The 72089-nt window shown below is 35.8% G+C and overlaps 3 protein-coding genes, 1 long non-coding RNA gene and 2 pseudogenes across 5 annotated transcripts in view; 3 read left to right on the top strand and 3 right to left on the bottom strand.

The window, feature by feature from the left end:
- Positions 1-5944, bottom strand: part of LOC126688730 (uncharacterized) — a 9315-nt gene extending 3371 nt beyond the window's left edge. Inside the window, exons 1-5 of one of the 2 annotated variants that reach the window (XR_007644343.1) lie at positions 5729-5944; positions 3625-3831; positions 2495-2582; positions 838-1868; positions 429-530 (exon numbers count right to left, since the gene is read on the bottom strand). This is a non-coding gene — a long non-coding RNA (uncharacterized LOC126688730). The remainder of the gene's footprint in view (positions 1-428; positions 531-837; positions 1869-2494; positions 2583-3624; positions 3832-5728) is intronic. The other variant, XR_007644344.1, reaches the window with a different exon arrangement.
- A 9318-nt stretch (positions 5945-15262) lies between these two features.
- On the bottom strand, positions 15263-20005 carry LOC126688717 (senescence-associated protein 13-like; annotated as a pseudogene).
- Positions 20006-20568: 563 nt separating this feature from the next.
- LOC126706586 (polygalacturonase inhibitor 2-like) lies at positions 20569-22425 on the top strand. Its single transcript, XM_050406153.1, has 3 exons — positions 20569-21036; positions 21835-21985; positions 22256-22425. Exons 1-3 carry the CDS (start codon positions 20569-20571, stop codon positions 22423-22425), a joined length of 789 nt encoding a protein of 262 aa, XP_050262110.1.
- Positions 22426-22484: 59 nt separating this feature from the next.
- Positions 22485-23425, top strand: LOC126706510 (probable LRR receptor-like serine/threonine-protein kinase At3g47570). Its single transcript, XM_050406049.1, has 2 exons — positions 22485-22676; positions 22757-23425. The coding sequence occupies exons 1-2, from the start codon at positions 22485-22487 to the stop codon at positions 23423-23425; spliced, it is 861 nt and encodes a 286-aa protein (XP_050262006.1).
- A 904-nt stretch (positions 23426-24329) lies between these two features.
- LOC126688704 (pentatricopeptide repeat-containing protein At2g29760, chloroplastic-like) lies at positions 24330-27015 on the bottom strand. Its single transcript, XM_050383487.1, has one exon. The coding sequence runs from the start codon at positions 26971-26973 to the stop codon at positions 24733-24735; it is 2241 nt and encodes a 746-aa protein (XP_050239444.1). The 5' UTR covers positions 26974-27015; the 3' UTR covers positions 24330-24732.
- A 12613-nt stretch (positions 27016-39628) lies between these two features.
- Positions 39629-67609, top strand: LOC126688724 (putative receptor-like protein kinase At3g47110; annotated as a pseudogene).
- Positions 67610-72089: the final 4480 nt, after the last annotated feature.

Below are 72089 nucleotides of genomic sequence, written 5' to 3'. Positions count from 1 at the left end.
GCTAAATTCTTTACATCTTTGATCTTTCACAACAATTCACAACAGGGTATCTAATAGTTATAAAAGATGTTGTCTCTATAGAGAATCATCCGGAATGTCACTGTTATACACACACAAACTGCTATTTAGCCATCCCTTTGCTAAAGTTTAAAGGATCAAATCTAGGCAAAGTAGAAAGCAGACATTGAATTTTAGATTTTTTTTTTTTTTTTCTTTTTTAACAAACAGTAAGGATTTATTAACTAAGAACTAGCATCAAACACCTATCAGGCACTATAACTGAAATTTCAAAAACCCTGACTTTAAACTAAATGAATTTAATTTGGAATAAAAAGAATTTGGAGAATGAACAGAGAGTACCAAATTTCTCAAAACTAATTCATATTTCATACCTATAGATCTAAGAAAGAAAGGAAAAAGAAAATTACCGGTGGTAGTTCTCACTTTATCGCTATATGGTCTTACAGTGTTGATGGTCCATAGATTTTTCTTCTATGGCGAGGCTACTAATGGTGCAGGACTCAATCATTCTGTGTTTTAAAAACCCGAAACAAAAATAAATCAAATCTGAACCTATCCAACAGGAAAACTCAATCAAAAGTAACATTTAAAACCCAAATCAATATTTTTAGTAATCTCTGTAATCTAAAAAAACAAACAAAAAACAAAACAAAAGCAGATATCTAAAATTGAGAAAAAAAATCATTTTGATAGCTATTCCAAAAACCCAAAAAAAAAAAAAAAAAAAAATTCAAATCTAAATCTACCCAACAAAAAAACTCAATTAAAAGTAACATTTTATACCCAAACCTACAAAATTGAGAAAAAAAAATCTACCATTGTCGATGTCAGTTCCGGCGATCTGGTGGTCTAAATCTGGCAAGGGAACGGATGGTGTATGGTTCAGACGAACTCTGCTCTCTTTCTCTTTTGATTGTAACGCACAATGGACAGCCTTAAGAACTCTGCCTCTTTCTCTGTTTCTTTCTCCGTCGTCTGCAAAATCGTGTTTTGAGATTTTTTTGATTTCTTTTGCCCAATCGATGTAGTCTTTACCGTTCTGCCTCTCTCTGTTTCTTTCTCCATGTCCCAGCCTGTTTCTCTGTTTCTTTCTCTGCGTCCCAGGCCTCTCGCCTCTCTCTATTTCTATCTATGCATAGTCTTTCATTTTAACCGGTTATTTTTTGTTAATTATAATGAGAGGTTTTTAAATGTTGTTGTGGTATTGCCAGAAAACATAATTTATCGCTTTTTAATTTATATACGTGGCAGAATTTTAAGTGGTAATTTTTTTTCTAATGTGACGGCACCTTCTTAAAGGCTTTTGCTTTTATATATAGTTTGCTTTTTAACCTACATGATGTGCGGGAACCTTTTTATTTATATTTATTAGAAATAATTTTTTTTAATAATATATTTAAATACACTTTTACCACGTACTAAACACCCAACACATATCTCCATTTACAAATCTAATTACAAACACCATAGGCAGATACCAAAAACTAATTTAACCCAAATCTAATACAAAATACTTAAAACAAAATTTATTTTAAACCCAATACCATAATTAAAACCAAATCTAACTCAAATATCTAAATCTAAAACAATTCAACCAAGTCCATTTGAAGATGCTAATTCAGCATTAGCTAACTTTTTTTTCTTTTGAATTCCAATGTGCCTTTTCATTGCTTTTTGTGTGGTTATGTGCTCAATGCCCATTTCATATCTCAGTTGTTCTTTTTGTTCTTGCTCTTTTCCAATCGGCCAAATATTGTTTCCCCTTCTTATTTTCTACCTATCATGTCCCTTTTGTGAGGAATAAATACAGACCTTTGTAGATTCCATTCAACCCCAACATTTATATACTGCACAAAGTAAATGTATCTTAGAAGCTTGATAAGAAACTATAAAATTAAAAAAACGAAAAAAATTTTTTTTTTTTTTTTTTGAGAAACAAAAAACAAAAAATCATAAATGAATATAAACCACAAAGTTTGATCATAATCTACATTAAACAGTACACTAATTGTTTTTTTTTTTTTTTTTTTACATAGATTCATTGCGTTATTGAAAGTGTATGGGGAGTTGTAACAGCAGGGCAGAATATGAAATTGCAAAGTGTACCCATATCTCCTTGCAATCAAAATCTATTGCAAGTTGGACTACAAATTTGGTTATACAGAAAAATGTAAGTTTTCTTATACATTCACAAACTTATATGCTTCTAATTCAAGGAAAAAAAATTCAAGTAATTAAAACATAATTAAAAAAATATAACAATAAAGAAATGTTAGATCCAGATGGAAGTTTCCATCCCCCACCCCCCCCCCCCCCCCCCTCTTAAGTAATACATGAATATTAACAGAAGTTCAAAGCCCTATAAAAGCTCAAATCTCTTAATACAGTACACCAATATAAGAAATTTGAGTGGTTTATTCTATCTAGGCACAAAGTTAAAAGTAACCTCCAACTTTTTATAGCTTATCCAGACCTTCAAATGCTTTAATATGTCTATAGTCTCTCATCAAGCTCTCTGCTCCGTTCAACCTCACCCTTTGATATTCAAAATTAATATATGTCTGTCATTAAACAAATAAATGCATTATTACTACCAGTTTTCTCAAAAGTGACATACTCAACATGCTTTAAAAAAAATGCCAAAGCTCTATTACAATCTAGTCAAATTGTAATATTAGTAACCAAAAAAATGGTCGTTGCATCTACAAAATTTTGATATATCAAGTGAAAAATAAATCAAACAATAAGACAGCCCCTATATATGGCACATAAATAAATGAAAGAAGGAATATATTCTGTCCATTTTGGGTACTTATTTTTTATATATAGTGAAATTTGTAAGAGAGATGAGAGTAAGATAAAAGAATATGTGTTGATGAGAAAAGGAGGATGAGAAAACCAAAATATCAAATTGTGGTCTGTAATCAATCATAGAAACAAATATTGGAGTATAAAATCTAATCTTATTAGAAGATAAGTTTAATTCACTTATGCAAACCTGTATGCAAAAACCAAGTCCAAGTTCAATACCACTGCCATCACTAAATCAGTAAAAATCTCCAAAGTAAGATCACATTCACAGACCCACAATTTTTTTACAAATATACTTTCAAAAACACCGAGCCACCTCTAAATCAAACCCAAAATCATTGAACTAACAATTCATTCTCAATGACAAATTAAAAAATTTGTAGAGAAAATCCAAACCCTAGTCTCAATGCACAAAGCCACCGAGTAATAAATCATAAACAAACCAAACCTACTTATTAGATTCCCCTAACTTTCAAATACATAATCTTAAAGGGCATTGTAATTCAATTTTATAGAGAAAAATATAGAAGGGTTCCAACTCGGGAGCCCTATAATAATTAGTCTAAAAGTTCATTTTAAGATTAAGTTTCATATTCTTCCAAGAAGAGAAAAAATGGTTATGAGGAGATAGAAATAAGGATTTACCACCAAACTTTCTATGGATTACACAACCAAACTGTCATGGATTTCAATAATAAATTTTTCTATTTTATCTACAAAGCAACTATATTGGAATTTCTGGAATTCTCATTTAACTTCATCTAGCAGAGATGCCATGGTTGAAAAACATACACAAACACAGATATTAACCCAACACACACTCAATGTTGCAACTCTGTCACCCAAAACAAATCAAGAATTGAAGTGAAATGAACCAAATTGAGAGAATGCAGGGAGAAATGTTCTGATGATTTCTCTTATAGTCAGCCTTGTTGTCTTAACTAATACGCCAACCTGTTTGGGTGCTCCACTTCATACCACCGTATGGAGGGAAATAGCCTATAGATTGCAGATAAGGCAATGGACATAAGTCTCTGTAAGTTGAATTTTGTGTGTAATTATTCAATGAATACAATATGTGTATTACTCAGAAATATGACTGAAAACTTCTATCAATGAAATTGTCTATGACTAAAAAACTAATATATTGTAGTTGTTCTTTTATCCAATTTGAATTGTATTTCCTACACTTAGTCTCATTGTCAATGATAAGTTGAAATAAGATACGTAGTTTTCTTGCCATAGGATAATGATTATTTTGTGAGAATTTACAAACTGATTTGAAAAAATTGAGGGAGGCATCACAAAATTAGGGAAAAAGTTAGACCATACAGCTATGAATGTTAAATCTAAAATGCTTACATAAATTAATTTTGCAGTCTACCCAGAAAAGAATCAGGGATATTAGCTAATTGATAATCAAGGATGAAAAAATTTGTGCCTAGTCAATACTATCCAGCTTTAAGCTCTACTGTCAGTCACTGTAGTGTCTTTTCTTGTGACGCATATAACCCACTGGAAAATGTAATTCTATTCTTGTTGTGACTGAATTCATGTTGAATGTTTGTTTATGCAGGTTTGAAAAGTTGACAGATTTTTACTTAAATGGGTAAATTTGAAGTCCACTTCCAAATGGGAGTAGTTGAAAGAGTTGGATACTCTCTTTAGTGCCATTGTAGTTTTCGATTCTGTGTGCTAGTATCAAGGAAAACATCAAAAGCTAATGCCAATTGCATCAGAATGTGAAGTGTGGTGGTCAGTAGAGAAATCATTGCTGCCTGTATATAAGACTCCAAACTTTGATAATAGGTGACCACATCTGCTGTGACAATAGAATGTCTTCTCTAAGAACTGACGTTATATGCTGAAGGTTTACTTTTTGTCATTTTTACTCATAGTCTTGTCATAGTTACTAATAAAAGAACTCCTAATAAGTGTTATTTTAATGTCTTTTCTTTTGTCATTCGATTTAACCATTGTCATTGTAGATTACAAAGAAATCTCTTGTGCGTTTTTTGTGCTGTTATCTGTAAAATAATTTGCTATATCTATATTTATCATGATTCATCACCATTTTACAAATCTTAGGCGTCTTTTGATAGTTGTTTTAAACGTGTTTTACTAATTACATTTGGGTCCATATAGATACATCGTTTTCCTTTGGGTGTGGCGCTGCAGAAAAGAAGTGGATCAAAGAAGGTGTCAAACTGAAAATTGGAAGGACGAAGAGGTTTTATTTTGCCATTTTGTCCAATACCAAACAGAGGGAATTCATCTTTTCTTTGCGGTGTGTGTAGTTTTTTTTTTTTTTGGATTGAATTGCGGTGTGTGTAGTTGATTAAGAGTGCGGCGATTCATGGTTTTTTAAACGGCTTAAGGTAGAAAGTGTTTCAGCAAAACACTGACTTTTCTCTTAATCTGTAAGCGTGGCAGATTTTTAAGTGGACTTTTATTTTTGGTTTTGGAGACGGATAAGAGATGGTGGTTTTGGGACGTTGAAGATGCAGATTTGTGTAAGGATTTTTGTGGGTACGATTTAATTTTGGATCCGAAACACAAAGATATAATGCTTGAAGCAGATTGGCATCAGTGGAGGAAGAAAGGCATTTTAATGTTCAACACCTTCTTATTCTCTGTGTTCTAGGGTTTTATTATTTCAAATCAGAGCAATTGCAAATGAAAAACTTTAAATATATACTGCAAGAACCTTGACAACAATGGTAGAAAAGAAACATGGGAAACATAAATATAAAGAGGGGAAAATATTTCAACAAAAAATTGAAAACAGCATATTAAAAACCATTCTAACCCAAATTCCTTACTCAAAACTGAATCTAAGCCAAAACCTAAATCATATTTAAACCCAAATTTAAAGAACCAAAAAATAGAGACTAACCGGTGGAGGATACGGGATCTGATGGTGGCAAAGGCCTGACTGTCTTCTCAGATTTTCTCTCTCCACTCTCTATGCCTGACCAAATCTCTCTCTCTATCGTTCTCTTTCTCCCCGTCTCTCTGTTTAATAATTCAGCGCTACATGTCTCCCTCCCTGAACCATTTTTTGGGTTTTTATGTTTTTGTTTTTCCTTATACGGGTTTCAATAAAGGGAAAAATAGAATTTTTTTTTTTAAATAACAATAAATATTAAAAAATTTAGTTAATTGTCATATTTCAAAACAATTTTGAAAAATAACATCTCGAGTATCTAAAACTCAAGTTCCAGATGGAACTCGAGTTTTTAAGTCTCGATATGGAGAAAAAAAATTGCGCTCAAAATCGAGTTTTAGAGACTCGATTTTTATAAATTGCAAAAAACGCCGCTATATGGCTTTAAAACGTCACTATAGGGATTAAAAACGCCACTATAGGGCACCCTAAACCTGGTACTTACAAAAATTTTTTGCAGGAAAACGCCGCTATAGGGATTTAAAACGTCACTGTAAGGCTTAAAAACGCCACTATAGGTGAAATTTTTTTGCATAAAACTCGAGTCTTAAAGACTCGAGATCTATGTGGCATTTTCCCACTCAGAACGCGAGTCTTTGAAGGTCGAGTTTTTTAAGTGGATCTTGATTTTTTGAAACTCGAGATGCTATTTTCTAAAATTGTTTTAAACGTTGTCTAACTTACAAAATAGAAAGGCTGAAGAAGGTTAGTCTACTCAAAACCTCGGGAAAAATATACCTAACCGTACCCATTCTTCTTAAGATGAAAAAAATAAATCAAATGCATGGCATATTAATGCAGTTGGTGAAATATATAAAGTGAGACAACTACACGCGTTGCTCTAATATATATATATATATATCTGTATATATTAAGAGGATTCAGAAAGTTAGTTATTGCTTTTTTTCCGGTCAAAAATACCCCTAAATTAATTAACCAACAACTTAAAATCTGTATATATTAAGAGGATTCAGAAAGTTAGTTATTGCTTTTTTTTCCGGTCAAAAATACCCCTAAATTAATTAACCAACAACTTAAAAATGGGGTTAAAATAGTAAATTGGCATACGAAAGTTAGTTATTGCTTTTTAAACTGTCAAAAATACCCTTATCTAAAACTTAAAAATATGGTTAAAATAGTATATTAATAAACTCCTACTTCTATTCAATAGCATAAAAAACTCCCCACGTGTTGTCAAAAAAAAAAAAAAAAAAACTCCCCAATGATGTCAAAAAAATAAAGAAACGTGTACAATAAATCTTCCCCACTTTTCTCCTCAAAAAAAGAACTTCCCACTACTCACGTTTGTAAAAAAATAACTTCCCCTCCAATAAAATAAGCAAAAATATCCCACGTTAAAAAAAAAAAAGAAAACAAATGATAAAAATTGTGTCAGTACGTTTGTAGGAAAATAACTACTCCTCCAATACAGTAAGCAAAAACTATCCCACGTTAAAAAAAAGAACTTCTCAGTTGAACCCACGTCTACTCCTATTATTCCGGTTTGAAATAGAATTTTTTTTTGCACATCAACAAAAACTCTTCTCAATCATTACCATTCCTATTCCTAATTGAAATACAGTTTCTATCAGGTGGCTACATCTTTATATAAAAGGAGCCTGCGTATGGTTTAATTGAATATAGAAGAGAAAACACATGGATCACGTTACTTTTTATTAGTGCCGTGGAACTTTTCAAAATTCTGTCCTTCAACAAGAACGAACTAAGGAACCGGAGGCGACAAGCTGAAGAAGAAGATTTTTCAAATGGTAAGATTTTTCTTTTGTTTAATTAATCAATTAATTTATTTTTCTTTGCTTAGATTTGTAATTCGCTCTGCTCTCAAGATTTAGGTAATTCGTTCGTTAAATACTTATTGCAATTCTCCACCGATTTAGATAGATTTACTAACCGTTACATTCAACATAAGATTACAAAATTATTTCTAAATTAACATTGGTGCCTTTACATGTTTGAGTAGAAAGAATTGTAGTATTCAGGCTTAAGAGGATTAAGAGGATTCAGAAAGTTAGTTATTGCTTTTTTTTTCCGGTCAAAAATACCCCTAAATTAATTAACCAACAACTTAAAAATGGGGTTAAAATAGTAAATTGGCATACGAAAGTTAGTTATTGCTTTTTTTATTGTCAAAAATACCCCTACCAAAAAATTATAATAAACAAAGAGGATGTGTATATAACTATATATTTATATAGATATATAAACTTCAAGTTTTTTTTTTTTTGGTTGAGAAAAACAGTTAAGACATTGGTAATAAGTTTTCATCCATAACTGAAAATATAGCATTGAGATATGATGAGAATTGAGAAGTTATACCTTTCAATAGTAGGTCATTTTTGGCCTGTGAACAATAATCTCTATTATTTGATCTCAACCTCTCTGTGTAATTATTAACAAAAAAAAATAAGTAGCACAAAAAAAAAAAAAAAAACAAAAAAAAAACCTGCTTAGTATGATATTTGCTATCTAGTTCACCTAAATAAGTTTTTTCAAAGGGATGATAAAGCTTTAACTACGAAGAGATACAATATGCTAAACAATAGAGAATAAAACTTAAACTACAAAGAGAATAGTAGACCGTTAAAACAAATGCAGTAGCTTCCTAGTTAACAATATGGGCAATACAATCTATTATATCTTTTAATTAAGCTCTAAAACAATCCAAGTGTTGTGAATACTGTGCAAGAATGTGTGCTGAAAACTCCAATCTATCAAACTTGTTACAACCATCTTTGCATCTTCACTGATATGCCCCATCTGTGATATGTTTTCTAGGACCTCACAATGCATATATAAAAAAGTTGATAATAACAATTAAAATTTGTGTCTATCTAAAACATTGTCAAAGCATTAGGGTAAACTTTTAGAATTGATTTAATAGCTGGAATTAAAATAAAAAATAAAAAATAAAAAATTTCCTTGTAATGAGCACCACATAAAGAAAATAAATCTAAAGCTTCTAACCACAAAATTAAACTTTAATTTTATGCATGCTTGCATGGGATCCATATAAAGAGTATAAAAGAAGTGACCAAGGGAAAAAAATCAACAATACATGCACAAACTTCAAAAGATTAGGCAGAGTACAAAAGGCTTTGAAAAAACTGCAACAAAATACATATAATAGATGACTGAAGCTAAGCAAGTTCATGTGCCACCTGATTGTTTTCTAAGATTGAAACCATGGCAAGCCATGAAAGATGTTCTGTATCATGTGTCCAAGAGGCCCAATTGATTCGTTGGTTTGACCGCTTGAAAAAGCAATGTGCTCCTTGCTCCTCTTGGGCGAAATAGATTTCTACTTCTAGTGCAAAAGCCTCCGTTTGTTTTCTAAATAGAAACAGATAACTTGGTTTTCTAGTTTCAAAATAATTCTAGCAATAGAAGAGTTCTAGATATATTTGGAGATATTTATGATTTTAACATTTCAGATTGATTAGCCTTCATTTAATTGTTCTTGGAGATAAATATGATTTTAGCATTTCAGATTGATAAGCCTCCATCAAATAATTCTTTATGATCTAATCTAAAGTTGTTGATAAACTTGGAGACGCAAAGGAGAGTAAAAATTATTGATAATTCATAAAAGTTAAAATTTTTATCATATTAGAAATTATAGGAGAAAAAGATAAGGAAAATATATATATATATATATATATCTATTTTTTTATTTTAGGGTTTGTTATAACATTTTAGATAGACATAACTATTATAGTTGTAAATCAAATACAACTTTCTTTCATTACTTGATTTGTCATATTTATCCAAAAAATATGTACATATCTATTCTTAAAATCTAAAAATTTAAGAAAATTTCTACAATTTGGTGCCGCCACTTGGCGCAACCACAGCGTCTAAGCCCAACTTTTATTATATATAATATGATAATATGATATGATGTTTCGAGGGAAAAACTTTGGTCGAATGCTTTTTTTTTTTTTTTTTAATAAACAGTAATACTTATTAGACTTATGCTCAGTATATTGGACTTGTCACAATGATGACATGCGGCCCAAGCCAAGTCCACTTTTCAAAAATCCAACTTATGACATTCATTTATTTTTCAGATATGATAACTTTTGAGTTTTTTGGTTTTAATTTCTGGTCAAATAAATCTTGTTTCTACAATGAATTATTACATTAATTTATTTTCATATATTGCAGTGGGGGTGTGTCCATCATTGTTTTTGCTGTTTCAAAGTATGCTTAGGGAAAGTAGAAGCCATTCACAGTAATCCCTCCATCAACACAAATGGTTTGACCGGTTATGTAAGAAGCTACAGGTAGGCATAGGAATGCCACCGAGGAAGAAACCTCCTTTGGCTCTCCAATACGTCTAGGGGTGGCAAAATAAGCCCAAACCCATTTGCCCACCCAAATCCACCCACTCTAATTGAACCCAAACCCACCCAATTATTATTTCGGTTAAATGGGCATCAACCCAATTAGACCTAGTAATTATTGGGTTTTAACTAAAAACCCATTGAGCCTCATTTAACCCAAAAACAATTAACCCAAATTCAACCCAGCCCTTCCCATCCAAAATGAAAATAAAAAACTTAGCCTTACCCCACTTTTAGCCTCTCTTCTCTTCTTCCAATTTCTAGGGTTTCCAAGTTTGAAAAAAAATCCCATTTTCCCAAGAAACAAGCAGAGAACAAAGGGACAAAGCAAAGCAAAAAAATCGGTACAACCACCACTACGTGGCGGCTCCAGCTTTGCCAGGCCCGCCTCACCACCGCTACAGAGGCGGGTCGGGTCGAGCTGCGAAGCCCCAGCCGAACCCATCGCTGACGACGTCGTTCCGAATTCTGTGCCACAACATGAAGGCCGGAGGGGTGATCGGGAAGTCTAGGAGCATCATCAAGTCAATTCGGCAGCACACCGGCGCGTGGATCAACGTGCATGAGCTGATCCCCAAGGACGAAAAGTGGATCACCGATATCTCTGACACGCGCCGACGCGTGGATTACTGTGAGAATGGTTTTGGTGTAGAATGGTGAGAGGAGTGTAGAGAGTTTTTGGTGGGAGGTTGAGTCTAGGAGTCTACTTTCACTTCCACTTCTATTTCTTGGGGAGTGTTTGGTTGCTGAGAAAATTGGAGTTTGAGATTTGATGAAAATTTTCAACCTCACTTTTTGAACTAGAGAAGGATAAGGCTGGGTGGAGCAGTGAGATTTGAGTTTTTCACTTTAGGGGTATTTTGGTAATTTTGATAATTGGGTGGGTTGGGGTTTACCCATAATAATTAGGTTGGGTTGGGTTTGGGTTAGAAGCAAATTAGTTAAATGGGTTTTAATGGGTAAATGAGTTTTATATACCCAACCCAATTATGCCCACCCCAAACCCACCCATTTGACACCCCTAAATACGTCCAAGAGGGGTTTGACAGTTAACAACCTCCAAAAACTTTTCATTGCTCAAAAACTACTAAGAAGATAATATACAAATAAAAAATTATCAATGATCTCCCAATACTCCATGAAAAATTACTGATTTTCTCAAAATATTAAACATTTAGAAAATAGTGAATTTTAATCTTTTAACCATTAAAATGATTTTGTCAGGTTAGTCTTGAACTACTTATTATTATTATTATTATTATTTGTTTCTTTTTTATACTTTTTCAGTTTTTGGTTGGCATGCCTAACTCAGAAAAATGACCACTAATGCAAGATACTAGAGTACCGTACTAATTAAGGTTAAATCTGGCAAATTGTTCACAGTTCTTAGTACATGAATAAACTTCAATCAGTATTTGATACAAATATTTGTATACTGAGGATGTCATGTATTAGTGCCCATTAGTCTGTAATCTCCTGTATATGTGTTGTTAATTAACGGAGGCATACTAATTCTGACAGAAATAAAATATGGCTATCCTGTTAACATATGTGAGTATAGTGATTAAAATACTAGCATTTTTGCATGTTTAGAGGCATATACACACTTGTGTGTATAATAATAATAATAATAATAATAATAATAATAATAATAATATTGTCGCTCAATGGCCATTTCTTCATGTTTTCAAGAAAGACATTTATAATTCAAATTATTATTATTATTATTTAAAAAAAAAAAAAAAAAAAACCTTTCTCCTTGTGAAAGTAATTTAAGTATCATACATACTACATACGCACCTAGAAATGTTGCATGAGGTATTCACCAATTTGGATACAAATTAGCAAAGTTACAAATAAGGATAAATTATTACTAAGAACTTTTGTATTTTCTACTTTAGTGTGGTAAGATTTGTTGGGGAGATAAACACCTTGGGAGACTCCTTGAGTAATTCATATAACATATAGAGACATATTTTAACCCAAAAGGTCTAACCTCCAATGGGTTTGTGCTTTTTTTTTTTTTTTTTTTTGAGAGAGAGTTTCAACTTATAGCATCTGCTCCTAATGATAACTCTTTATCATTAGACCAAGACACCAATCAATTTTTGGTGTAGTCGGGGATTGAACCAATGAGTTTGTGCTTAATTATGTTATATTAACTACTTATTCTTCTCATCATTATTCAGTGTGGGACTTCACTCACACATGTAACCCAATAATCTCCCTCTTATGGGTGAGTCTCTGCTTCTTTGTAAGCTTTAAGACCTCTCTGTGGGCCATGGATAAGTCCTACTTGCTCCCCCTCACCTAATGCGTTTTTTTTTTTTTTAATCTATGGGTCTCTACGTGTCAACCCTGCACATCTTTTATCCTTCACGGGAACCTCGCACTTCATCATTATTTAGCACCATTGGCAATAATACTCCTTTGTTGAGCTTTTCCCAAGATCGTTTATGTGGGCTTCATGGGCTTGCTTGTTGCAATATATCGTCTTTGCTCCAATTGCAAAAGGGACCCGCCCTGCTCCATTTGCAAAAGGGTATCAAGTACACATACCCCGTTCCCGCTACAACTGTGAAAGGAACCTCGATAACCTTGCCAAATTTTCCCTACATCACCGTGGGCTCTGATACCACTTGTTAGGGGAGATAAACACTTTGGGGAGACTCCTTGAATAATTAATATAATATATAGAGACATTTTAACCTAAAAGGCCTAAGCCCCAATGGGTATGTGCTCAATTATGTTATATTAGCTACTCATTCTTTTCATTATTATTCAATGTGGGACTTTACTAACACATATAACCCAACAAGATTTATTACAAAGTATTTGAAAATATATACTTTCTTCCCAAGTGTTAAATTTAGGCTAACAAAACTTTTGTAACAATAAACCTCATCACTTAGCACATTTAACAATTATAATGTGGGGGGATGGACCCATTTTCCCTAACAGGTCCACCATTAGTAGACCTTGATGGACTATCTTGCTTATTAGGCCCGACATGTTTCCCAGCTTGAGTTCCCTCCTTGGAACCCCTTGGATATTTGTTTGGACCGAGCCATTTCAAAGACTGAGTCAAAGGTCCTTGAGAGCCTTTAGACAATGGGTCTCTCGATTTGAGTTGTTAGGGTCATACTTTTCATGCGTGGACATATCCTTTGACAAAACACACTTTACTTATAATTGGGTAGTTCTAAGTGGTTTCTAGAATATCATGAAGTATGTTTAGTAAGTAAGATAAGTAATATTATTGAAGACATGAAGACTGCACCACAAAACAAGTGAAGAAAAGCTAAAAAAGTGAACCTTGACACTAGTTTCGATACTAGCATCTATTGAGAATAAATGAAGTACCTCGATACTAGTCTTGACTCCTCTCGATCTATCAAGCTTCGCAGATCCAGAATTCTCAGATTTATTTTTTGGCCCATGATAACTTGGATTACTAGAGTTTCATTCATTAAACTCGTAGGGGATATAAAAACTTTATTTTAAAGTCATCACAAGACACAAAGACTCAGTTAAAGAAGCTACTATGTTCTTATGTGACTTAGGGTTTTGTAACCAAGTGCTTCCAGATCTTTAACGTGTATTAAAGTGAAGAAATTTGTATTCAACAACAAACATTGGTTGCTGGAAAGTTATTCATGTACTAAGATTTGTGCAAAGGAAGAAGTCTCTACAATAACAAGTTCAGTTGGGAATTTGAGGGAAGGTTCAACTGTATGTTGGACCTTGGGTAGTCCAGGGTAGTGGTAAGATTCCTTATACTTGTAACCGCTTGATTCTTGATTAGTTATTCTTGATAAGTTATTCTTGATAGTGGTGACCTAAAAATCACCCGGTTGAGTTTTTGCCTTGTGAGAGGTTTTCCCTACTTTTCAACAAATCACCTTGTCAAAATTAATTTCTGGCACACTTTAGTTTATTTGGTGATTTGTTTGTGTCTTCACAATTTGCATGTAATTTAACCTAATTAATTAACTTGGGTAATTGAATTAATTAACCAAGGTCAATTTATAACTCTACACGGGTACTTAGTATCCGGAAAAGAAAAATCACTATTTCTCGAGGAGAGAACCAACTGATCAAGAAAAGATAACTTTAGAGGGAAGGGATCTATCACTTCCACAGTAATGCTACCACTTACTAAGAACAACTCTACATTGAATGTTGAGTGACCTATTTGAATAGAAATGGGGATAGATTTTAGCCTATACGCTCTTAGTTGGCCTAATGATGACATGTATGAATTGTCAAGAGCTCACTAAGTCACTATCACTATCCTCTATTCTCATGGGAGCAAGACAATTACGCCTATAAATACCTCCGCTTCTCATCGCAGGAGAGGAGGCAGAAAGCATAAGAAAAGGAGAGAGTCATTAGTCCCTGTTTGATAAGAGAGTTTATGTATTGGCTTTCAAATTAAGGTGATTACTGTGCTTTAAAAAATGTTGTAAAAATAAGTGTTTAAAGTACTCATAATGCAAAAAATATGTTTGGTATTATGTTTTTAAAAACATATTTTCAAAAGTGAAAAAACAAAATTGAGTGTTTGGTATGACTATATATTTTTTTGTATTAAAAATGTGTGTTTTATGTGTTGTCAACATCATATAGGTCCCACAGTCTTTAAATTAAGTATAACAATATTACTCAAAATTGTTACTTGAAAACTAAAAACTCCTCTTGAGGTGTTTTTAAAATATGGTATTTAAACACTCTAAATTAGAAATTGTGATTCAAACACTCTTTGTTAAACTTTGCTACCAAGCATATATATTGTTTTTGGGGCTTACTGTTTTCAGTGTTTGTTTGAACTCTTTGACGAGCTGGCCTTAAGCTATTCGGGCTTAGGGGCACATTGGGTAGAATGAGGAACACTCTTTGTTAAACTTTGCTACCAAAAATATATTTTTTTGGGGGGCTCACTGTTTTTAGTGTTTGTTTGAACTCTCTAACTGAGCTGGCCTTAAGCTATTCGGGCTTAGGGGCACATTGGGTAGAATTAGGAACTAGGGGAAAGGGGGAATTATCCTGCTATCGAGTTGTAAGTTTTGGGTTTCAGTAGTTGTTCGTTCAATAAAAACAGATATATTGTATTGGGTTATTTCTCATTTTGACCCAATAAAATAAATGTGTCCAACTTCGTGGTCAAGTGCTATCATACACAAGGAAAGTAATCTTACAGTTTCATCAGCCAAGGGGGTTTTGATAACCCATGGTGCAACAGAGTTACTTCTTATGTTATCCTTTGCCCACTCACATGCCAAATTTTTTGCTAGTTGATTCAACCCTCCTACAAATAAATATTTGGCAAAAGTTAATCGCCCCATTTAACTAACATTTAAAAGCTTGCAATAAAATTAAAAGACAAATATCAAAAGAGAATTACCTTTAGCTGTAGCATAAATAGATACTCCAAGAGTTAGGCCTACTACACCAGCAATGGAAGAAACGAAAACATTGCTTCCTGCTCCTGAAGCTTTCAGAAGAGGAAAAGCAAGTTGGCACATGTGTGATAAGCAGATTCAAGACTGGTACACATGAGAAATGAGAAATCTTTAGCTGTGTACTCTGGTTTGTTTTGGCATGTTGGTTCCCACGTTGTTTATCTGAAACCAGATATTAATAAGGACATCAGCCCAATAAGGCTATAGTAATTACTAATTAAAGCTCTCATTCGTAAAAATAAAGAGATTTTTAGGCACTCCTAGAGCACAGAGAATTGTGCTCACTCCTCTTATATTCATGATGGAGCTTACCATGAATGGTGAGAGGGAGCACAATTTCTCAGTGTTTCGAAAATACCTAAGAATTTTCCGTAAAAATGAATATAAATAGTATATTTATATTATTTATACTATTTATATTCATTTTTACGGAAAATAAATAGTATATTGAATATTGTAAATTGCAACCTCTTAGTTGTTTGAAAAGAATTTTTTTTTTAAAAAAAACTTAGATGCTATCTGAATGATATATAAGTGTGTGTGAAAGTCTCACATAGAAAAGTTTAGCAAAAAAAAAAAAAAAAAAAGTCTCACATAGAAAATTTTTTTTTTTTTTTTTTTGAGGAATTAATATAATACAATTGAATGTAAATTTATAGATTTAAGCTTTTAGGTTAAGTGGTGTCACTATAACTAAAATTGAATTAATCCCAGATATGGCAATGACCATATGGCCTCTTATCAAGGAAATAAGTGCACAGATTCTTTTCTATAAAAATATTCTTCCAATGCAAATTAAGCTGTTTTTATCATTGATCTCAAAAAAATGAACATGCTTTTCTAAATATAATGGAAGCCAAAGGTTATAGCACATAAAAGAACATTTTTATGAATAAAAGAATACAGATTCCTGAAGTAACTTTTGACGGTTAGGTGTTAGAAAATAGGGTGATCGATCCTTTACACTATACCAACTTTTGTGTATCGTATAAAATGCCATGCAAAGCAAAAATGGTGAGGAAATAGAGGACTTACAAGGATGTTGAGTTTGCCATTAAATAGGGAGGAAACTGTGCTGATTAGCTACTTTTGTTGGGCTCATGATGCTACATCGCAAATTGAACCAGTGACTCGAAATCCCTTGTCTTCCATTCATGTAAGCATACATTGAGCTGGGCCTCATCTCGAGAACATGTGTGTACGGAAGCCCCTAGGCTTGCTAATTCCTCAACAACAGCATACCTAATCACAACATGTAGCTCTAAGTTATAATAGAATTTTAGAAAAGAAAAGTAAATTTAAAAAAAAAAAAAAATTCTAGTTGACAAGTAGTATAATTTTTAAAATATATGACAATATTAACAAGAAATAGAGAAAACATAAGAGAGATAGAACTTAAAATGCTTAACTTGGTTCAGTTTTAGGTCCAACATTCACAGCGTAAAGTTTTAATTAAATGGTATTGTATATTGACTTTATATGTATTACAATTTTTTTTTACTCAAAGGTATACATGTAGTACACTAATCCTATGTTAATCCATGATTTACTGAAATGCAACTACATAATTTTCTAAACAAAAAAAAGTCACTTCACATGACCTTTTATCTATGTATACCATAAAACCGAAGCCTTCTTTGGCACCACCCATCTCTAGTACCACCTTTGTCAATTCCACCCATCTCTCACTCATGACAGTTTCTCCCCCTCTCACCCTTAGTTCTTCACACTGCCAACCAAGTTTGCCACTCTCGCCGTCAATCAATTTTTTTTCTCCCCAATATGGGTTTTGGGATGGTTTGTGGGTGCCAATCTCAATTTCTACCTTGATTTTACGGAAAATATTTTACACCTGATAGGGTGTTTGGATGGATCGGAAAATACGGTCAACCGTAAAATTTTGACCCTTTTAGATCAAAGAGAGCCTTAAGTAGAGAGTGCCCTGAAAATGGTGCAGCAGCTCACCTATCGTAAGTGCCACAGTTATGCCACCAAGTCCAACTAGCACTGGGTCGTCAAGACCCAGGTAAAAACTATTGAACTTTACTTAAAAATCTTAAAATTTTAATATTGGGCTTTTGTTTTTGTTTTGAAAGCTAGTGTTTTAGTTTGATTTTGAAAGCTCAAATTTGTGTAAAAATACAAGAGCTTGTTTAGACCACCAAATTAAAATTACGAATAACTTTTACTCTAACTTATACTAAGTGCGGAACAAGAGTAAAGAAGCGCAAACAACTGTTATCACTACCCTAAGCCATATTCATCCATTATCAACAATATAAGGAAAGCTTAAGAGTAGGGAAGAGAGATGCAAACACAAGATAACACCGAGACGTGTTATTGAAGAGAAAACTAAAAAACTTGGTGAAAAACCTCTTTGCGACCCTCTAAGTCGAAATCGATTCACTAGAGAATAAAGTTGGAGTACACGAATAACAAAAGACACTCCAACCCTAGTCTACCCCATGTACTTGAGCCCTCCAAACTCCTACTACCAACTGGCTTCTCGGAACCTTGTCTTCTCTAACTTCCGGATCCCGCAATTCAACCCGATTGCATCCGCCAATGAATGGCTCATTCCAATACTTCCCAGTAGCACCAAATTCTCACTTTACACTTTGAATGGGTGTGGTAAGTGTTTGAGCTATCAACCTCTCAAGGATGTAGAGATGGAGAGGTAGGAGTTGAGGAAAACTACAAGGAAATGTGTAGATGATTATGGGTATAACAATTTCTAACTCTTAAGTGTATATTCTAGGGTTTTCTTTCTAAAAGGCATTCCTTACAATTTGTGGGTAATGAGGGTATATATAGTGTGGGTAAAGACTTAGTAAAAAAAACATAACACTTTGCCAAACAAAAAGTTTCGCAAGTATTTCGCAGGATGGCCTTTCCCTTGAGACACTTGTGAAAACCTCTAGGCTGGCATGACCCTTCATCTTCCAGTCATGTACTCTACATGTGGCTCTTTTGCGAGTAAGCTTCTCGAGAGACACTCGTGAAATCAACTTGTTCATCCTTTTAATCTTGAGTTTTCACACTCCCTCACACTCATTCCTTACAATTGAAAACCCACATACATATAGGGAAAAATGATTGAAGAAATTACAATAAAATTTGGCATGAAATTAAAGCCAACACAAAATAGTTGTAAATTACAACTACTTTACAGATTTTTTGATAAGGGTTTGTGTTAATGTTTGTGTTTTTGTGTGGATTTTTAAGGTGAGAAGTTGGTGTATCAGACCACTAAGAAGAGGGCAAGTGGACCCAAGTGCTCTGTCACTGCTAAGAAAATCCAAAGGGTATGTAGTGTGTATGTGTGTGTGTGTATGTATATATATTTGTGTTTTGGTGTAGTGGGTCTTTTGCTAAATTTGAAAACGTATCTTTGATTTATAGTTATATGCTATGTCAATTTGTGATTGTAATTTTGCTATTTGTGAATCTATAACTTGTGTTGTGGTGGATGATATAATATATGAGTGCATTGTAGTTATTATGGTTATCGTTTCATTTTTGTATTGGCTGATTATAGGAACCTAATTTGTGGTAATGTGTTGGTGAGTGGTTTAGTAATTGATGTGAGAAAAACAGGAGTCCATGTTGGTGATAATATGTCTCAATCTTGGAAATGTGTATATATGTGGTTCCTAAGTGAGGTAATATGCTCAATGCAGAGGATTGTAATTTTGATGTTGTAGTTTTACATTACATTTGACCAAATGTCTTGGGACTCACATCTAACATTTATTTGAACTTCATTGTTGATTAATCTGTGTCTGCATGGTGTTATGATGGTTAATATGTAGTGTTGTACCCTGAATTATAGTGTAACTGTAATGTCTGTGGCATTTGACACACTTTTGAGGAACGAGGATGTATGGATCAACAGTTGCATTGCATATTTTGAAGTCAATTTTGACATTGGAAAGTGTAATTATATCTAAGCTGGATACCCCCAACCCCTAAACCAAAAAAGTGATGCTGCTGGTGGGAATTGAGCTTGACTCTGAACAAGCTTGCTTATATATGAACTAATCATTTGAATTACATGCAATATAAACAAAATTAGTAAAATATTCTTTTTAAAATTTTATTTTTAATAATTTTTTCCGTACATTGCATGGGTTAGTGACAAATTTACCTATATTTAGAAATCTTCAGAAGGAATGCATTTCAAGCTAAAAATAGCAGGAAGAAAGAAAAGAGTATTAGACAGAGAAAGAACCCGATTCCTTTAGTGCCACCAGTAACAAGAGCAGTCATTCCTTGAAGTGACCATCTGCTTTCTCTGTTTCCGATTTCTGCCTCCTCCAGTTATCGCTGTCAATCTATTACTAATGTTTGCTATAAGCCTATAAGGCCTAAAATGGTCAAAACCTTTGTGCCACCCGGAGAAACAAACAAGCTGGGTATTATGGTCTCAGCTTGTAACATAAAAATTTATTGTGAAAATGTGGAAATGTCTATACTGGGACTCAATGCGTTTTGTTTCATCGGGGAGTCATCACTATCAATAATCATCCAATCATCTTGCTTTTTGTTTTTGTTCCAGCTGTTGGCTCTCATCAGGTTGTTTGTAGTTCTTTGGTTGTTGTGTTGTTGCTCTCTGAGCTCTATTTTAATGTTGCGTGTTGTTGAATGGGTCTGTAGTCGTGTGTATGAACTCTTTATGTTTATCTAATAAAGCCCCTGTCATGCGAAAAACAAAAAAAATATATATATATTGTGAACCTGTAGCCCGCACGTGGTAAATTTGACTCTTCTAATTAATGTCCACCACATAATTTCATATATATGATGGATATGGGTAGCAGTGTTCAATTTTTTCACCCACCCATTAGTGGTGGTCTAGACAGGGATGTTAATTACGTGAGTGTGATGATCAATAAAGAGAAATGTTATTTACATCATGAGCTGCTTCCAACTCCCCAAGAATCTATGTAATGATCTCGAAAGCATGATGAGAAATTTCTGGTGGGGCCAAAAGGAGAAAGAATCCAAAGTCCCTTGGGTTAGCTGGAGGAAAATGTGTAAATCAAAGCTTCACGATGGGATGGGCTTTAGGAACCTTGAGGCTTTCAACTTGGCAATGCTAGCCAAGCAAGGTTGGAGAATGTTGTCAAACCCAATCTCTCTTGTTGCTCGAGTATTCAAGGCAAGGTACTTCCCTCATGATGAGATACTTAATTCTAAGAAGGGAACCAGCCCCTCTTATGCTTGGAGAAGCATCCATATTAGCCTTGATGTGCTAAGGAAGGAGACAAGGTGGAGAGTGGGCAATGGTAGAAGAATCCATATTTGGGAGGACAAGTGGCTGCCAACTCCAACAACCTACAAAGTGACCTCCCCTCCAACAGACTTTGAGGATTTCCCTATGGTTGTTTCTCTTATTGATTTGGATACCAGATGGTGGAAAGTAGACACGGTAAGGTCATTGTTTCTTCCCTTCGAAGCTAGCACAAGCCTTAAGATCCCCCTAAGCTACAACCTTTGAAAAGATAGCCTAATTTGGGTGGGAAACAAAAAAGGAATTTTCACTGTCAAAAGCGCATATTATATAGCTTGTAATTTGGTAGACACAGCTGGAGGAGGTGAAAGCTCATATAGTGACCCGAGATCTCAGCTTTGGAAGAAAATTTGGCAGTTAAAAATCCCTCCAAAGTTCAAGGTTTTTGCCTGGAGAACTTGTGTGAATGGCCTTCCTACTATGTTAAACCTAAGGACTAAGGGCATTAACTCCTCTGGCTTCTACCCTTTCTATGATAAGGCAATAGAGAATCTTCCTCATGCCGTCCTCCATTGTGATCATGCCAAGCAGACCTGGTCTTTATAGCAAGACTATCCAGTGAATTTAGTTTCCTCAATCTTAGACCCAACAGACATCGCTTTGAATCTTCTTGAAAAGGGTACGACCAATGACCTTGAAATTTTCTTCCCCGTGGCCTAGTCTATTTGGTGGAATCGAAATCAGGTAGTGCATGATGATGCAGGTAAGCCACCCTCACAGATTTGGGAAATAGCTAACAAAACACTGCAGGACTTCAAGGGAGCTTGCACTCCCTCCCCCCCTTATCAGAATCCCTTTGCCACTAGCTGGTGACCTCCCCTTTTAGGCTTCTTCAAAATCAATGTGGACGGTGTTGCCACTGAGGACAGCAGAAACTCCAGTATCGGGGTCATAATTCGTGACTCACTTGGCACTGCCATTACAGCGTTGAACTAGGTCCTTGCAGCCCCTTTAACAGCAAAAGTGACTGAAGCTCTCACTTTGCTCCATGGTGCTTTATTTGCCGTGGAAATGGAGGTTTCCCATGCAATCTTTGAGTCAGATGCCCTCTCTCTCATCCAATCAATTAACTCAGGGGCTGTGGGAGGTGAGATCGGACACATTTTGCAGAATAATAAATCTATTGCATCTTCTTTCAACTGGTTTTCATTTTAGCATTTGAAAAGGGAAGGCAATAGAGTAACGCATGAGCTGGCCAAGAATGCAAGAGTCACTGGTGTTTCAAAAATTTGGAAGGGGGTTAATCCCATTGTAGTGGAACATCTCCTAATTGAGGAGCTCCCTAGCTGACTGTTTGTCCCCCTTTCTATTGTATCTCTTTCTATAGTCCTTAATGTGACTCATAACTCTTTGACAGGTTCTTTACCATCAGAAGTTGGAAACCTGAAACTTCTTGTTGCACTAGATGTTTCATACAACAAACTTTCCAATAAGATTCCAAACCAGCTAGGGGACTGTTTGTCCTTAGAAACACTTTATATGCGAGGCAACTTCTTTGAAGGAACCATTCCTGACCTAAGAAAGTAAAAGGTATTCAATATCTTGATCTTTCCCACAACATCTTGTTTGGCCAAATCCCAAGCTATATGGTTAATTTTCCCATGTTGCAAAATTTAAACCTGTCTTTCAACAATCTTGAGGGAAAGGTACCTGTAGAAGGGGTCTTCAGAAATGCTAGCGCAGTTGAAGTCTATAGTAACAGTGCTCTTTGTGGGGGCATCCAAGAGCTGCATATGCAAGCATGCCCCAGTCAAGGATCCAAGAAACATAGAAAGCATGTAGCTTTAAGTTGATACTGGCAATAAGCATTGCAGCTGCTTTCTGCTTAACATCAATCTCTTTATATACTCTTTCCTAGTTGAGAAAGTTGAAGAAGAAATGCCTTTCCATTTCCTCCTTTGGATGCACCTACCAAAAGATTTCTTATGAAGAATTACTCAATGCAATCGATGGATTCTCTTTGAGGAATTTGATTGGTTCAGGTAATTTTGGTAGTGTCTACAAAGGAAAACTTGGTCTAGATGAACCAACTGTTGCAGTCAAGGTACTCAACCTTCAAAAGCAAGGAGCTTCCAAGACCTTCATTGCTGAATGCGAGGCCTTGAGGAACATACGGCATCGAAATCTTGTTAAGATTGTGACCGCTTGTTCGAGTATTGATTTTGGGGGCAAAGATTTTAAAGCTTTAGTGTATGAGTTCATGCCAAATCGGAGCTTGGAGATGTGGTTACATCCTGAAGATGGGTTCAGCCAATTGAGAAATTTAAATCTTCTCCAGAGAATGAACATTGCAATAGATGTGGCTTCAGCTTTGCTTTATCTTCATCACCACTGCCAAACTCCTATCATTCACTGTGATCTTAAGCCAAGCAATATTCTTCTCGATGATGATTTGACTGCTCATGTAAGTGATTTTGGCTTGGCAAGACTCCTTTTGAAATCTGGAAAGGAAGCTTTTCTTAATCAATTAAGTTCGGCTGGAATTAAGGGAACCGTTGGATATGTTGCTCCAGGTAATGAGTCATGATTTCACTCATTTTTTAAAGCATTCACTAATAAGGAAAAAAATGAGGAATTAAAGAGAAAATTTTGGCAGTTAATTCCTTCTATAATTACTAAAAGAATGTAAATAATCAAAGCAAGGAAGCCTATTATAGAATATCTACATATACCCTAACCAAATAAGTAGTATCATAGGATTGAGTAAGAATTGTTCTAGTGTATGAGAGTGCTCTGACTTTTTGCAGAATACGGAATGGGTAGTTAGCTTTCAACTAATGGGGATGTATACAACTTTGGGATTTTCTTGTTGGAAATGTTCACTAGAAGACAACCCACTGACGAACTATTCAAAGATGACTTGAACCTTCACAATTTTGTCAAGTTGGCATTGCCAAGATGAGTGATGGAGATTCTAGACCAATTAGTTTTCAACAAAGCAGGAGAAAATAAGAATATAGTTACATGTTGGAGTGACTGGACATGCAAACATACTGAATGCTTGATATTGGTCTTTCAAATTGGACTTGCATGCTCAGTAGAATCTCCAGGAGATAGAACAGACATGAGAAGAGTTGCCTTGGAATTGCTTTCAATCAAAGGTAAATTCCTTTTGACTAAAACTCATGAAATGAAAATCCAAAGCTCTGTCAACAAGTAAAATTTCTGAAAAGCATCAATGATTGGAATTTTATTGAAACTCATTTCCAAGTTATATTTATGAGTAAAGACATGTAAATATGTTCGCTTTTCTTATCCTTCTACTTTAGTCCCCCCCCCCCCCCCCCCCCTTTCCTTTTCTCTCTTTTTTCTTTTTTCAAGTTTTACTTCCCCAAGTATCTTGCTCTATTAATTGTACCTCATGTATGTATATGATTGTGCATTTTTTATTCTCCGTAAAATTCCTCTTGCTTCACAATTTCTGTCCAGTGTCCGCATGTAAATGTATGGCAATGCTCCTTAATTTGACATCTTTTATACTAGATGAAATGTCTTCAATGCTCTAGTAATTCGAGAGTCTATTGTCATTAATAACATAAAATGAGTCAAAAAAACTAAGCTTTTTTGTGCAAGATCTGAATGTTCCAAATAAGCTCTCAAAAGGCAACTCAACTTCTACGGAAATGCCCCTAATTGACAATTCATCACTGGTTTCCTTACTTGTGTGTGAGTACAATTTGTCATTACTCTCTAGATCTATGCTGTAGTCCACATGGGGCCATTAGCTTAATCCCTAGTCTGATTGGATTCTTGCTGCTTCAACCATTATTTAGGCAGCGAAAATATCATTCTAGATGGATGATGTGAGATTTTCACAGCCAATGCTGTTCACATTCACCAATAATCCATACATGAGCAATTTCCTCCTCTAAAATGATGGAAGCGATAACGGTCTCTTAGAAGTATCTCTCTATCATAAAGCCCAGATATGAGCTTAGCAACTGAGTGACAGTCCCCACAAACACGAAGATTCTTCACAACTCGAATCGGTTGAGATGGGCCCATACTAATAAGCCCATAGGCAATTGCTAACTTCTCACTGTGAAGGTTTAGGGCCTGCTCTTTCATGTCTTCTTCTTCAACAAGTTGCAGGAGATGGGACTTGTTTGGCACATAACCAACTGACTTCAATTTTGCTGCAATCTCATCCAATTTTGAGTAGATTTCCTTAGATAGCTTGTGAGAATTATCACCAACTAGAAACTCATGAACAATTCCATTGACCTCAATTGAACTACAACCTGGTTCTTTCTTTAGTCCAAAATCTCTCATAATCTTCCTTAACCCTGAAACTCTATCCCATTTCCCTGTTTTAGCATATATGTTCGACAAAAGCACATAGGCTCCATGATTTCTAGGGTCCAACTCAAGCAAATGGCTACAAGCCTGCTCAGCAAGCTCAATATTCCCATGAAGTCTACAGGCCCCAAGCAGAGCCCCCCATACAGAAGCAGTAGGAAGTATGGGCATTTTCTCTATCAATTTGACAGCTTCTTGCAGAAGGCCCGAACGACCAAGAATATCAACCATGCAAGCGTAATGCTTCACTCCAGGAACAACCCCATAAACTGGCTCCATTTGATAGAATAACCTTTGTCCCTCGTTTACTAATCCTGTGTGGCTACAGGCGCATAATAGATTCGTGAAAGTCACAGCATTGGGCTTGACCTTAGCTTCTAACATCTTTGAGAACAAATCTAATGCAGCCCTCCCATGGCCATGCATTGCCAGACCAGCAATGGTGGCACTCCAAACAAACACATCTTTTCTTTCCACCGAATAAAATACCTCAAGTGCTTTCTCTAGATCCCCACACTTAGCATACATGTCAATAAGAGAGGTAGTGAGATGACAATTTAACTTAATCCCATGCTTCTTTATGTACACATCGATCCACCTGCCTAAATCCATTGCTCCTAACTGAGCGGAAGCCGATAGAGCACAAACAAGAGTGACCTCATCCGGTTTTGCATCCTTACTGAGCTGCAATTCACGAAAAACAGCCAAAGCCTCCTTTGGCTTGCCATTCTGTTCAAAAGCAGAAATCAGTGCATTCCATGCAGCTATATCTTTACTAGGCATTGCATCAAAAACATGTCGAGCCTCATCATATTCCCCTAACTTAGCATATCCATCAAGCATAGTTGTCCAAGAGAAAATATCCTTCTCTTGCATCTTATCAAACAATCTTTTTGCATCTTCAAAGCTCCCACATTTCATATACATATCCAGCATTGCATTACTCAGAGTCAAGTTCACATTAATCTCATTCCTTTCAATATAGGAACACACCCACCTCCCAAACTCCAAATCGAACTTCTTCGTGCAAGCCGAAAGAACACCCACCATTGTCACATCATTCGGCTTCACATTCTCCTTCTCCATTCCCCTAAATAACTCCAATGCCCCCTCAGGACAACCACCTTGTGCAAAAGCAGTGATCATAGAATTCCAAGAAACCACATCTTTCTGTGGAGTTTTCACAAACACCGCATACGCCAAATCCAAATCCCCACACGAACCATAAAAATGCACGAGTGAATTCAGAATATAGACATCCGAACTAAGCGACGCTTTAATCACCATCCCGTGAAACGCTCTCCCAACCCGAAAAGCTTTGAGCTCCGAAGCCGCTTTGATCACGAAAGGAAAAGTGAATTTGTCAGGAAAATGTGCACAGTGATGAAGCAGTTGCAGAAAGACTAGAAGGCTCTGAGTGGGGTCAGGGCTGGACGCATAAGCACGAATGAGAGTGTTCCAAGTAAAAAGATTTGGTTGAGGAATTTGATCGAACACCTGGCGGGCGTAGTCGAGGCTAGAGAAGGGCGAGAGAGCAGAGGCAGTGATGAGCTTGCCGGCTGAAAAAGGGTCGAAGAAGAGACCTGTACGGAGCATTTGGGCATGGACTTGCTTTATCTGCTTCGTACTGTTGCATTGGTTGATCAGTGATAGTATTGGATACCGGTCGTTATTGACAGTTGGGGAGAGCGGGTACGGGTTTGGGTTGTTGGACTTGGAGTGACGTGGTAGAGAGACAGGTGGGGTGCTTTGAGTTGCCATCAGTTTTTGGCTCATTTGACAGCCAATTCCATTTTAGTAACCAAACTAGTTATTGGCCGATTTTTTCTTCAATTTATAAATATTATAAGTAGATATCTTATAAAAAGTATGCTGCATTTAGAAGAATTTTTTTTTTTTAATTATTATTATATAAAGAGGGTTTTTTATATTAATTTTTGTTGACCTCTTTTAATTTGTGACTAAATTTGATTAATCTTTTTCCTCCTTTGAAAGAATAAATTGTAAATATCAGAATGAGAAAACCACATCAGCAATTTCAATTAACAACTAATGTAAACTAAAAAAAAAAAAAAAAGTCTACATATCAATAGTTAATAACAACAATGATATTAGATTTGCTATTTAACAAAAATGAAAAACAAAAGCAATTGGAAGCTTATCTATTGAGAACATCAACAATGATAGAACTCCATCAACATTAAGAGAAGTGAAACTCCGCAGTTTCCATGTCTCTCCCTCTCTCGCTGGGTTTCAAGATTTGTTTAATTCCTCTAGACTTTCTTTCTATGGAGTATATCATCAACGTTAAGATTAACCATTTTCTTTGCCAAAGAAAATAGAAAAATAACCTCAAAAAGGAAAAAGATTGATAGAATTAGAAGAAAGAGTAAATAGCTTGAAAAAGGAAAATAAAAATAAAAAGAAGTTAACAAACTGTTAAAGTTGTCATACTTTTGTGAGAATACTTTTGTTGCAATTGGAATTCATAGTATAGTTTGTTATGTATAATTCAATTATTATTTATTAACGAAAGTTAAAGGTTTTTTTTTTTTTAGGAGATAAGTAGTTATGAGGTACAATTTACACAGATGTTAAAGAAATTGAAGAATTATAACTTATGAAGGATGATATAACAATTCATTATTTTTTATTATTTATTTTTTTGTTGTATGTATAGCTACCCATTAACTATAAAATGCCTATGGGTTACAACTTACAACCAACCCATTAGATTGATAGATTTTTTGTTCATGTGTAAACAAAAGGACATATCCATGTATTATATTAATTTATATATTGAACTAAATATTTTTTTTAGAAACAAACACACACAAATAGGTGTGTAACACAAAAGTGAAAATGTTGTGTATTTAAATATGATATACTTACATACATATATATATATATATATTTTTTGTGGATTTCAGTTATCTCAACTGGTAAAATCTCTGATGATTATATAAGAGATCTGAGATTCAATTCCCACTTACACCAAAAACTAATTTGTGTCTTAGTCTAATGATGATAAAAAGTTATTATTAGGAGTGGACACAATATGTTGAAACTAAAAAAAGAATATAATATTTTTTTCCCTACTTGATGTGTACCAAATTAAATGACACATCTAAAGATCATAATTAATTGTCCTAATTTAAACCCAAATAACCGTCAAAGGTCTTGTACCTGAATTGGCACATCCTCATGCACAAAGTGTTTGGGGGTTTAGGGGGGAAAGGGTTCGAGCTGCGAGGTTAGTAACTTGTTATAATTATCTCTAAAAAAAAAAAAAAAAAAAAAAAAAAACTAGAAAACATGGTGGAATCTATAGTGCGTAATTATGGTTATTTTTTTTAAAAAAATTTTATTTATTGCTGACGCATGCCATATGGCCCATATGCCCGTATTCATCTCTTTGTACTGTGTATACCTTTTTTATTTTTTATTTTTTTGAAATTGTTATATTATTATAAAGGCGTTGATAAAATTATAAATCCCATAAATAACATGCATATGCGCAGCACATAAAAACCCTTTTTAGGCATTCACAAAAAAAGGAACATAATTTTTTTCCCAATTTTCGCCTAGAATTGTAACAATTTTAGATAATTAAAAAGAATCAATGATATCAAAAATGTGTGGCTCTAAAAAAAAATGATATCAAAAATGAAATAACAATCGCACATACCAATACACTACTAAAATGTGATCTATCTAACAATTGCAACGCAAAAAAAAAAAAAAAAAAAAAAAAAAGATCTATTTATAACCTCTCAAACACATGCAAAATTATATATAAACAGATTGTTAGCCAAAATAAAAGAATAAACTATTCAAAAGATGATAATTAAAAAAAAATAAAAAATTGCATTTCAATAAAAAAACACTAACCTATTGCATTTGCCTTCAGATTTATTAGGCACGGATCTGAAGAAGAAATTTGGAAAAGGAAAGAAGATTCTGAAGTAGAAAGAGGGAAAAAGAGAGGATTAGTATATTTTAATACTGAAGCGTAAAGGAATGGTCAAACAAAGAAGGAGAGGAGAGATACAGGGAGATCGAGTGGGAATGATACAGGTCTAATGTAAAAGTGAAAGTGAAACAACCTAAATAATAACATAATTAGAGCGTTACCATCAGCTCTTCTATAAAAAAATGCCATTTTAATTAAAATGAAATTGGTTAAAAAATTGTAAGAATATTCAAAAAAGAAATAAAGAAAAGGAAAAAAAATTGTTTAAAAAAAATTTAAGCTGATGTGGCTTTTTTTCATGTAATCGCTAATGTGGCCACACATCAGCATCTGATTTAATATTTTAACACTAAATATGCCAACTGGTCAAACCTTTTGCCATATAGACATTTTCCGTTAGTGAATTAACAGTAGGGATTAAATTGACCGCAAATTGAAAATAACAGGGACCAAATTGACTGCTATCAAAATGTAAGGACCAAATTGACCATGACCCAAAAATGTAGGGACCAAAATGGTGTTTTCGCCTTTATTTTTCAATTCTATACATTAAAATAATATTTACAACACATTAAAATAATATATTAACTCCTCCCCATCGTTGTCGTCATCATCATCATCAACAACAACAACGGCACAACTGCCACTGCCGCAACAATGGCCACCAACAAACACTGCCATAACAACACTTACAGCCACCACCGACACAAACTTACCTCCATTAACACCACCTTGTAAAAAAATAAAAATAAAATCCACAACGAGAGAGAGGCAAAGTGAAAGGCAAACAGAGAGGAGAGGGAAGAGGGATCGACAGCAGCCTCGGGGTGAGATCGGCCATGACTGGAGAGGGTGAGGTCGTGAGTGAGATCGGCAAGATCGAGCTTGGCTGAGTGAGATCAATGACGACTACAACCACCATTGTCAACCATAACCACCACAGAGAAAGTGACGGAAAAAAGAAAAAAGGAAGAAAAAAAAAAGAAAAAGGGAGAGGTTTGAAACTACAAAACTCCAACTGGGTTTTTGTTCATAGAGAAGTGTGAAACAAAATAGTAGTAAAATGAACACACGAAAGTGAAAGAGAAAAAGAAAAGAAAAGGGAAAGGTGAAGATGCTGGAGAAGAAAGAAGAAGAAAAAGGGAAGAGGGAGTGACAGAAGATAAGGAACAGGCGGAGAAAGAAAGAAGAAAAAAGTAAGAGAGAGAAGAAAGAAAAGTCATAAAAAAAGAGAGAAAATGAATAAAAAAATATTTTTTTTAGCATATCTGTCTGTACCATTTCAAAGATGGAACGGTACTGTTCATGTGTGTTAAAATTTATAGCATTTAGAACATTTCATGGAAAGGTTTTTTGGTATTTAGTGTGCCAAATGCCAAATATTTGGCATTTGGCTCACCTGATGGTAATGCTCTTATAAGCATAACGTAAGAACAATTATTGTTCAATACATGAACATAAAATGATAAAAGAAGTCGCAGTAAAATATCAAGTAAAATAGTGTAACTCCAAAAGGTGGTAATAAATAAATTTAAATGTCAATTTACTTAGGAAAAATTTGAGGTCAAGTTTTCTCGGGGATTATAATGTATGTAGGAGCAAAACCAAAATTAATTTAGAATTTGCATTTTCAGATTTTTGTATGTATCTCATAGAAAATTGGATAATTATGGATTTTTATCCGAATCAGGGCCGGCCCAAATGTTTCGGAGGCCTAAGGCAAAGTCTTCAAATTGGGTCTTTATGTTATTACTTAAATAATATTTAACTAGTATTTTATATAATAATTTTTTTATAAAAAAAAATCCATTCTTTTTACTTTTTAATATGATTTTTTTTTTTTAATTTAGAAAATGCTAAAGTTATAACAAATTTTACTACAAACTGATATTGTAATGGATGTGATTAGTGACATGAGGCTTACAAAAATGCTAGAGATATTATAAAATTTACAACATGAAAATTACAAAGATATATCCCTAATCACAAAAATTCATTCAAAAATGCATTTAATAGTTTGTTGAAATCCACTTATCATATTTATTGTCACATCAAATTATAAAAGTTATGTTGTAAAATTTATAGTATTTTTAACATTTTCTTATTTGAATTACTTGTGATTAGTAACACGTCTATTTGTAAGACCTATTTATTTAAATTTGTCTTATCTCTATCTCTAGCATTACTTAATTTTTTGAGCTGTCTTAATAGTGAAAAAAAAAAATGTAAACTAATTTTTTTTTAATATCTACCGAAAATATTAAAAAAAAATAAAATTTGCCCCCCCAAATTTGGGGCCTTTCTCTAGTAGGGGGTCCTAGGCAATGGCCTAAGTGGCCCAGACCTAGGGCTAATCCTGATTCGAATATGGATTAGATTTGAGATTACATTAGGATTAGTATTTAAGTTCAGTTATGATTAGTTTTCATTAGTTATTATCTTTTATCTCTTTATTTCTTGGAAGCTCTAGCTCTACATAAGAGCCTAGTTTATTTGTATTTATGATAGACGATTGATTAATGATATTCAAATGGGAGGTTTTCCAATATTTGGGTACTGATTTCTAACACCTTAGTGCAGATTATTAGGGTTTATCCTTTAATTTTCTTATTCTTTTTATTTTCTCTTAATTGTTCTACATCACAATTTGTACTTTTGTTTTCTGGCAGTAAGAAAGAGATTGGAATGGTTTATTTGGACTGTTGACTGTTATGAACCGAATTTTATTACATAACATTAGAAATTGATTTTTTTTATGGTTGTCTGCAAAATAAAGAGAAACGCATAGAGGTTAGATATTTAGATGACTCATGTTCTCCAAGTCTTGACTGAGTATGGGACGTGATATATACATATATATAAACACAAGCAGGTGTGCTTGTATCTGGTGGTGAATCCAAGAAAGGAGTCCGTGGATTCGAAGCTTGCACGTGGTCGTGTCAGAAAGTTCTACTGGTGGGCAGCAATAAGAAGTAGAGCGTGGGGGCTTGTAAGTCTTATTGTATGAACTTCGATTCTTTCAAGATAGTGGATTCAGGTTTATCTTGAGAATAGCTAAGTTAAATCCTCCCCAGGTTTTTACCGGTTTGGTTTCTTGGGTAATCATATCATTGTCTTATTTATTTTCTGCTGTTATGCATGATAAGATTGTTTGATTGTGATAACCTAGACTTGGAATTTGGACTAAGTAACAACTTGACTAATTAACTAGATTAATCCAATTATATTTTAAGGGGTCTAAAAACCATCAAGTGGTATTAGAGCGGGTTGCTCTCTTGTTGTTGATCTTTTGATCACTAAGCTGATCCTAGACCCCTGTTGTCATGGAACATGGACACTCTCTTGTTATTCCTCCTCACTTTGATGAAAATAATTATGCTTATTGGAAAGTAAGAATGAAAGCATTCCTGAAATCGATTGATAAGAGAGTCTGGAACTCTGTTGAATACGAATGGGAGAAGCCCACTACTCCTGTTAATGAGTGGCAAACTTCTCAAAAAGAAGCAGCCGCGTTCAATATCAAGGATATGAATGCTATCTTTAACGCTATTTCTATGGAGGAATTTAAGAGAATCTCTAATGTTGAGATTGCTTATACTGCTTGGAATATCCTCCAGACTATGCATGAAGGCACAAAGGCTGTCAAAATCAATAAACTGCAGTAGTTAACTTCAAAATTTGAAAGCATTAGGATGTCTGATGATGAATCTTTTGATAAATTCTATGCTAAATGGAATGATATTGTTAATTCTACTTTTAACTTGGGTGAAATCTATGATCCACCTAAAATTGTTAGGAAGATTCTTAGATCATTAACTGAAAACTTTAGACCCAAGGTGACTGCCATTACTGAGAGCAAGGATGTGGATTCCATTCCTATTGATGAACTTGTAGGATCTCTTCAATCCTATGAGTTGGACCTACCCAAAACTAACAAATCCAAATCAATGGCACTTAAGTCAGTTGATGATGTTGAGGTTGGTGGATTTGATGATGAGCTCTCTGTTACAGAGATTGCTTACCTCGCCAAGAACTTTAGAAACTTTCTCAGGAATAGTAACATAAATGCAAGAGGTATGAACGCTGTTGAACCTAGAAACTTTAGGAAGAATGATCCCACTAAGGTTAACAATAATGATAAACCTAGAGAAAAAGTAGGTCAATCTTCAAATAATTCTATGGGTCCTCAGTGTTTTGGATGTCAAGGGTATGGTCACATGAAATCTGAATGTCCTGCCTATTTGAAGTCTAAGGGTAAAGCTATGGTTGTAACCCTTAGTGATTGTGAAGTTTCTGATGATGAGTCTGGATGTGACGAGGATGGAAACTTCATTGCTTTCACTGCTACTGTTGTAGTCAATGAGAGCATATCTGCTGAAGAGAACCCTTCTGATGGGGAACTCTCTGAGGATGCAGATCTTCAAGAGGCTTATAATAAACTTTGCAAAGTTGCTGCAAAGGATGCTATGAATGTTGAACTTGGCCTGAAGAAAATTAAATCTCTTGAGCTCGATAAGAAGAATTTGCTTGTAAAACTGTTTGATGCTAAGGAACTTTTGAACAATGTGAAAACTAAGAATATGCTATTGCTTGATAAAGTTAAATCTTTGGAACTTGATTTATCTATTGCTAGATCTGCTAGTTCTAAACTTGATCAAATGCTAAGTGTTCAAAAGTCTCCTTCCGACAAATCTGGATTAGGTTTTGTTGAAAACATCTCTGTGTCTGCTCCCCATTCCACAAACTTTGTCCCTTCATCTTCTTTTGAACCTTCTGTGAGTGAGATTGTGAGTGAACTGTCAAACCCCTTGTGAGTGAGGTTGTCAAACCCATAGAAGTTTCACCATCTAGGAAGATTAGGGTTGATCTGAAAGAGTCTAAACCTAAGCAGCCTACCCTTTCTAAGGACAAGTCATGTGATAAGCCTGCATGGGTTTGTCATTTTTGTGGAAAGTCTATACACATTCGTTCAAACTATTACAAGCTGCAAGCTGCCAAAAGAGCAAACAAGCCAAAATTACCTCTGCCTCAAGCACAAGATCCTATGGTACTCATTGGTGAATTGGTAAAGATTTTAAATCTTTATTCCAATCCTGGAGTTGGAAACCACTCTAATGTGAATACAAACTCCAATGCTCATGGTGCATCTAAAAGATTTTGGATGCAAAAGACTCCAACTAATTGAGTCTTTTTGACATGGTCCTTTTGCGTCATTGCTCTACCCTTTGTGACCATTTTTTTGGTTTTGTGTTTTTTTTTTTTTTTTTTTCTAAGATTTGCATTGCATAACATTCATGCATTTAATTCTAGGTGTTTTTTTATAATAAAAAAAAAGGGGAGAAAAAGAAAGCAAATTGTGTTTTGCACTAGTTTCTTGGTTTTGAGAACAAGGTTGATTAATTTATTTTCACATAACATGTCTTTTGTATCTTGTTTAGCCTTGATGAGCTTACTTATTGCACTTTACTAGTTAAAGCTTTGTAGTGCATGTTGTGTGGGAAAGAAGTTTATGGTTTTGATCACTTTGTCTTGATCTTGAAGTCACATGTTATTTGACTGTCGGACTTGAACTTTTAGAGAAAGGCATAAATAACCATCTCACCACTGTTCACTAGCCAATCATAAACACCTTAGTGCATATCGTGAGATTTTGTGCTCGAGGAAGTGTAGCACATGCACAAAAAGAACATAAGGTGTAGCCTCGGTTTAATTGCTTAATGCTTAAAATTGGTGTGTATTATTAGGCTTGATGCCAAATCACATAATTAAAATTGGTGTGTACATTATCATGGTTTTTTTAATAAGTTTCTGAATAAATTAAAACTGGTATGTATATTATGAGGCAAAATTCAAAAAACTTCCATGATTGCAAGCTTATGTTCTAGGAGATGTGGGAGTTATATGATGTAACTCTTTAGGTGATAGTCTCTTTTAAATTCTATGTGATGAATTTTGTAGACTTTGTGATTGATTTCTATTTACATATCACCTCACATGTATCTCAAGCCTTTACTAGTTGCACACACTAGACAAGTTACTCTTTGCTAAACATTGTACATATTATTATGTGTGTTTTTGGTCTGACCAACCAAGTTTGCAAATACTTTGAATTTTGTGCAAAATTGATTTAATGATTGAAAATTTATGGAGAATGTAAGAAATTTTAAATTTAGGAAATTTGGGCTTCAATTCTTGTTTTTGAAAATCATATCATCACATACTCATGCATTGTGATTCCTATATTTCTATGCTTTGAGTTGTTTCTAAAACTTTTTCAAAAATTGTGCTTTTTCTAAAAAATTTTATAAGTCTCTGTCTGTTTCGATTGATCGAGTCTATTTTTTGATCGATCGAATATTTTTTTTTAAATTTCTATGAGCCTCTGTTTGTTTCGATCGATCGAACTTAATATTTTGATCAATCGAAAATCGTATGGGAAGTTTTTTAAAAATTGATTTTCAGTTGAGACAAACACTTTTTCAAAAAGTTCTTTTTTTTTCTCTCTCCATACGACTTGGTCAAGGCTCAATCTCAAATTTTTGTCGTTTTCATCCATTCTTTTTGCAAGGATTCTGTCTCCCTAAGCCGGTATGTCTATTTTACCCTTCCTTGTGCATTGTTTTTCACATTTTCATGCATTAATCTCATGGTTTTTGGGTAATTTTTGAACTATGTACTATTTGCGATTTTTGATTAATCAAGCCTTGTTTTTTGAATTTGATCAATTGGTTTTGTTGCTACAATGATATATTCATGATCTATGTTGGTTAATTTGATCAATTTGGGGTTTTATGAAAAATCAAGAATTCTAGGGCTTGTATTGAATCCGAATTGGGGCTTTTTGTTCATATTGGTTCAATTGATGAAATTGGCTTGTTGAATTGATGTAATTGGTCATTATTTCCTAAAATCTATCTTGTATGATGATCAATTCGTCAATTTCTTACAAATTGATCAAGTGGTTTTTCAAAATTTTGGGTTTTTTGTTAGAAACTCTATGCTCAAGCCAAATTTGTGAAATTGAACTTAATTTGAACTTAATTGCACTGCATTAGGACATGCATCACTACATTTAATTTGTTCATGCATCATATAGATTTTTGTTCTATTTTTTTTGTGCTAACTTTCAGTCTGTCCTTGGTTTTTTGTTTTTTTTGCTTGCTTTGTGTCTTGGTCCTTATCCTAGCACTATGCCTAGGAAAACTAGAGCCCATAGGACCCCCCCCCCCCTCCACTTCCTCTAAGTCTCCCTTTAGGAGTGACGTGTTTAGGAATGACAAAAGCAGAGAGGCCTTTGAGAAACTGAACAATAAGCGTAAGATTTGGGCTGAGTGTTCTGTGATTTTAGATGAGATTGATCTGGCCATTAGGGCTAACTTTGAGTCTAGAGGTTGGTTGTCCCTATTAGAGATAGATCATCCACCCCCGACCACCCTGATTAGAGAGTTCTTTTCGAATCTCTCTTGCCATGTCTATGATTCCAACACTCTTGTTAGGAGTTGGATATGAGGTGTTGAGTTCACCATTACTCCTCGGGTAGTGACTGAAGCTCTTGGGGTTTTGGTTGTTTGGGAGCCTGACTATCCCTATGATGGGTCTCCACCTTTAGATGTTGTCATGTCATACATCACTGGGTCTTCTATCCAGTGGGGTTCTGATCCTCGGATCACGTCTGCTGAGCTTACCGAGACTGCCTATCTTTTCTTTAGGATAGCGTTCATTCTTTGTGGCCTATTTCTCATCTCCACACCATCCCTTTAGAGCGATGTGTGTTTTTGTAGGCTTTTGTTTCTGGTGCATCTATTAGTTTCCCTCATCTGTTCCTTCATTCTTTGAACGAGGTTCATAGGAGTTCTACCGTAGGGCATGCGCTTATCCATCCTATTTTCATTCATAAGATTTTGTTGTTTCTTGGTCTAGATGGTTTTCCTTCTGGTGAGATTGTTCATGTTATTGCTCCCATAAGTGCCACCTTTCTTAGGCAGAGGGCTGCTCACTTGAGAGTTGATCCTTTGCATCCTAGAGGTGCGTCATCTGGTGCTGTTCCCCTTCATCCCTCCTCTATAGGTGCTGATGCTACTGAGGCATTTGGTGCTGCTGATACTAATGTTCCTCCACCGACTACTTCGGATGATTCGGACATTCGACGTACGTTGGATCATGTCTTGACCGTTCAGGCGGCTTATGGACAGATTTTGGTGGATGTGCTCGATGAGATCCGTGCTTTGTACGAAGAGTTGGCACAGTTTAGACGATCTTCACTGCCACCTCCCTTTTAATGATGGTTTTTGATTGCCCTTTGGCATTCCGTCACGAAAAGGGGGAGTACATATTTGAGCTCTTGTAGAGTTTTGTTTTCAGGGGGAGAGTATTTTTTTGTTGGTTGGAGCTTGTGGAGTTTAGATTGTATCTAGGTACTTCACATTGTATTTTATCTTTTTAGCTCTTGCCATACTTTTGTTGGGTTATTCATGTTAGGGGGAGTTACTTTTATTGCTTTATATGTTTCTTGTTTTTAACTGCTTATTGATTTATATTTATGAGTTATTCATTGATATATGTCTTTATTGTGTGTTGTTTGAAATCAAGAATTTAATTTGTTTACTTGTATTTTCCACACATGTGGTTATGCATTTTGTTTAGTGTTTCAGGAAATATACAAGTTGATTCAATTGAGCTGTTGTCTACACTTGCAACTGATGGATAGTAGTTAGGATTAAGTTTGTTTTATGAGCATTTGTTTTGTAAAGGGCTTTTCTTTGTAAACTTTGAGCTTCTAGATGTGTTTTGTCACAAATTGCCAAAGGGGGAGTTTGTTAGGTTCTAAAGACTTAGGTTTTTATGTATTTATAACTCTAATGTATATTGTTGACAAATCATGATCAAAACAATATGTTTAGTAGTGTTTAAACTTACTCAAAGTTGTATCTTTTATGTAAAGTTGGAATCGAGCTGATACAAAAGTTACTATGCATTTCGGCCTGGCTCGATCGATCGAAGCTTAGGCTCGATCGATCAAATCTCAGGCAGAATGTATAAAAGAAACACAAGTAGGTGTGCTTCGATTGCAGAAGTAGGGTTTTCTAAGCTTAGAAAACCCTACTTCTGCCTTGATGATCAATTCAGTTGCTGCCATTGAAGCTTAAAGAAACACAAGTAGGTGTGCTTGTATCTGGTGGTGAATCCAAGAAAGAAGGAGTCCGTGAATTCGGACCTTGCACGTGGTCGTGTCAGTAAGTTTTACTGGTGGGTAGCAATAATAAGTTGAGCGTGGGGGCTTGTAAGTCTTATTGTATGAACTTCAATTCTTTCAAGATAGTAGATTCAGGTTTACCTTGAGGATAGTTAGGTTAAATCCTCCCCAGGTTTTTACCGGTTTGGTTTCCTGGGTGATCATATCATTGTCTTATTTATTTTCCGTTGCTATGCATTGTATGATTGTTTGATTGTGATAACCTAGACTTGGAATTTGGACTAAGTAACAACTTGACTAATTAACTAGGTCCAATTGTGTTTTAAGGGGTCTAAAAACCATAAAAAATATAAGTGTGGCAATAAAAGATTTGGTCATGAAGCACTGAAATAAAAAAGTCGTGGTTTGAAAATGTCAACACTACTGTAGCACTACGCACAACTGCTACCACAAACAATTTGACTGGTTCATCTATCCAAACCGCAATTATTTCCATAGCTCAGTTTTCACCACCATTCTCTAATGTGGTCACCACTGATAATATCATGCACTATCCCCTGAAATTGAAAGATGAAGACTTGAGTAGTTGAAAAATGGAGGAAAGAGGGACCACAGGAAAAGATTTTTCAATCGATCATAATAGACACGAGAGGTCCATTTCAATACGAAGCAATCAAAATGACAATTATCAAACAGGACCTAACATTTAGGTTTTTTTTATATGGGCATTGCTTTCCATTCCACAAGCAAAAGTTGCCTTTAAGCTTACTTTTTGGGTCATTTATATGAGTAGGGATGAAACCAACATTTGTTTTTGGGGCCAAGCTATACCTTCTGACAATTTTGGGGACCTCTTAGAAATCCACCCTAAACTATCTAGTGGATTTTTCAATTAAAAAAAAAAAAAAGAAAAAACCTTAATTTGAGAATATGTCAAGTGCCTTCAAATTTTTTGAGGTTCGAATTGAGGAAAACCGAACATGAGATAAAAAAAATGTGGGTTAAAACTAAAAATAGTTAACTTCATGAATAATTTAAGCAAAAAAGACTGACTACAGAGTTTTTTTTTTTTTTTTTTTTTTTTTTTTTTTTTTTTTTTTGAGAATGACTGACTATAGAGTTAAAACTAACAACAATAGACAACTTACATGGAAAATTTTCAATATATATTATGAATTGCAAAATAGAGTAAGCAGACAACTCACATCAAATCCACATCATTTGTAGGAATCACAGATTAATTAGTGTGAGCAGTACCCATCTAAAAGGTTGATTAGTTTGTTCTCTATATATTCGTGTGAGAGTTCCCTGCCTATCTCATCATCTCTCTAAAGTAGCTACTTTTTTCCTCCCAAATGTAGCAACCAGTTATGAGTACAACATCACTCTTCTCACTAACCTTCCGTGCCATCTCTCTTCTGTTCCTCTCCATATCAATCTTAAAAATTTCCTTAGCTACCACACTTTCAAATGAGACTGATAAACTTGCACTGCTATCATTCAAGTCCCACATAGATAGCCCTCTCAGTGTCCTAGTTTCTTGGAATGAATCTTTTCATTTCTGCCAGTGGGTTGGGGTCACCTGTGGCAACAAACACCAAAGAGTCATCGGTTTGGACTTTCAAAACAAAAAGTTGGTGGGCACCATATCACCCCACATTGGAAATCTTTCTTTCCTTAAATCCCTTAACCTTGCAAGTAACTCTTTCCATGGTGGAATTACCTCACAAGTTGGTTACTTGACCAAGCTTCGAAATTTGAACCTGAGTCACAATCCATTAGGAGGGGAAATTCCAGTCAGTCTGTCTCACTATTCCAACCTCCGTAATCTTGACCTTGAGTACAACCAGCTAGTACATGGAATCCCTTCAGAACTTGGCTTTTTGTCAAAACTTCATATACTAATTCTTGAGTGCAATCATCTAAGTGGAAGGTTCCCACCTTCTCTGGGGAACTTATCCTCTCTCCAAAATCTTTCGTTTGCATATAACAATTTGGAGGGAGAAATCCCAAATACAATAGCCTAAATGAAAAGCCTGATATCTTTTGATGTAGCAATAAATCATCTTTCTGGTGTGTTTCCACCCTCCCTATACAATTTATCATCGCTCACATATATTGGGCCAAAATGGCCAAATGGCCACAAAATCCTAAGTATATAGTTAGTAGTTATGGTTAGTAAACTATATTATTTAGTAGCATCCCGAGTCTAAAAGACTCGATTTTGACCTATAAATTCAGTCTCAAAGACTCAATTTCCATGGTCTGATGTGGCATTTCTCTCTTACTTGGAAATGGAGTCTATAAGGCTCGATTTATAAACCAAAAAAATTTTAAAAAATTCTAACTCTTAAGTCTATCGTACAAGCCAAAATACACCCAAAAAAAATTAAGAATCCAGAAACACAACAATCAGGGAGAAAAAATCAGATCGGAGAGAAAGAATCAGATCAGATCGACACAACAATCAGGGAGAAAGAATCAGATCAGATCAGAGAGGCGACTTGCCCAGAACATATCAGACAAGAACCAGAGAGGGAAAAAAAATCAGAAACAGAGAGAAGAACCCAGGCCAGGCCGTTCGCCGTACGAGACCCACGGCGTCCGCGGCCTGGCCTAGGTTGTGCGTGGTGCGCATGGCTTGGCCTGGGTCGCGTACGGCGCGCGCAGCCCGTGCGCGACCCAGGCCAGGCCGCGCACGCCGTGGGTCTCGTACGACTAGCGGCGCGGCATGGTTCTTCTCTGTTTCTGGCCTGGGTACTCTCTGTTTCTGGTTTTTTTTTTCTCTATTTCTAGGTCTAGGTTCTTCTTTGACCTTTTTAAGGTTTGTAAATCGAGTCTTAAAGACTCGATTTTCATGTCGTCGCCACGTGAAAAAATATGCCACATCAGAAATGATTAGACCATAAAAATCGAGTCTCTAACACTCGATTTATAGGTCAAAATCGAGTCTCTTATACTCAAAATGCTAGTAAATAATATAGTTTAGTAACTAGAACTACTAACTATATACTTATGATTTTATGGCCATTTGGCCATTTTGGCCCATATATTGCCTTGACTAATAACAACTTTTCTAGTCACCTCAAGCTAGACTTAGGCATTGCTCTTCCAAATCTCCAAATACTTTGGATAGGAGGAAACCTATTTAAAGGAACCATTCCAGTTTCATTGTCCAATGTCTCAGACATTCACTCGCTTGATATTGGTGGTGATTATTTCATAGGAACCATACCTATGAGTTTTGGAAATCTACAAAATCTTCGATGGCTTGGTGCTAGTTATAATCTTCTTTGAAATTATTCAGTTGATGATTTGAGTTTTTTGAGTTCTTTGAACAATTGCAGCCAATTAGAACATTTGGATGTAGGCTACAACCAACTTGGAGGTGAGCTGACTAACTCCATAACAAATCTCTCAATCCCGTTAACATTGTTATCGCTAGGAGGGAATTTTATTGGCGGGAGCATACCCACGCACATATCAAATATTGTCAGTCTAAAACTTGACTTGGAACAGAACTTGTTGACAGGGAGTATTCCAAATTCAATTGGAAAGCTCTCAAGCTTGAATATTCTATCCTTGGGGGTAAACAACCTGATAGGGGAGATCCCATCCTCCTTTGGTAACATGACTCAATTGCTTGGCCTTTATATGTACAATAACAGCTTAGAAGGGAGCATACCCCCAAGTCTTGAAAGGTGTAGCCACTTGCAAGATGTATTCCTTTGCCATAATAAATTAAATGGCACCATACCTGAGCAACTTCTTGGCCCCCAATCTCTTCCTCTAGTCCATCTTAATGTGTCACATAATTCTTTGACCGGTTCCTTACCACCAGATGTTGGAAACCTGAAACTTCTTGTTGCACTAGACGTTTCACACAACAAATTTTCCAAAGAGATTCCAGCCGAGCTAGAGGACTGTTTGGCCTTAGAAACACTTTATATGCAAGGAAACTACTTTGAAGGAACCATTCCCGACTTAAGTAAGTTAAAAGGTATTCAATATCTTGATCTCTCTAATAACAACTTGTCAGGCCAAATCCCAAGGTATATGATTAATTTTCACATGCAAAATTTGAACCTGTCTTTCAACAATCTTGAGGGAGATGTACCTGTAGAAGGGGTCTTCAGAAATGCTAGTGCAGTTGAAGTCAAAGGCAACACTGGTCTTTGTGGGGGGATCCAAGAGCTGCATTTGCATGCATGCCCGATTCAATTATCCAAGAAACCTAAAAAGCATTTTGCTTTTAAGTTGATACTGGCAATAAGCATTGTAGCTGCTTTCTGCTTGACATTGTTTTCTTTGATTGCTCTTTCTTGGTTGAAAAAGTCAAAGAAGAAATCCCTTTCCATTTCCACATTTGGACCCTCCTACCAAAAGATCTCTTATAAAGAATTCCACAATGCAACTAATGGATTCTCTTTGAGGAATTTGATTGGTTCAGGAAATTTTGGCAATGTCTATAAAGGAAAACTTGGTCCAGATGAAAAAACTATTGCAGTCAAGGTACTCAATCTTCTAAAGCAAGGAGCTTGCAAGAGTTTCATTGCCGAATGTGAAGCCTTGAGGAACATCCGTCATCGAAACCTCATTAAGATTTTGACTGCTTGTTCGAGTATTGATTTTGAGGGCAATGATTTTAAAGCTTTAGTCTATGAGTTCATGCCAAATGGAAGCTTGGAGATGTGGTTACATCCTAAAGATGGGCTCAAGCAAGTAAGAAGTTTAAAACTTCTCCAAAGAATCAACATTGCAATAGATGTGGCTTCTGCTTTGCTTTATCTTCATCATCACTGCCAAACCCCTGTTATTCATTGTGATCTAAAGCCAAGCAATGTTCTTCTCGATGATGATCTGAATGCTCATATAAGTGATTTTGGTTTGGCTAGACTCCTTTCAAAATCTGGGAAGGAAGTTCTTCTTAGTCATTTAAGCTCAGCAGGGATTAAGAGAACTGTTGGATATGTTGCTCCAGGTAATGTATCATGATTTCACTCAATTGTAAAAGTATTAACATATAATGAATGCATCAATAATCAAAACAAGGATGCCCAGTATAGAATATTTATGTACACCTTCACCAAATCACTAGTTTAATAGCATTGAGTAAGAATTGTTCTTAGTGTATGAAAGTGCTCTAAATTTTTGCAGAGTATGGAATGGGTAGTCAACTTTCAACTAATGGGGATGTGTACAGCTTTGGGATTCTCTTATTGGAGATGTTAACTGGAAGAAAACCCACTGATAAATTGTTCAAAGATGACCTGAACCTTCACAACTTTGTTAAGTTGGCATTGTCGGGACAAGTGATGAAGATTGTGGACCATTCAATTTTCAACGAAGTAGGAGAATCTGATAACATGGTTACAAGTTGGAGTGACTGGACAAGTGGACACACTGAATGCTTGATATTGGTCTTTCAAATTGGACTTCCATGTTCAGCAGAATCTTCAATAGATAGAATGGACATGAGCAGAGTAGCTGAAACTCTTGGACCGAAACTCTTGAAATGAAAGTCCATAGCTGATGGTGCAATCATAGTGTGGTTAAAAGAAGAATATCATCTTTGGAAGCCTAACGTTATAGGCGAAGCCCAAGAATAAGAATAGGTATCCATAGCAGTTAATTAGTTTTTTTTTTAATATTTTATTTAGTTATTCTATAGTTAAGGGTATTTTAGTAATTATATAATTGTTGGGTATGGGCTAGGGTTTTCTTCTATTAATAAGTAAGTCTTATTTAATTTATGGGTCTATATGTAGGGTTTTTGTTTAATTTAATTAGTAAGTTGCCTGTGTGATGCACGGAAAATATTGTAATGTTTTATCTTTGATGTAAGATGCTTTTGGAGAATGTTGTATATATATTATAGTATAATTGTTATAGAACTTTGTTACTAATGAGTTCTATAGGGACTTGGGCCCAGTTAACCAAGAATGATCCAAGGAACCAGGGCCCAAGGATGGTTTAGACCACCAAGGTTGCCCCAGGTAACTGAAACTGGCCTAACACTGTAGGGATAGGCCTAGCCCAACGACAAAAATGCAAAGGTTGTAAGGTCTGGGGATGGTTAGATCCCGAGTTAATCAAGTCCAATATCAACAAACAAGCCAAAATGAACCAATAAGAGGACAGCCAGATTTAGGTCGGTTCCCTCGAGCACAATTAGTGCCTTTGGGAAGTTCGCTGTCGAACGATATTTGGCATTAGGAACAAATTTCAGGAGAATCCTCAAAAGGAATCACCTTTATTAGGATTTGAAGCCAAAGTGGGATGGCATAGGGACTGATGCAAAAGTAATAATTTGTAACTCCACTAATAGGAGACTATAAAAGGAAAGAAAGGATGAGGGGAAAGGGGTTGGTTAAAAAACACAAGGAAAGGAACTCAGAAAGAGAAGGAGGAAGAGTTAGAGTGAAAGGAGAGGTCAAATAGGGTTAGAGTTGGGCTTGTGGCAAGAAAGGGGAGGAGTTTGGGCTATCAAGGCAGTGTTTGAGGCAACATTTAGTAGGAGTGCTAAGATACCCACCAATAAATAAATTGGGAGCCAAATTCATCATCCCGTAAGGAATTAACAAGGGGATTGGGTACCACAAGTTCATCATAAGAAGCAAAAAAAAAAAAAAAAAAAAAAACCATAGGAGTTTCAGCAACTTGATGATAGTGGGAGGCCAGCATAACGACGATGGCAGCCCCTCAGATTCCTCTCTTTCTCTTTCTTATAAATGTTTTTCCAATCTTAGGTCTTTTATTTTGGTAATAGTGAAACAATGCATTTTATTTAACAATTCTTAGGGCCTTATCTAGTTAGTTATATTAATCCTTGATTTTTTATAATTATATTTTTTTGCTTTTGTTTTTAATACTAAAACGGTGGGTATACTAAAAAACATGAAGAAGAGAGAAATGTGCGGTGTAAGCTTAGGTAATTAATGAGAAATTAATGAGATAATAGTAAAAATAAGTTAATGTGATCTTTTGGGTAACAGTAAAAAAAAAAAAAAAAAAAAAAAAAACTTAAAAATAGAGTTAAAAAAAAAAGCTAAATGCAAAATTAGAGCACCACATAGTAGGACATTATGTACTTTCACATGAGTTCTCTGCTTTTATATATATAAGGTTGGTTTAGTCCTAATTCTAGTAGGAGAAGTCAATAGATTTATTTATATAAGTGTTTTATAGTATTCAAACAAGCAAGAGTTGATTATTAAAATTATGGAGTGTTAAGTATATTATATTATAATAATCACTCACTATTTTCATTATCATTTAAAGTGAAATTTTACTCATTCGTATTTACTCAACATATTATCTACATTCTCATTAAAAAATAAGATATTATATACATAAAAAAGTGTGTGAATAACCCATAATAGAAAAATAACAATTGAATTATAAAAAATAAATAAATAAATAACAATTAGAAATGAAGAAGGAAGTTTATGGAATATATAAAAAAGAGATGGAGATGAAAGTAATTTCTACCCGGCCTGACCCAACCCAGTGCTAATGGGTTGGGTTTTACCCGACCCGATAAAAAAAGGATCGGGTCCAAGTTTTAATAAAACTCGGCCCAAACCCGGAACTAGACCCAACTTGGTTCTATTATAAATTACTAAAACACCCTCGTATATATATGGTGTTAAAAACCCTAAAATCTATTCCTCTCACCTCACAGCCGCACTCTCTTAGTTTCCACCAAACTCTCCTCTCCCACTCTCACTCACTCCCAATCTCACCATTGGCTCAACTGCCCAAGCTCTCACAGCCGGTCCCATCATTCGTATTTACTCAACATATTAAATACATTTAATGTGCGGTGTAAGCTTAGGTAATTAGTGAGAAATTAATGAGATAACAGTAAAAATAAGTTAATGTGATTTTTTGGATAACAGTAAACAAAACTTAAAAATAGAGTTAAAAAAAAAACTAAATGCAAAATTAGAGCACCACATAGCAGGACATCATGTACTTTCACATAAGTTCTTTGCTTTTATATATATATATATATATATATATTTATATAAAGGGTTGGTTTAGTCCTAATTCTAGTAGGAGAAGTCAATAGATTTATTTATATAAGTGTTTTATAGTATTCAAACAAGCAAGAGTTGATTATTAAAATTATGGAGTGTTAAGTATATTATATTATAATAATCATTTACTATTTTCATTATCATTCGATGTGAAATTTTACTCATTCGTATTTACTCATCATGTACTTGTTTTTTGTTTTGTCTGTTTTTTTTTTGAAGAGTAGACAATTTGTTTACTGTACTATCTATATATAAGGATTGAAATGAATTTCTTGATACACAAGAACTATTAATTATTTCCTTAATTAACAAGTACTACATTATTTATTTGACAAGGAATAGTCTTTCCATTCACACACACACAAATCTTCAGAGGGCACTCCCAAGCAGAGGATGGATATGCAATTTAGACTTACCTCATATCCTAAACTCCTCTGTTATAGCTATTAGCACCAGAACTCATGGCACGTCCAGCTTCTCGAATAGAACCCTTTGAGTAACAATAAATCCAATTCCATTAAAAAAATGGTATTCATAGACTTGCCTAATGCTATGCAACCGGGGAAGTGCTTCTGCCTATACCACTTCTTGTATGTTATGCAATGGCACTCACGGATTGGAACAAATAACAGTAGCCTCAAATAAAGAACAACTAGCAAACACAATAGAGATGAGAATTTATGTGGTTAGGCAATCTCTTCTTCTCATATGGGAGGGAGGACCCTTAGTTTAAAGTCATTAAACTCTTTATAGTAGACAACTTGTTTTTTGTTCTGTTTTGTTTTGTTTTGTTTTGTTTTTTTTTTTTTGGACGAGTTGACAATTTGTTTACTGTACTATCTATATATAAGGATTGAAATGTGTAAGGTTGAATTTATTCAACCATCTAATTGGCTTTATTCCGTGCCAAATTTGCTTGTAATTCAGCATTTAGTAACCCTGTATTTAGGTGGGATTGTTGTAAGGGTAGTGAGTGAGATAGTGTGAAGATTGCTCAAGAGTGTGCAAGAAAACAGAGAGTCGCGGCTGGGACTCGCGGCTGGACTCGCGGCTTCAACCCGCCAGAAGATGCACACGTGCCAAGCATGCTGGAAGATGAACAGTCATGCTAGCTGGAGCACTACAGGACAAAACAGGACAACTGGCCATACGGTTAACTCGCGACTGGAACTCGCGACTTAGTCAAGTCGCGAGGTCAAGCCGCGAGCCACCCCTGTTTTGGAAAAACCTGACGTTTCGCATTCCACTCCTCTTCAGTATAAATACCCTTTTAACCCACGATTGAAAGAGAGCTTCCAGAGAGAATTTTGAGAGAGAAACCCTAAAGAAAAACCAGATTGTTTTACCCACAATCTCTACCTTAGAGTCTCATCAAAATCCCTCACTCTCTTCCTCTCCATTGTCAAATCCTTGAGAGGCCATTATACCAAACCTGGTTCTCACCATTATCATCTCTGTGAGACAGTCGTTTGGAGTTCTGGGAAGCAGTTAGGAAGGAGCCAATATTCATTGGTTGATGCTACGGTGTAGTAGCGGAATCCGGAAAGCTAGAAAAGAAAAAGGTTCGGCGCAACCTCGTTGGAGCAAGAAGCTTGGAGGGCTTAGGTGCATTGGGTAGATTAGGCTTGGAGGGTCTATTGCTGTCCTTGTATCCCAACTGTATTTTCTAGTGGATTGATTACCGCTTGGAGGGCGGCGGAGAGGTTTTTCGCCGAGGTCTTCGGTTTCCTCTTCGATAACATATCTGGTGTTATCGTTGTGTTTGCATCTTCCTTCCTCTCTATCTCTGCCTTTACATTAATCTGCTGTGGTTTATTTTGATGTGGCTTAGATAGTTGTTTAATCAATTCCTGGTTATAGCATATGTTAAGTTTCCGCACACTAGTTGTTTAACATATTGCATGAGTTGATTAAATTGGTTTTTGGGGGTCTAAACGTTCAAAAGTGTTTTTGTACACGTTTTTGAACTTTCAATTGGTATCAGAGCGGGTACACATCTGTTTGGTTTCATTACCATTGTGTGATCCTTGACTCCCTTTCTTTTTGAGATGGATAGGTCTCAATCCCTTAATGCACCTCCATATTTTGATGGAAGTAATTATGCATTTTGGAAGGTTCGTATGAGAGCCTTTTTATGCTCTATTGATGAATCCGTGTGGGATGCTGTTGAGATGGGTTGGACCAAACCTGAAGCAGCCAAATCCACATGGGATAAGGCAGCACTTACTGCATCTAATGCTAACAGTAAAGCACTAAATGCTATTTTCTGTGGTGTGTCTCCAGATGAATTTCACAGGATTTCTCACATTATTATTGCCAAAGATGCATGGGAGATTCTGGAAACAACTTATGAAGGCACGAAGAAGGTGAAAGATACCAAGTTACAAATGCTGACCACTCGGTTTGAGGAGCTCAAGATGAGTGAGGATGAGTCTTTCGACTCGTTCTATGGGAAGTTAAATGAAGTGGTTGTCAGCAAGTTTAACTTGGGGGAGAAGATGGAGGATTCTAAGATTGTAAGGAAGATCCTTCGATCATTGCCGGAAAGCTTCCGTGCCAAAGTAACAGCCATTGAAGAGAGCAAGGATCTTGACGACATCAAGGTTCAGGAGTTGGTTGGTTCTCTACAAACCTATGAAATGTCGCTGCCAAATCAACGGAAGGGTAAATCCATTGCTCTAAAGACTGTTAATGAGAAGGTGGAAGATCAAGGCTCTTCGGGAGAAGATATGGTGGACAAGGATGTAGCCTATCTTGTTAAAAATTTCAAGAAGTTTTTGAAATTCAAAAACAATGGAAAATTTGATGATAAGAGAAAATTCCAAAATTCTGGAAGGGAGAAGAGGGATTTCCAAAGGAAAGATGGAAAAGAATCCCAATCCACACAAGGTGTTACTTGTTTTGAATGCAACGGGCATGGACACTTCAAGAGGGAATGTCCTAACTATTTGAAATCAAAAGGCAAGGTGTATGCCACGACCTTGAGTGATTCAGACTCGTCCGACTCAGAATCTGAAGAGAGCTGTGATGGAGAAGGGAACTACTCAGCTTTCATGACTATTGCTCATGTTGAGTCTTCGGATGAATTGAATTTGCTTGTTCAAGACCTTGGAGAACATAGTGAGGATGACTCACTAGGAATTGTTGAAGAATCGGAAGCTGAAGAAGAAGAATGCACTGCAACTCTTCAAGAAAATTACAACTCACTTTTGGAGAAATCTGGTGAATACACAAAGGTAGCCAAGGCTGCTGTGAGAAAGATGAAGAAGGCTGAGGAGGACTACAAAAGTCTCCTAATCCGGTATAGGGAGGCCAAATGCGAGATTGAAACTCTTAATGGTGAGCTGTCCGAAGCCTACACTAAAGTGAGATTCCTTGAGAATGAGGTTGTTCAAGCAAATGCAAAAATAGAGAGGGTCACCACCAAGAAGCTTGATGATGTTATATCATCTCAAAAGAGCTTCTCAGACAAATCCGGACTGGGATATACCGGAGGAAGTAGCTCAACTGGAAATGTCACTAAAGAAGTGAAGTTTGTGAAGTCCAAAGATCCAGTTGTAGCTGACCCTACTAGTGTGAACCTCGAGGTGGAGGAGAAGAAGAATGTGGTGGACCAACGGATGCTGAATCATCATAATCAGTATGTGGGCAGGTCTGAGTCTCGTGCCAAGTCACGTCCTCGACCACAAAGAGGTCCTAGAGGAATGTATGTGTGCCATTACTGTGGACTTCAAGGGCACACTCGACCAAATTGCCAAAAGCTGAGAGCAAAGAACAGTGCTACTCCTCAAAGGTCAGGAGGACCAAGAGTTGATAGGAGAACGTGGGCAGGGGATCAACCTAGAGAGCAAAACGGAGATCCCGGAATGATGAACGTGATGAAGATGATTGGTGCATTCACCAACTGCTTGGAAAGCTTCTCACGAAGGTTTGAAAGCCCTAACTCCTGTACCCAATCCTCTAAGGAAATCACCCCAAACGCAAGTGTCGTGTGGGTGAAAAGGGGTACTCATGCATAAGCATTACAACATGTCCATGCATTAATACTTCCTATGCTTTGTGACTATGTTTGTTTGGTATGCTTGTTGGTTTTGATTTCGTTTGTTTGTCTGTCTTCTTGTGAATATCTCTTAATTGTGTTTTATCAATCTTTTTGTTTCTTGAGTCAAAAATCCAAAAATTACATAAACATTTGAAAATCAAAAAGCTTGATTGACTTTGTTGAGTTTTGTCTTAAAACTCGTTTTGCCGTGTACCTTTGTGCTAATGGCTTTGTGCATTCTCGAGCATTGCTTGTTTTCATGCACTCATATCACTTTGGGAAAAATCTTGAAATCTATGTGATTGTTGTAAATAGATCTTCAAACTTGTCATGAATGATTAGTGAATGGTTATGTTGATCTTGAAACTTGCATAGACTTGTGTCTATATCTCTTCCCATTTTTTATTTTTTTGCTAAAAAGAGCTCACTAAATGTAAATCTCCAAATGAAAAGAGATATTGAGCTGCAAAAGCCTGTCGCACATTCTAGTATTTGACTAGGAAAAAGGGTAAACGACTTTATATTAAAAGAGAAATTTCTTTCAAAAAGGCCAAAGGCCTATTCTTCAAAGAAAAATGTTATATATCCCTCTCACAATGAGAGATGATTGCCTCAAAAGATCAAATGTTATGGCTGAAAGTGGAGTCAAATGAAAGGCTCCAAGTTATGTTATCAAGTTGTGTGGGAAGTCATATATTCATATTTCTATAATTGAGATTGGTCACATGATCTAGTGCTAATTGTGTATGCCTTGGTTGAATTGATCATTGAAGCTTCACATTAGTCAAAGGACTATTTCATTGTTGTTATCCACACACAACACACAAGTTTGTGTTCGATAAATGCCATATTCATTTGTGTAATTGTACTTGATAAAATGTGTTTTCACATGATCAATCTTTGTTAATTCAAGCACAAAAAGATTTTTGAGTGTTTTAGGTGTTTTTGGAAAGTATTTTGCTGGAAAAATCTGGAAATTTCAAAAATTAAGTTTTGCCCTGTTTTGGCGGCTCAGTCGCGAGTATGTCAAGTCGCGAGACTCAGTCGCATCTTCGCTGGTTAGTTTTGGCGACTTGTTCGCGAGTGGAAGGTCCAGTCGCGAGATTCACTCAGAGATTTTCGCGGCTCAGCTCGCGACTTACTCGCGGGTAGACCTTCCAGTCGCGAAAAACACTTAGAAAAATTTTTTCAAAATTTTCCTCTTGAGTGCTTTGGCGGCTTGAGCTGGCGACTGTGTGGCGACTTGAACCAGTCGCGAAAATCGCGTGTTTTGCAGAAACAGGAGCAGTTTTTAAACTTTTTCAGTTTTTCCCTCGAATTTTTGTGACTGTTCATCTTCTCTCTAAACACTCTCCCTCCCAAACACTCCGTGCTCCCTTTTCCAATCTCTTGTGTTGCATCCTTACAGCCCAAAATCGTCGAGTTCCAGGTATGGGTTTTCTGATTTTCACTCTTTTCTACTTGATTTTGTGCTTTTACCCTTGATTTTTCGCATTTGATTGTGTTTTTGAAATGGGTTTGTGGTTCGGTCTCTGCTCTTTGTTCTTGCTTAGCTTGTGGATTCTGTTGTTATAGGTTGTGTTAATGATAGTCATTGTCCTATTGCTCTTGTGCTTAGCTAAGTATTCCTTTCATTTCAATCTGAACTTTGAGCTGTTGAGATGTTACTATTGGTTCTGTTGAGGTTGTGAGTTTTCCTTTGCAAGATGTGCATGTCTTAGTTTGATAATCTGTGGGAAGACTCTGTTAGGTTCAATATATTGTTTGTTTGTCATATCATTTTTTTCTTTAATCTGCCTCAATGTCCTTCATCTGCCTTCAGGATGGCTTCACCATGTTGTTCATGTGTTTCCTATCCTAGGCTTGGTTTATCCATATGTTTGAACTAAATTGCTTGCTGTTTAAGTGTTTGAAGTTCACTTGTTTGATTGATATCTCTCTCTGTTAACTACATGGTACTGACTGGTTATGCGCATATATTGTTATATGTTGTTGTGGCCTTTTCTGATTGTTCACAGATGGCTCCTTCACCTCAGAAGAAGAAATCTACTGCGAAGAAGGCTGACAAAAGACTTAAGATGGATCCTAGATTGTTTAGGTCAGTTCATCATTTTGAGAGATACAAGGATAACTTCTTGAATGCAGGAATCATTCAAGAGAGATTTGTGGATTTGGATGATTTAAGGCAAACTTTTATTCCCAGTTGTTTTGAAGGAAGAGGATGGGACAAACTTTTAAGTGATTTCCCTTTGGTGTGTGAACCTCTGATTAGAGAATTTTATTCAAATGCTGTGATAAAGGAGAATGAGTTAAATTGCTGGGTTAGAGGGAAAGAATTCATCTTGGATGCACATGTCATAGATGATGTACTAGGGCTTGAGGGTTTGGATGATGAGGAGTTTGTCAATTTCAAGGATAGGAGTGTCTCTATTGAAACAGTTCAACAGAGAATAGGTGGGCAGAGAGAAGGGAAGTGTTTGAATACCACTGCCTTTCCAGTGGACATGAGGGTTCTAACCATAATCATGATGTTTAACCTTTATCCTATTAGGAAGTTGACCACAATCAATTGTGCTAGAGCAATTTTTCTGATGGATCTCAAAGAGAAGAACTTCATAGATATAAGTTCCCACATCTTTGACATCATTGTGGATGAGACAAGAACAACATCTAGACCAAAACTGATCTTTCCCAGTCTCCTAATGAGGATATTTCGAAGGAAGGGTGTTCAAATTCCTCAAGACATCAGTCACATGTCCACACCCTCTGCAATCAACAAACTTACCTGCAAAAGGATCAGTGTTAGGCTTCTAGGAGAAGAAGATGAAGGTGATGAAGGAGAGGAAGTCCCAATGGAGACTGATGCAGAGGCAGCAGGGCATGCATCCACCTCAACACCAAGGAGGAGTGGCAAGAGGTCCAGAGCTTCAACTTCTGCAGATGCACCTCCAGATGCTTTCCAGATCATTCTGGAAAGGCTTGATGGGATCAGGGCAGTCCAGACTGAGCATTCTGACAGAATGAGAGCCATGCAAGACCAGATTGATGTCTTGGCTGCTACACTTGACAGCTTCACAACTCAGCATGACCAGTGACCCTTTGGCCATTCCATGTCAAAAAGGGGGAGAAAGTTCATTGATAATTGAAGCAGAAAAGCAGCTCTTGAGGGGGAGTAATTTGTTGAGGGGGAGTAATTAGTGTTTTTATGGTTTTTATGTTTTTAATACACTGGGTTTTGGTGTATAACTGTTTCTAACTCTTTTCATATACTCTTGGATAAACTTTTATATATGTTTGTTGATGTTATTCAGGTATTTGTTTGTTTGTACCCATATGCTTTTGTAAGCTTTGAGGGTTTATGGTTTATGCATAGTTTGTAGACCTTGTGGTTTGTACCATGCTTAAGTGCAGCCTTTATGCTATGTGAAATCAGTATTTTAAATCTAAATGTTCTGCATTGTGGTTTATGTACTGTCACTCTTGTGCCCTTGTAGGATTGTTCCTAGATGCATATGCCATGTGTGCTATGCATTGGTTGAGTGTTGAGCATACAAGTGTCTTGCCTTGTGCTTGTTAACTTGTATGTCTTTGTGTTCATTCCAAGTGTGAATGAACACTGTGATCACTACTTTGTGGTGTTCACTTGGTTGATCAAGCCATGGTTTGTTCATTAACTCCATCTTATGCTTGATCTCTTTTTGCCTGTTTCATATGCATTAATAATTTTCTGCTTACAATGATCATGGTGTATTGTTGTGTTTCAGGAGTTTATGTTCATATGATTCAAGTGCTTCACAGCTTCTAGAATTAGGTGTGAGTGAGTTTTGATCAACTGTTCCCAACTCACATGTTAAGTCTAGAGTCTGTTTTAGGGTTTTGTCACGGAATAGCCAAAGGGGGAGATTGTAAGGTTGAATTTATTCAACCATCTAATTGGCTTTATTCCGTGCCAAATTTGCTTGTAATTCAGCATTTAGTAACCCTGTATTTAGGTGGGATTGTTGTAAGGGTAGTGAGTGAGATAGTGTGAAGATTGCTCAAGAGTGTGCAAGAAAACAGAGAGTCGCGGCTGGGACTCGCGGCTGGACTCGCGGCTTCAACCCGCCAGAAGATGCACACGTGCCAAGCATGCTGGAAGATGAACAGTCATGCTAGCTGGAGCACTACAGGACAAAACAGGACAACTGGCCATACGGTTAACTCGCGACTGGAACTCGCGACTTAGTCAAGTCGCGAGGTCAAGCCGCGAGCCACCCCTGTTTTGGAAAAACCTGACGTTTCGCATTCCACTCCTCTTCAGTATAAATACCCTTTTAACCCACGATTGAAAGAGAGCTTCCAGAGAGAATTTTGAGAGAGAAACCCTAAAGAAAAACCAGATTGTTTTACCCACAATCTCTACCTTAGAGTCTCATCAAAATCCCTCACTCTCTTCCTCTCCATTGTCAAATCCTTGAGAGGCCATTATACCAAACCTGGTTCTCACCATTATCATCTCTGTGAGACAGTCGTTTGGAGTTCTGGGAAGCAGTTAGGAAGGAGCCAATATTCATTGGTTGATGCTACGGTGTAGTAGCGGAATCCGGAAAGCTAGAAAAGAAAAAGGTTCGGCGCAACCTCGTTGGAGCAAGAAGCTTGGAGGGCTTAGGTGCATTGGGTAGATTAGGCTTGGAGGGTCTATTGCTGTCCTTGTATCCCAACTGTATTTTCTAGTGGATTGATTACCGCTTGGAGGGCGGCGGAGAGGTTTTTCGCCGAGGTCTTCGGTTTCCTCTTCGATAACATATCTGGTGTTATCGCTGTGTTTGCATCTTCCTTCCTCTCTATCTCTGCCTTTACATTAATCTGCTGTGGTTTATTTTGATGTGGCTTAGATAGTTGTTTAATCAATTCCTGGTTATAGCATATGTTAAGTTTCCGCACACTAGTTGTTTAACATATTGCATGAGTTGATTAAATTGGTTTTTGGGGGTCTAAACGTTCAAAAGTGTTTTTGTACGTTCAAAAGTGTACCCGCTCTGATACCAATTGAAAGTTCAAAAACGTGTACAAAAACACTTTTGAACGTTTAGACCCCCTAAAACCAACTTAACCAACACAAGCAATATGTCAAACAACTAGTGTGCGGAAACTTAACATATGCTATAATATGAAATTGGTTAAACAACTATCTAAGCCATAACAAAATAAAATCACAGCAGATAATGTAAAGGCAGAGATAGAGAGGAAGGAAGATGCAAACACAAAGATAACACCCGATGTGTTATCGAAGAGGAAACCGAAGACCTCGGCGAAAAACCTCTCCGCCGCCCTCCAAGCGGTAATCAATCCACTAGAAAATACAGTTGGGATACAAGGACAGCAATAGACCCTCCAAGCCTAATCTACCCAGTGCACCTAAGCCCTCCAAGCTTCTTGCTCCAACGAGGTTGCGCCGAACCTTTTTCTTTTCTAGCTTCCCGGATTCCGCTACTACACCGTAGCATCAACCAATGAATATTGGCTCCTTCCTAACTGCTTCCCAGAACTCCAAACGACTGTCTCACAGAGATGATAATGGTGAGAACCAGGTTTGGTATAATGCCTCTCAAGGTTTTGACAATGGAGAGGAAGAGAGTAAGGGAATTTGAAGAGACTCTAAGGTAGGGATTGTGTGTGAAACAATCTTGTTTTTCTTTAGGGTTTCTCTCTCAAAAATCTCTCTGGAAGCTCTCTTTCAATCGTGGGTTAAAGGGGTATTTATACTGGAGTGGAGAGGAATGTGAAACGTCAGGTTTTTCCAAAATAGGGGTGGCTCGCGGCTTGACCTCGCGGCTTGACAAAGTCGCGAGATCCAGTCGCGAGATAACCGTATGGCCAGTTGTCCTGTTTTGTCCTGTAGTGCTCCAGCTAGCATGACTGTTCATCTTCCAGCATGCTTGGCACGTGTGCAGCTTCTGGCGGCTTGCAGCCGCGAGTCCACCCGCGAGTCCCAGCCGCGACACTTTGTTTTCTTGCACACTCTTGAGCAAACTTCACTCTATCTCACTCACTACCCTTACAACAAACCCACCTAAATACAGGGTTACTAAATGCTGAATTACAAGCAAATTTGGCACGGAATAAAGCCAATTAGATGGTTGAATAAATTCAACCTTACAAAAACTGAGGAGAAAAGTAAAATCCGAGGAGAAATTCGAAGCGACAAAACGAACGGAACTTACGGGTATCTTCACAAACGACCGGTGAGATGCTTGAAAATCTCTTCTAGGAAGGACGCCTCGCGGAAACGATTATGGAAATTTGAAGAACGGAAGTGCTCATAGATTTTTGGGCGCTGGAGTTCTCTGGAGTTCTTTGGACTTATGATATGCAGGTAAAAAAAAAGGGGAAAAGATGAGCCTCTAGCGCTTTATATAGCAAGAGAGAGAGAGAGAGAGAACCATTCCCGCTCAAGAATTCGAGGAAAAATGCTGGCCGTCAGATCCACGCCTCGTCGTTGGATGGGGGGGACATAAAGCTACCTGGAGTAAATGGCCGCGCCTCGTAAATTGTAGCGCGTTAAAAGTAACTGCCCGCACGCGTGAACCGAGATCTCATTAGTTCCATCCTTTGTAAATGTCAAAACCCCGTTTTTCTCCTCGGAAAGAGATCAAAAACTGGAGTTTTGAGGGGCTATTGTGGGGACCGGCCTAGAATAATAGGTTGGCTGGGCCCTGGGCCCGTCCGAGGACCCGTCTGTCCGAAGAGACGTCGTGGCCCAGAATTCTTACTCAGGCCCACTGGAGCAAAGAGAACACGTCCGAGGAGTAGTTTCTCCTCGGACATTCCAAAATCCAGGCCAAAGGTGCGTCCCAGCTACTGTAGTCCGCCCTCCAAGCACGTATAAAGAAAGGAAACCCAAAATATCCTAGTAAAGGCTGCCACCACCACATTAAATGCACCACAACTACTCTCCTGGCCGCATTAATGAAGAGAAGACCCCTGAACAGTGCTACCTTGGTCACTGCAACTCACAAAGAATTGATAAGGGTGTCTGATGGGACAGGTGCCCAAGTAGGGGTTTGGATGATCAACAAGTGTAAGGCCCAGATGATAAAAGAGGGCCTATATAATATGTAAGAGTCCCCCAAGAGAAAGGGGACGGAAAAAAAAGAGAGAAGGAACACAGGAGCAAAATTTCACTGTACGAATGTATGCCCATGAATAAAGTTTCCCTCTTCACGTCCATCTTCTTCATTCTTGTTTCTGTATTTCCATGGCCCATGTAACAATCCGTCTAAACTAACTGAAACCAAGTTCTTTAACCCATACTCTACAAGAAATTCATTGTGTGGGACTCCTTGGGCCAAAACCTGACCAACAAGGATCGGATCATTAAAATTGTGTCCCTACAAGTGACATGAGGCTTACAAAAATGCTAGAGATATTATAAAATTTACAACATGAAAATTACAAAGATATATCACTAATTACAAAAATTCATTCAAAAATGTATTTAATAGTTTGTTCAAATCCACCTATCATATTTATTGTCACATCAAATTATAAAAGTTATGTTGTAAAATTTATAGTATTTTTAACATTTTCTTATTTGAATTACTTGTGATTAGTAACATGTCTATTTGTAAGACCTACTTATTTAAATTTGTCTTATCTCTATCTCTAGCATTACTTAATTTTTTGAGCCGTCTTAATAGTGAAAAAAAAAAATGTAAACTAATTTTTTCTAATATCTCCCAAAAATATTAAAAAATAAATAAAATTTTGCCCCTCCAAATTTGGGGCCTTTCTCTAGTAGGGGGGGGGGGGGGGGGTCCTAGGCAATGGCCTAAGTGGCCTAGGCCTAGGGCCAACCCTAATTCAAATATGGATTAGATTTGAGATTACATGAGGATTAGTATTTAAGTTTAGTTATGATTAGTTTTCATTAGTTATTATCTTTTATCTCTTTATTTCTTGGAAGCTCTAGCTCTACATAAGAGCCTAGTTTATTTGTATTTATGATAGACGATTGATTAATGATATTCAAATTGGAGGTTTTCCAATATTTGGGTACTGATTTCTAACACTTTAGTGCAGATTATTAGGGTTTATTCTTTAATTTTCTTATTCTTTTTATTTTCTCTTGATTGTTCAGCATCACAATTTGTACTTTTGTTTCCTGGCAGTAAGAAAGAGAGTGGAATGGTTTATTTGGACTGTTGACTGTTATGAACCGAATTTTATTACATAACATTAGAAATTGATTTTGTTTATGGTTGTCTGCGAAATAAAGAGAAACGCATAGATGTTAAATATTTAGATGACTCATGCTCTCCAAGCCTTGACCGAGTATGGGACGTGATATATATATATATATATAAGGAATAAATGATCTGTACCATTTTTGTGCTTCATTTTATACCAATGACCAATCATCGATATACATAAAGACATTTTCTATTATAAAGTCGATCAATCAAAGCGACATCGACTAAAGAGCTAACCCAATTAGCAACCCATTGCGGACCCCGTGCTTCGCAGTGATAAGAAATTCTTGAAAGTACCATGCAACTTCTGGAAATGAAATGTTTCTCCTATACTAACCAAAATTGAATGGTTCAAACAACCTCCAAAGTCTTCATTAAAGATCCTAATGTTCCACCAATCAAGAAAATATAAGTGTGGATTCTCAAAAAAGAAAAGAAAAAGGAAAATATAAGTGTGGCAACAAAAGATTTGGTCATGAAGCACTGAAATAAAAAGGTCGTGGTTTGAAAATGTCAACACTACTGTAGCACTACGCACAACTGCTACCACCAACAATTTGACTGCTCATCTATCCAAACCGCAATTATTTCCATAGCTCAGATTTCACCACCATTCTCTAATGTGGTCACCACTGATAATATCATGCACTATCCTCTGAAACTGAAAGATGAAGACTTAAGTAGTTGAGAAATGGAGGAAAAAGGGACCATAGGAAAAGATTTTTCAATTGATCGTAATAGACACGAGAGGTCCATTTCAATACGAAGCAATCAAAATGACAATTATCAAACAAGCAAGAGTTGTCAATAGGTTTAGTCCTAATTCTAGTAGGAGAAGTCAATAGATTTATTTATATAAGTGTTTATTAGTATTCAAACAAGCAAGAGTTGATTATTAAAATTATGGAGTGTTAAGTATATTATATTATAATAATCACTTACTATTTTCATTATCATTCAATGTGAAATTTTACTCATTCGTATTTACTCATCATGTACTTGTTTTTTGTTTTTTTTTTTTTTTTGAAGAGTAGACAATTTGTTTACTGTACTATCTATATATAAGGATTGAAATGAATTTCTTGATACACAAGAACTATTAATTATTTCCTTAATCAACAAGTACTACATTATTTATTTGACAAAGAATAGTCTTTCCATTCACACACACAAATCTTCAGAGGGCACTCCCAAGCAGAGGATGGATATGCAATTTAGACTTACCTCATATCCTAAACTCCTCTGTTATAGCTATTAGCACCAGAACTCATGGCACGTCCAGCTTCTCGAATAGAACCCTTTGAGTAACAATGAATCCAATTCCATTAAAAAAATGGTATTCATAGACTTGCCTAATGCTATGCAACCGGGGAAGTGCTTCTGCCTATACCACTTCTTGTATGTTATGCAATGGCACTCACGGATTGGAACAAATAACAGTAGCCTCAAATAAAGAACAACTAGCAAACACAATAGAGATGAGAATTTATGTGGTTAGGCAAACTCTTCTTCTCATATGGGAGGGACGACCCTTAGTTTAAAGTCATTAAACTCTTTATAGTAGACAACTTGTTTTTTGTTTTTGACGAGTAGACAATTTGTTTACTGTACTATCTATATATAAGGATTGAAATGAATTTCTTGATACACAAGAACTATTAATTATTACTTCCTTAACAAGTACTACATTATTTATTTGACAAGGAATAGTCTTTCCATTCACACACACACAAAAGAAGCCTGTTGTGTACCTTTCGACCGAAATTTTAGATCACTTGTGGCAAATCTTGCATTACTTCCATCAGATGATAGATGATAGATATCAGCAGGTTCCAAAGCCTGAAGCACCAAAATGGTTACACAAATTCAGCAATAGGTATTTTGTCTACATGAAATTTCCCTTGCTTTTGAGAATTATAGTGGGGGGAATAAGTTCAAAAACTCCAAGCAAAAGTCGCTTTTTCCTTCGAGGTGTTGTATCATATTTTTCTACTGGCATGGTGGTCTTAAGATCATGATTCCCTGGGCATAACTAATTTCCATATTCATCTTCTCATTTTTCTTTAATATAGCGTATGAGTGCATCCTACTTCTGTTTAAATTTCCCCCTCCCCCACTTTTTTCTAAGGGCATATTTGGAACAGAGGGCGTGGAGAGGAAATGACAGGGAAAGGTGGCTGGGATTTACTTGATTTTAATATTTTCCAGCAATCTTTCCCGCTACTCTCATTTCCTATCCCTCCATCCAAACATAGAGAAAAACCTACTTCTTTTTCTTATGTCTCATGTTTTTCACTTTTGCCACATTATTCTAGAAACTTCAACTAGTACAGTAGATGATAGATCTGGTGCGGGGTGGAACAAAGCGAGGTAATACTGAGTTGAAACTCAAAAAAATAAATGATAGCAGACAACTTACGTAGAAAATTTTCAATTATATATTATAAACTGAAAATCAGAGTAAGCTCAGCAATTCAAAATGAAAAAAAAAAAAAAAAAAATGAAAAAAGAGAAAAAGAAATAAAAAGAAGACAAATTGAAAATGTACTGCACTGCTGAGAGAGACCTCCATATTTCATTGAGCAATCCCCACAACAATGATCCAGTAAATTAATTTCTATGACCAAATCAGCTGGACATAAATACAAAGAGATAGATACGTACTACGTAATAAAAATTTGTATGACAATCTTTGATTTGATCTACTTGAGCACATCCTCAGTACGACTATGTCTTTGATTAACAGCGATTCTATTGTGGAAGCAGCTTTCATGGATTTCAAAGAGTCGCTGTCGTGGATGATCAGAACGAAACAAAATAAAAAGTCGTTCTCGGTCATGTTTTGGATATTAGGGACACATCGGAATTGAGTTAGAACTAACCAACCTTGTTGCATTCCAAAGCAGCTCGTCAACGTGGCCAATGAAATCTTATCGAAATTCTAGGCAGTGCAACAACCTCCCCAACCAGTCCACCCCGATCCGAGTTCATTGGAGAGCTCCTATCTTGGACATGGTTAAGGTCAATCTTGAGGATGCACTATTCAGTTGGGAGCAAAAACCAGGGTTCGGTGTGGCTTTGGCAAGATGTTTAAGTAAATTACACTACTCTCATGTTAAGAGAGTGGGTAATATGGTTGCTTTTGTTTTAGCTCTTTTTGTTTTAATTGTTTTAGATTATAGGACGTGGATGGAGGATGCTCCCCCACAGTTCCTTTCTTTTGTTTCTAGCAGACTCTGATGTTTTTTCTTTGAATAAAAGGCACTTCGTTGATTCTCAAAAAAATAAAAAATAAAAAGTTGATCAATCAAAGCGACATCCACTAATGAGCTAACCCAATTAGCAACCCATTGCGGACCCCGTGCTTTGCAGTGATAAGAAATACTTGAAAGTACCATACAACTTCTGGAAATGAAATGTTTCTCCTATACTAACCAAAATTGAATGGTTCAAACAACCTCCAAAGTCTTCATTAAAGATCCTTATGTTCCACCAATCAAGAAAATATAAGTGTGGCAACAAAAGATTGGCCATGAAGCACTGAAATAAAAAGCTCGTGGTTTGAAAATGTCGACACTACTGTAGCACTACGAACGACTGCTACCACCAACAATTTGACTGGTTCATCTATCCAAACTGCAATTATTTCCATGGCTCATTTTCACCATCATTCTCTAATGTGGTCACCTCTGATAATATTTCGCAGTGATAAGAAATTCTTAAAAGTAGAATGCAACTTCTGGAAATGAAATGTTTCTCCTATACTAACCAAAATTGAATGGTTCAAACAACCTCCAAAGTCTTCATTAAAGATCCTTATGTTCCACCAATCAAGAAAATATAAGTGTGGCAACAAAAGATTTGGCCATGAAGCACTGAAATAAAAAGCTCGTGGTTTGAAAATGTCGACACCACTGTAGCACTACGAATGACTGCTACCACCAACAATTTGATTGGTTCATCTATCCAAACTTCAATTATTTCCATGGCTCATTTTCACCATCATTCTCTAATGTGGTCACCTCTGATAATATTTCGCAGTGATAAGAAATTCTTAAAAGTAGAATGCAACTTCTGGAAATGAAATGTTTCTCCTATACTAACCAAAATTGAATGGTTCAAACAACCTCCAAAGTCTTCATTAAAGATCCTTATGTTCCACCAATCAAGAAAGTATAAGTGTGGCAACAAAAGATTTGGCCATGAAGCACTGAAATAAAAAGCTCGTGGTTTGAAAATGTCGACACTACTGTAGCAGTACGAACGACTGCTACCACCAACAATTTGACTGGTTCATCTATCCAAACTGCAATTATTTCCATGGCTCATTTTCACCGCCATTCTCTAATGTGGTCACCTCTGATAATATTTCGCAGTGATAAGAAATTCTTGAAAGTAGTATGCAACTTCTGGAAATGAAATGTTTCTCCTATACTAACCAAAATTGAATGGTTCAAACAAACCTCCAAAGTCTTCATTAAAGATCCTTATGTTCCACCAATCAAGAAAATATAAGTGTGGCAACAAAACATTTGGTCATGAAGCACTGAAATAAAAAGCTCGTGGTTTGAAAATGTCGACACTACTGTAGCAGTACGAACGACTGCTACCACCAACAATTTGACTGGTTCATCTATCCAAACTGCAATTATTTCCATGGCTCATTTTCACCGCCATTCTCTAATGTGGTCACCTCTGATAATATCATGCACTATCCCCTGAAACTGAAAGATGAAGACTTAAGTAGTTGAAAAATGGAGGAAAAAGGGACCACAGGAAAAGATTTTTCAATTGATCATAAATTCATAATAGATACGAGAGGTTCATTTCAATACGAAGCAATCAAAATGACAATTATCAAACAAAACCTAACATTTAGATTTTTATTTTTATTTTTTTTATATGGCATTGCTTTCCATTCGACAAGCAGAAGCCGCCTTTAAGCTTACTTTTCGAGTCATTTTATATGAGTAGGGATGAAACCAACATTTCGTTTTTGCGGCCAAGCTATACCTTCTGACAATTTTGGTGACCTCTCAAAAATCCTCCCTAAACTATCCAGTGGATTTTTCAATTAAAAAAAATAAAAATAAAAAATAAAAAAGACTGACTACATAGTCAAAACTAACGACAATAGACAACTTGCATGGAAATTTTCAATATATATTATGAACTGCAAAATAGAGTATGCAGACAACTCACATCAAATCCACATCATTTTGTAGAATAACAGATTAATTAGTATGAGCAGTACCCATCTAAAAGGTTGCTTAGTTTGTTCTCTATATATTCGCGTGAGAGTTCCTACCTATGTCAGTATCTCTCTCTGAAGAAGCTAATTTCTTCCTCCCAGATGGATCATCTGCTTATGAATACACGACCACTCTTCTCACTAACCTACCATGCCATCTTTCTTCTATTCCTCTCCTTATCGATCTCAAAATTTTCCTTAGCTACTACACTTCCAAACGAAACTGATAAACTTGCACTGCTCGAATTCAAGTCCCATATAGATAGCCCACTTACTGTCCTGGCTTCTTGGAATGACTCTTTCCATTTCTGCCACTGGGTTGGGGTCACTTGTGGCAACCAACACCAAAGAGTCATCGGTTTGGACCTAAAAAACAAAAAGTTGGTTGGCACCATATCACCCCACATTGGAAATCTTTCTTTCCTTCGATCCCTTGACCTTGCAAGTAACTCTTTCCATGGTGGAATTCCCTCAGAAGTTGGTTACTTGACCAGGCTTCGAAATTTGAACCTGAGTTATAATCCAATATTGGGAGGGGAAATTCCAGTCAATCTTTCTCATTGTTCCAACCTACAGTATCTTGATCTCAAGTACAACAATTTAGTACAAGGAATCCCTTCAGAACTTGGCTTTTTGTCAAAACTTCAGATACTAATTCTTAGAAACAATCAGCTAAGTGGAAGGTTCCCACCTTCTCTGGGGAACTTGTCCTCTCTCCAAAATATTTCGTTTGTATATAACAATTTGGAGGGAGAAATCCCAAATACAGTAGCCCAGATGAAAAGCTTGATATATTTTCATGTAGGAATAAATCATCTTTCTGGTGTGTTTCCATCTTCCCTTTACAATTTATCATCACTCACACATATTGCGTTGGCTAATAACAACTTCACTGGTAACCTCAACCCTGACTTGGGCTCTATTTTTCAAAATCTCCAGATACTTTGGATAGGATTAAACCAATTTACAGGAACCATTCCAGTTTCATTGTCCAATGTCTCAGACATTCACTCGCTTAGTCTTGGTCATAATTATTTCACAGGAACCATACCTATGAGTTTTGGTAATCTGCGAAATCTTCAAAAGTTTCGTGCTTCTAATAATCTTCTTGGAAATTATTCAGTTTATGATTTGAGTTTTCTGAGTTCTTTGAACAACTGCAGCCAGTTACAGTTTCTGTTTGTCAATGACAACCAGTTGGGAGGTGAACTGCCTAACTCCATAACAAACCTCTCAATCCAATTATTACGGCTTCGGCTAAACGACAATTCTATTGGTGGGAGCATACCTACACGAATATCAAATCTTGTTAGCCTAATTGAACTTAACCTGGGAGCTAACTTGTTAACAGGTAATATTCCATCTTCAATTGGAAAGCTCTCAAACTTGAATGCTTTGTACTTGAATGAAAACAAATTGACTGGGGAGATCCCATCTTCCTTTGACAACATGTCTCAATTGCTATACCTCTATATGGACAGTAACAGCTTAGAAGGGAGCATACCACCAAGTCTTAGTATGTGCAGCCACCTGCAAAAGGTAATCCTTGGCCATAATAAATTAAATGGCACCATACCGGTGCAACTTCTCGGTCTTCCTCTAATCCAAATTAATGTGTCTCATAACTCCTTGACCGGTTTTTTACCACCAGATTTTGGAAACTTGAAATTTCTTATTGCACTAGACGTTTCATACAACAAATTTTCCAAAGAGATTCCAGCCCAACTAGGGGCATGTTTGGCCTTAGAAACACTTTATATGCAAGTAAACTCTTTTGAAGGAACCATTCCCGACTTAAGTCAGTTAGAAGGTATTCAATATCTTGATCTCTCTAACAACAACTTGTCAGGCCAAATCCCAAGGTATATGATTAATTTTCCCATGCAAAATTTGAACCTCTCTTTCAACAATCTCGAGGGAGAGGTACCTATAGAAGGGGTCTTCGGAAATGCTAGTGCAGTTGAAGTCAAAGGCAACATTGGTCTTTGTGGGGGGATCCAAAAGCTACATTTGCAGGCATGCCCCAAGAAACCTAGAAAGCATTTTGCTTTAAAGTTGAAACTGGCAATAAGCATTGCAGCTGCTTTCTGCTTGACATTGTTTTCTTTGATTGCTCTTTCCTGGTTGAAAAAGTCGAAGAAGAAATGCCTTTCCATTTCCACCTTTGGACCCTCCTACCAAAAGATCTCTTATAAAGAATTACGCAATGCAACTGATGGATTCTCTTTGAAGAATCTGATTGGAACAGGAAATTTTGGTAGTGTCTATAAAGGAAAACTTGGTCTAGATGAAACAATTGTTGCAGTCAAGGTACTCAATTGTCAAAAGCAAGGAGCCTCCAAGAGTTTCATTGCCGAATGCGAAGCCTTGAGGAACATTCGGCATCGAAACCTCGTTAAGATTCTGACTGCTTGTTCGAGTATTGATTTTGAGGGCAATGATTTCAAAGCTTTAGTCTATGAGTTCATGCCAAATGGAAGCTTGGAGATGTGGTTACATTCTGAAGATGGAGTCAAGCAACTAAGAAGTTTAAACCTTCTCCAAAGAATCAACATTGCATTAGATGTGGCTTCGGCTTTGTTTTATCTTCATCGTCATTGCCAAACCCCTATTATTCATTGTGATATAAAGCCAAGCAATATTCTTCTTGATGATGATCTAAATGCTCATATAAGTGATTTTGGTTTGGCTAGACTCCTTTCAAAATCTGGGAAGGAAGCTTTTCATAATCAATTAAGCTCAGTGGGGATTAAGGGAACTGTTGGATATGTTGCTCCAGGTAATGTATCATGATTTCACTCAATTGTAAAAGTATTAACATATAATGAATGCATCAATAATCAAAAACAAGGATGCCCATTGTAGAGTATTTACATACACCTTCACCAAATCACTAGTTTCATAGCATTGAGTAAGAATTGTTCTTAGTGTATGAAAGTGCTCTAAATTTTTGCAGAGTATGGAATGGGTAGTCAACTTTCAACTAATGGGGATGTGTACAGCTTTGGGATTCTCTTATTGGAGATGTTAACTGGAAGAAGACCCATTGATAAATTGTTCAAAGATGACTTGAACCTTCACAACTTTGTTAAGTTGGCATTGCCAGGACGAGTGATGGAGATTGTGGACCATTCAATTTTCAATGAGGTAGGAGAATCTGATAACATGGTTACAAGTTGGAGTGACTGGACAAGTGGACACACTGAATGCTTGATATTAGTCTTTCAAATTGGACTTGCATGTTCAGCAGAATCTCCAATAGATAGAATGGACATGAGTAGAGTATCCCTGGAATTGCTTTCAATTAGAAGGAAAATTCTTTTGGACCGAAACTCTTGAAATGAAAGCCCATAGCTGATGGCGCAATCATAGTCTGATTAGAAGAAGAATATTATCTTTGGAAGCTTAACGTTATAGGCAAAGCCCAAGAATAAGAATAGGTATCCATTGTAGTTAATTAGGTTTTTATATTTTATTTATTTATTCTATAGTCAAGGGTATTTTAGTAATTATATAATTGTTGGGTATGGGACGGGGTTTTCTTCTATTAATAAGTGAGTGTTATTTAATTTATGGGTCTATATGTATGGATTTTTGTTTAATTCAATTAGTAAGTTGCACGTGTGATGCATAGACAATATTGTAATGTTTTATGCAAAATAGTTTTGGAGAACATTGTAAATATATTATAGCATAATTGTTATATAAATTTGTTAGTAATGAGTTCATTAAAAAAAAAAAAAAAAAACCGTAAGGTTTTTGGCAACTTGATGGTAGAGGGAGACCAAGATAACGATGGTGGTAGCCTCTTAGATTCCTCTCTTTCTCTCTCTTACAAATGCTTTGCCAATCTTAGGTCTTTTATTTTGGTAATAGTGAAACAATGCATTTTATTTAACAATCCTTAGGGCCTTATCTAGTTAGTTACATTAGTCCTTGATTTTTATTTTTTTTATTTTATTTTTTTTTTTTGCTTTTGTTTTTAATACTAAAACGGTGGGTATGCTAAAAAATATAAAAAAGAGAGAAATATGTGGTGTATGCTTAGGTAATTAATGAGAGATTGATGAGATAACAGTAAAAATAAGTTAATGTGATCTTTTAGATAACAATAAAAAATAAAAATAAAAAACTTGAAATTAAAAAAGAGTTAAAAATATATAAATAAATGCAAAATTAGAATACCACATAACAGGACCTCATTTACTTCCACATGAGATCTTTGCTTTATATATATATATACACACACTAGTCGCTAATCCGTGCGATATACGGGATAGTTGGTTAAATAACAATTACAAATAATCATATAAAGCCCCTATGTTCTTTGATTACAAGTGTAGGGTGCTCCACATAACACATAAAGGCCACACCTTGGTTGCTATATGGCAATGAAAACATTATTGCTAACATTCCAAAAGCTCATGCACAGATTTGGGCATAATTTGAATTCATATAGCCCAACACCAATATAAAGCATGTTGTCTTGCACACTTGTCTGTATAACTAACTGGATCACTTAAAAACTACTTTATAGTAGTTGACAGAGAAAGACAACACACTGACAACTATTGCAATAAGAGAAACTAAGAAAAGATATTGCAAAATTAATTATATATAATTTTTAAAAAAATTGATGCCAAGTCCATAGTCTTTTATTTATTTTTAATTCAATCCTAGATCAAAGAAGCTCATTCGTTCATGACAAAGGAAGATTAAAAAAAATAAAAAATAAAAAACCCACTATATATAAGATAAACTCAGTTCAAATTATTAATAAAATAAAATAAAATAAAAAGAAGGTCAAATTATCAATATGACATTAAAACAATCTTAGTTCACAAGTTGATGGAATGTAGAATAAAAACTATGCAACTGAAGCTTGAGCTTTGATACTAAACCTTTTGAGCATTCTAGAATGTTTATATATCTTTGAATTGGGGAATTCGATGATCTGGCCATGTATACAAGTTTTAATGACTTGTAAAACTTAGACGAAACTATATTATTGGTCTCTAAAGTTTATCTTGTGAGCGCAATTGGTCCCTCAGGTTTCAAGTGAGCATAATTAGTCCTTTAAGTTTCAAAATTGAGCATTATTAGTCATTTTTTAACTACCGTTAGTATTATTGCCTATGTGACTAACAACACAATGGCCTAGCATCTTTTTACTTCAGTGTTTTACAAACTAAATATAAATCTTTATATATTGTAATGGCCACGTTGGAAAATTTTCCAGGTTCTTAACTTTAGCCTGTGAGTCATTATTATTATTATTATTTTGTTAAAAACATTTCCAAACTCTTCATTTATTTCCTTTGATCACCCCAAGCTTCCTCTTCTGCTAGTGTGTGTCATTGCCTTTGTTGCTATTGTTGTTGCCGCCATTAGCCATATTTCTCTCTAATCCAAATGGCTGTCGTTGCTGCTGCCTCAACTAGCACAAACACCTCTTTGTCGTTTGCCAATCTCCATGGATCTCCACTAGGCTAATCTCCAAAGATCTCTATGTTTCTTTGCTTTTGAGCTTTGTTTCCAATGGATCTATATAACCATAATTAACATGACAAGGTTTAAATCCATTTCATTAGAAATCTTTAATCCTTTTTATTTACCTCTCCTCCAACCAATGTTCATGGGGATCACCGACTGCCTTTTATTGCACAGATCTGAGTTTGGGTGCTTGATTGCCCTTTTATTGTAGAGATCTATGTTGGGTTTCCTGCATGGTTGCACCCAATCATAGACTATTCCCATTAACAAGAAAGGATTTATGGTTAATGAATTTGAATGAGAGAGAGAGTTAGTTTTATAAGATTTTGTCTACTCAAAGGCGGATCTCTTCAACCCAATACTCATGATTTTTGTTGGCTTTGAGGTGCTCCGATGATTCAATTGAAGAATTGAAAGTGGCAACGGAGAAAGGGGGGCTGAAGCAAATCAATTTTTCTTTTTCCATTATAATAAACTAGAAGGTTGCCTGCGTGTTGCACGGATAATGCTGTAAGCTTTTATGTAAAATGGTTTTTGAAATTTTTGTACATATTATAGCGCAAATGGAGGATATTTTCATTACTAAAATCACCTACAATTATAGTAGAAGCTTCAGAGCATCTAGGCATATTTTGTTGCCTACCATCAATTGATCATAAACCAATTAATTGCAAGCATACATTATGCATATCAAACTCCTTGAACCTATCCCTTGTCATACGAAATGTCTAACTAAGGCATTGATCGTATGAAGCATCTTTAGTAATATTTTAACTATAGCAGTGCTAAGGTTGCATACTGATTCATGTCTAGGCAAAGCAACAAACACACTTTGATATTGCCAAGGCTCTTGCGGACTGCCATACATGATACTTGACCAATAAATAAATAAAGCAAGTAGTTTCAATGATGGTTGAGGTAGACATGATTCAACATATTTAACAATTTTTTAATAAAGGCGTACCAGTAGAATATATTTAAAAAAAAAAATTAATACCATTTTGAGTTTATATAGATTCTAGGCTAACCTTCAAATAAAGGAGACACCACATAATTTTTTCTGCCCACTTAGTTCTTAATTTGTACCTTTGCGATTCTATTGTTTCTTTCTTTGTTCTTATTTTTAACAATTGAGTTTCTATCATTTAATAGGACATAGAATAAGTGAAGATTGTGGTGATTATTTTAAAACTTTGCTACCAGATAATACTTAACCCATCAATAGGTAAAAGAAAATTATTCACCTAAAAATAATAACAACAACTTTCTTACCCATAGCTAATTTAATTTGTAAAGTTGAAGCTTCAATCTCTCCCCAAGTCTGTCTTCCCTCAAACATTGCAAACCGCAAACTCAATATCCCAAATAAAATTTTGAAAAAAAAAATTGAAACAAAGAAACAAAGAGAGAGAGATAGTTGGCAATATTTATTTATTTGCAGACACTAAGAAAGGAGCTTTAGTCCATGAACTCATAGAGATCGTTGACCCGTCAATATATAATTTTCAAAAGAAACAGATACAGTAGTGTGCGTTTAATTGAAAGGAAAAGTGAAAGCATTTTTTGTTGTTGTTGTTGTTAGAAGAAGTGAAGAGTTAAGAGACAGAGAAAGAACTGAAGAGTTAAGAAAGAGAATGAATGAAATTTAAAAAATTTAAGATGGGTTTGATCTCAACGGAAATTACTTGGAAATTAGAATAGGTGTAATGGTGCAAAGCTTGGTCTCACTTTGCCAGGTGCTTATCCATAGTGTGCATTTAAATTTGAACGGGGAAGTGGAAGGTTTTTTTTTTTGATGGAAAGAAGGAAGAGTTAGGAGAGAGGAAGAAGTGAATTGATTTTTGATGAAGCAATACATGCTAAACATAAAAGCTGCATTGTTTAAATTTTTGAGGTTGGAAAACCTCGTTTCATAATAAAGAGGATTGCAAAGAACTCATATATGGTGCCACATGGTAGAATCTCATGGACTCTAGCATGAGGTCTCTACTTTTATATATATATTGATAATAATCAATTAAAAGATTATGTAGCAACCTTATAATTAAATAGTTGACTTGGCATTTGACACTTAAGTTGCCACATTAATATGTAAATGCAACATCACTATTCTGTTAGCCACGTAACTAGTAACGCTAATGGTAGTTAAAAAAAGACTAATAATGCTCAATTTTGAAACTTGAGAGACTAATAGTGCCCACTTGAAACTTGAGGGACTAATTGTGCTCACAATGTAAACTTTAGGGATTAATAGTGAAGTTTCGCCTAAAACTTAAGGCTGTGAAGTAGTCATTAACAAAAAAATTATGCATGTACAGCCATATTGCAAGCTATCGACAATTTTAAAGACCCTACAAACAAAAAAAGAACATTTGTAGTACTTTAAAATATTCAAACTAATAAATTTGCTCTTCCTGGTTTGCTAATTTGTTCTACTCCTAAGAAGCACTATTTTTTTTTGGGCGAAAAGCCACTTTTAGTCTCTACATTTTCAGGCGATTCCCATTTTAGTCCCTACTTTTTATTTTTACTGCTTTTAGTCCCTTTCTGAAAATGCTTCCTGTTTTGGTTCCTGCTGTTACATCAAAAATGGAGAAAGCTGACATGGCAAATGACAGGAATAAATAATACTAAATTAATGTCCATGTGGCCTAAATTAATAATAAA

The sequence above is a fragment of the Quercus robur genome, chromosome 1, assembly GCF_932294415.1.
Source record: "Quercus robur chromosome 1, dhQueRobu3.1, whole genome shotgun sequence".
Classification (NCBI taxonomy): Eukaryota; Viridiplantae; Streptophyta; class Magnoliopsida; order Fagales; family Fagaceae; genus Quercus; species Quercus robur.
The sequence above is the reverse complement of the archived record's forward strand: the minus strand, read 5'-3'. Positions and strand labels throughout refer to the sequence as shown.

Excerpts from the sequence above, each read along its gene's own strand:
- LOC126706510 (XM_050406049.1), top strand. The coding sequence starts at position 22,485 with ATGGTTAATTTTCCCATGTTGCAAAATTTAAACCTGTCTTTCAACAAT. Across the intron at positions 22,677-22,756 it reads CCAAGAAACATAGAAAGCAT|TTGAGAAAGTTGAAGAAGAA; the intron begins GTAGCTTTAAGT and ends ACTCTTTCCTAG.
- LOC126688704 (XM_050383487.1), bottom strand. The coding sequence starts at position 26,973 with ATGAGCCAAAAACTGATGGCAACTCAAAGCACCCCACCTGTCTCTCTA.
- LOC126706586 (XM_050406153.1), top strand. The coding sequence starts at position 20,569 with ATGATGAGAAATTTCTGGTGGGGCCAAAAGGAGAAAGAATCCAAAGTC. Across the intron at positions 21,037-21,834 it reads GATGGTGGAAAGTAGACACG|GTCCTTGCAGCCCCTTTAAC; the intron begins GTAAGGTCATTG and ends GCGTTGAACTAG. Across the intron at positions 21,986-22,255 it reads TAACTCAGGGGCTGTGGGAG|GTTCTTTACCATCAGAAGTT; the intron begins GTGAGATCGGAC and ends ACTCTTTGACAG.